This window comes from Triticum aestivum, chromosome 2D, assembly GCF_018294505.1.
Source record: "Triticum aestivum cultivar Chinese Spring chromosome 2D, IWGSC CS RefSeq v2.1, whole genome shotgun sequence".
In the NCBI taxonomy this organism is placed as follows: Eukaryota; Viridiplantae; Streptophyta; class Magnoliopsida; order Poales; family Poaceae; genus Triticum; species Triticum aestivum.
In genome coordinates this window covers 280,571,270-280,643,358 of record NC_057799.1, presented here as the reverse complement: position 1 = coordinate 280,643,358, position 72,089 = coordinate 280,571,270, and the positions used below count along the sequence as shown (strand labels likewise).

Here is a 72,089-nt window from a genome sequence, read left to right as displayed (position 1 = left end):
TTCACATGATTACTTATAACAAGACTTCTCCCATGTCCCCAGGAACAAATGTAACTACTCACAAAGCATATTCATGTTCATAATCAGAGGGGTATTGAATAGCATTAAGGATCTGAACATATGATCTTCCACCGAATAAACCAACTAGCATCAACTATAAGGAGTAATCAACACTACCAGCAACCCACAGGTACCAATCTGAGATTTTGAGACAAAGATCGAATACAAGAGATGAACTAGGGTTTGAGAGGAGATGGTGCTGGTGAAGATGTTGATGGAGATTGACCCCCGCTTGATGAGAGGATCGTTGGTGATGACGATGGCTTCGATTTCCCCCTCCGGGAGGGAAGTTTCCGCAGCAGAACAGCTCCACCGGAGCCCTAGATTGGTTCTGCCCAAGTTTCGCCTCTAGACGGTGGCGATTCATCCCGAAAGCTTCATCTTTATTTTTCAGGTAAAAACCCTTCATATAGCAGAAGATGGGCACCGGGGGCCTGCTAGGTGGGCGGCAAGGTAGGGGGCGCGCCCAGGCTGGTAGGGCGCACCCCCACCCTTGTGGTTGCCTGGTGGGTCCCGCCTGGTGCTTTCTTTGCCCAATATTTTTTATATATTCCAAAATAATTCTTCGTGAAGTTTCAGGACTTTTGGAGTTGTGGAGAATATGTCTCTCAGATTTGCTCCTTTTCCAGTCCAGAATTCCAGCTGACGGCATTCTCCCTCTGGGTAAACCTTGTGAAATAAGAGAGAAAAGGCATAAGTATTGTGCCATAATGTGTAATAACAGCCCATAATGCAATAAATATCAATATAAAATCATGATGCAAAATGGACGTATCAACTCCCCCAAGCTTAGACCTCGCTTGTCCTCAAGCGAAAGCCGATATCGAAAAATATCTCCACATGTTTAGAGATAGAGGTGTCGATAAAATAAAATACGGACATGAGGGCATCATGATCATCTTTAGAACAACAACATAAATTGTCATATAATTTCTTATGCCAAAGTAACAATTCGTTCACAAGGTAAAGTATGACTCAGAAACTTCATTGAAAACTAACAAACTATTATCTCAGTCATTGAAGCAAGAGGTTGTCATGCGCTTTTATAGTTGGATGCACAAAATCTTAATGCAAAAGAACGTCACTTTATATTGCCACTTGTGATAAAGAACTTTATTATGCAGTCTATCGCTTTTATTTCTTCCATATCACAAGTTCGTATAAAGCTTATTTTCTTCACACTAGTAGATCATACATATTTAGAGAGCAATTTTTATTGCTTGCATCGATGACAACTTACTTGAAGGATCTTACTCAAACCATAGGTAGGTATGGTGGACTCTCATGGCAAAACTGGTTTAAGGGATGTTTGGAAGCACGAGTAGTATCTCTACTTGGTGCAAAGGATTTGGCTAGCATAAGAGGGAAAAGCAAGTGCAATATGTTGGAGGATCCATAACAATATAACTTCTATTCGGATATAAGAAAACATAACCCATTATGTTGTCTTCCTTGTCCAACATCAACTTTTTAGCATGTCATATTTTAATGAGTGCTCACAATTCCGAAAGATGTCCAAGATAGTATATTTGTATGTGAAGCCTCTCTTTCTTTATTACTTCCTATTAATTGCAACAATGACCAAAACTATGTTTGTCAACTCTCAACAATTTTTATTCATCATACTCTTTATATGTGAAGTCATCACTCTCCATAAGATCATTATACGATCCTTTTATTTCTTTTTATTCTTTCTCTTATTTTATTCCCTCAACATCATAGCAAGAAAGCAAAGCCCTCAACTCAAAACTACTCTTTATTATTTATAACTCAAGGACTTGATTACATAGATAGATCTCAAAACAAAACTCAAAGCTAGATCATACTAAAAGCTTTATTCTACTAGATCAAGATATAACCAAAAGGATCGAACTAAGAAAAACGATAAAGGTAAAGGTGTGATGGTGATATGATATAGGGGCACCTCCCCCAAGCTTGGCAGTAGCTAAGGGGAGTTCCCATACCCATGTATTTATGTCTCTTTCTTCGGAGGTGGAGATGATGGAGTTGTTGATGATGTAGGCTTGTCATCCATCTTCCAGGGCATAGGCTCACCATCATAGAAGGATGAACGAGTCTCCGGGATCCTGAAATCTGCAGCCAAACTCATCCTCTTAAATCTGTATTCATACTAACAGTTTTGGTTTTGCAGGTCATAGATCTGGGCTTGGAGGTGCTCGATTTTCTTGTGAAGCTTGAAGATGGCCTCCCCAATGTTCTTGGCATCCAACTTGTGATTATTGGTAAATTCCGCGATCATCAAGTGATTGGCGTTGAGTCCACGTTCCACCATCGCTTGACACTTGAAAATTTGCTGCTCCATTGCTTCGAGTCCTGTCTCCACGCTCCCGGTCTTCTTTGGACCTTCGACATCGCGGATGTGCAGCACCACCTCACGCATATCAATGGTTTGAGGGTGTTGTGGCACCTCCGCAAGGTAGGGGTTGATGACCTTCTCGAAAAACTTGTCCTTGGGGGCGCTTGGAGACGTCATGGTGATATAGATCTCTCAGAAAAACAGCTCGAAACAAGAACAGAGGATTTTGTCGTGGTACGGTGATCAAAACCTTCGGGAGATTATATAATGAATTTTTACCGACCAAAAGAAGTATTGTGCAAGAAAATAGAGTCCAAAGGGCACACGAGGTGGCGGCAAGGTACAGGGGCGCGCCCAGGGGGTAGGGCGCACCCTCCTACCTTGCCGCTTCCTCATGCACTCTTTGGGCTGCTTTTAATTTTCCTAATTTTTTAAATATTCCAAAACAGAGAAAAATTGCCATTGGAAACGTTTTGGAGTCGGCTTACTTACCGTACCACATACCTATTCCTTTTCGGAGTCTGAAATGTTCTGGAAAGTATCCCTTATGTACTCCTCCAATGTTATGGTATTAATTATATTTGTATCAACATTTATGGGAGTACATGAGATATAATGTTTGATTCTTTGACCGTTTACCACCTTCGGATTTGTTCCTTCGGCGTTGTTGATTTTGATGGCGCCGGAACGATAGACCTCCTCGATAATGTAAGGACCTTCCCATTTAGAGAGAGGTTTTCCTGCAAAAAATCTTAAGCAGGAGTTGTATAGCAAAACATGATCACCTACATTAAACTCACGCTTTTGTATCCTCTTGTCATGCCATCTTTTAACATTTTATTTAAACAACTTGGCATTCTCATAGGCTTGGGTTCTCCATTCATCGAGCGAGCTAATGTCAAATAACCTCTTCTCACCGGCAAGTTTGAAATCATAGTTGAGCTCTTTAATAGCCCAATAAGCTTTATGTTCTAGTTCGAGAGGTAAGTGACATGCTTTTCCATAAACCATTTTATACGGAAGCATACCCATAGGGTTCTTATAAGCAGTTCTGTAAGCCCATAATGCATCATCAAGTTTCTTAGACCAATTCTTTCTAGATCTATTAATAGTCTTTTGCAGAATCAATTTAATCTCTCTATTGCTCAATTCCACTTGACCACTAGACTAAGGGTGATATGGAGATGCAATTCTATGGTTGACATCATATTTAGCAAGCATTTTACGGAAAGCACCATGAATAAAATGTGAACCACCATCAGTCATCAAATATCTAGGGACTCCAAACCTCGGAAAAATAACTTCTTTAAGCATCTTAATAGAAGTGTTATGATCAGTACTACTAGTCGGAATAGCTTCTACCCACTTAGTAACGTAATCAACAGCAACTAAAATATGTGTATACCCATTAGAGGAAGGAAAAGGTCCCATATAATCAAAGCCCCAAACATCAAATGGTTCGATAACAAGTGAATAATTCATAGGCATTTCCTGATGTCTACTACTATTGCCAATTCTCTGGCATTCATCACAAGACAAGACAAACGTACGAGCATCCTTGATGAGAGCAGGCCAATAAAAACCGGATTGTAATACCTTGTGTGCAGTTCTATCTCCAGCATGGTGTCCTCTGTAGGCCTCGGAGCGACACTTGCGTAGGATCTGTTCCTGTTCATGCTCAGGTACACAACGTCTAATAACACCATCTACTCCTTCTTTATAAAAGTGTGGGCCATCCCAAAAGTAATGTCTTAAATCATAGAAAAACTTTTTCTTTTGCTGGTATGTGAAACTAGGTGGTATAAATTTAGCAACAATGTAATTAGCATAATCAGCATACCAAGGGGTATTACGAGAAGCATTTATGATAGCTAATTGCTCATCAGGAAAGCTATCATTAATAGGCAGTGGGTCATCAAGAACATTTTCTAACCTAGACAAGTTGTCTGCAAAGGGGTTCTCAGCTCCTTTCTATCAATAATATGCAAATCAAATTCTTGTAACAAGAAAATCCATCTAATAAGTCTAGGCTTAGCATCTTTCTTTTCCATAAGATATTTAATAGCAGCATGATCAGTGTGAACAGTTACTTTGGAATCAACAATATAAGATCTGAACTTGTCACAAGCAAAAACAACTGCTAAAAATTCTTTTTCAGTAGTAGCATAATTTCTCTAGGCACTGTCTAGAGTTTTACTAGCATAATGAATAACATTCAATTTCTTATCAACTCTTTGCCCTAGAACAACACCAACAGCATAATCACTAGCATAGCACATAATTTCAAAAGGTAAATTCCAATCAGGTGGCTGAACAATAGGTGCAGAAATCAAGGCTTTCTTAAGTATTTCAAATGCTTCTACACAATCATCATCAAAAACAAAAGGAACATCTTTTTGCAAGAGATTAGTGAGAGGCCTAGAAATTTTAGAGAAGTCTTTAATAAACCTCCTATAGAAACCAACATGACCAAGGAACTTCTTATATCTTTGATATCTTTAGGACACAACATCTTTTCAATAGCATCTACTTTAGCTTTATCAACTTCAATACCTCTTTCAGAAATTTTATGCCCCAAGACAATACCTTTATTAACCATAAAGTGGCACTTCTCCCAATTCAAAACAAGAATAGTTTCTTCACATCTCTACAAAACTCGATCAAGGTTGCTTAAGAAATCAACAAAAGAAGTTGCGTAAACAGAGAAATCATCCATGAAAACCTCAATAATCTTTTCACAAAAGTCAGAGAATATAGCAGTCATACATCTTTGAAAGGTAGCAGGTGCATTGCATAAACCAAGGCATACTCTATAAGCAAAAGTACCGAAAGGGCAAGTAAAAGTGGTCTTTTCTTGATCCTCTTTTGACACAGGTATTTGAGAAAAACTAGAATAACCATCTAGAAAGCAAAAATGTGTATATTTGGACAGTCTTTCTAGCATTTGATCAATAAAAGGTAGAGGGTAATGATCTTTTCTAGTAGCTTTGTTTAATTTGCGAAAATCAATTACTATTCTATAACCTATAACAATTCTTTGTGGAATCAATTCATTCTTATCATTAGGAACAACAATAATACCTCCCTTCTTAGGGACACAATGAACGGGACTTACCCATCTACTATCAGCAATAGGATAAATTATACCTGGCTCCAGAAGCTTTAGTATTTCATTTCTTACCACTTCTTTTATCTTAGGATTTAACCGTCGTTGATGATCAACAACTGGTTTAGCATTAGGGTCCATATTAATTTTGTGCTGACATAGAGTAGGACTAATGCCCTTAAGATCATCAAGAGTATATCCAATAGCGGCATGGTGCTTCTTCAGAGTTTTCAATAATTTCTTTTCTTCATGCTATGAAAGGTTAGCATTAATAATAACAGGATATATCTTCTTTTCATCAAGATAAGCATATTTCAAAGTATTAGGTAATTGTTTAAGCTCAAACACGGGATCACCTTTGGGTGTAGGAGGATCTCCAAGGATTTCTACATGCAAATTGTCTTTCAAAACAGGCATTTGGTTAAATAATATTTCATCTAATTCCTTTCTTTCATTCATAAACATATCATTTTCACGGTCTCGCAAATATTGTTCTAAAGGATCAGCAGGAGGCACGGTAATAGAAGCAAGACCAATAATTTCATCCTTACTAGGCAATTCTTTATCATGGGGTTGTCTATGAAATTTAGAGAAATTAAAATCATGAGACACTTCCCCAAAACTGACAGTAACAATTTCCTTTTAGCAATCTATCCTAGCATTAACAATGTTCAAGAAAGGCTGCCAAATATAATTGGACAAAAATCATCTTGTGGGGAACCAAGAATAAGAAAATCAGTAGGGGATTTTATTTTCCTACACAAGACTTCAACATCTCTAACAATCCCAATTGGTGATATAGTATCTCTATTAGCAAGCTTAATAGTAACATCAATATCTTCTATCTCAGCAGGTGCAGTATCATTCATAATTTCTTGATATAAAGTAAAAGGAATTGCACTCACACTAGCACCCACATCACATAAGCCATGATAACAATGATCTCCTATTTTAACAGAAACAACAGGCATGCCAACGATAGGTCTATGTTTATCTTTAATATTGGGTTTAGCAATCCTAGCAGCTTCATCACAGAAATAAATAGCATGCCCATCAATATTATCAACCAAGAGATCTTTAACCATAGCAATACTGGGTTCAACTTTAATTTGTTCAGGGGGTGTAGGTGTCCTAGTATTACTCTTATGAACCACAGCTGAAGCTTTAGCATGATCCTTTATCCTAACAGGAAATGGTGGTTTCTCAATATAAGCAGTAGGAACAATAGGATCAACATTATAAGTAACAGTTTCTTCTTCAACTTTAATAGGTTCTACTACTTTCACTTCAATGGGAGGATGATATTTAAACCACTTCTCCTTAGGGAGATCAACATGAGTAGCAAATGATTCACAAAAAGAAGCTACTATCTTAGAGTCAAGTCCATATTTAGTGCTAAATTCACAAAAAGCATCGGTATCCATAAAAGATTTAACTCAATCAAACTTAAGGTTTATACCTGACTCATTACCTTCGTCGAGTTCCCAATCTTCAGAGTTGCATTTAAGTCTTTCCAATAAATCTCATTTGAATTCAATAGTCTTCTTCATAAAAGAACCAGTACAAGAAGTATCAAGCATGGATTGATCATTACAAGAAAGCCGAGCATAAAAATTCTGAATAATAATTTCTCTTGAGAGCTCATGATTGGGGCATGAATATAACATTGACTTAAGCCTCCCCCAAGCTTGAGCGATGCTTTGTCCTTCACGAGGCCAAAAATTATAAATATAATTCTGATCACGATGAACCAGATGCATAAGATAAAACTTCTGATGAAATTCCAATTTCAATCGGTTGTAGTTCCAAGATCCAATATCATCACATAGCCTATACCATGTCAGTGCCTTTACCTTCAAAAATAAAGGTAAGACCTTCTTCTTGACATCATCCTCGGGCAAACATGCAAGCTTAAATAATCCACAAACTTCATTCACATAGATTAGATGCATATCAGGATGTAATGTTCCATCTCCCGCATAAGGATTAGCTAGCAGTTTCTCTATCATACCCGAAGGAATTTCATAATAAATATTTTCAGTAGGTTCAGTAGGTTGAGGAGCAACTCTTTGCTCTACCGTTTGAGGTGAAGATACCCCGAACAAGACCCTCAAAGGATTATTTTCCACAGTGACAAGTGACAGTAAATTTCAGCATGCAATATAAATGTTTCCTTACCAAATTCCACTTACCAAAGGCGCTTCACTCCCCGGCAACGGTGCCAGAAAAGAGTATTGATGACCCACAAGTATAGGGGATCTATCATAGTCCTTTCAATAAGTAAGAGTGTCGAACCCAACGAGGAGCAGAAGGAAATGACAAGCGGTTTTCAGCAAGGTATTATCTGGAAGTACTGAAATTATCGGTAATAGATAGTTGTGTGATAAGATAATTCATAATGGGTAACAAGTAACAAAAGTAACTAAGGTGCCGCAAGGTGGCCCAATCCTTTTTTATAGAAAAGGACAAGCCTAGACGAACTCTTATATAAAGCAAAGCGCTCCCGAGGACACGTGGGAATTATTGTCAAGCTAGTTTTCATCATGCTCGTATGATTCGCGTTCGTTACTTTGATAATTTGATATGTGGGTGGACCGGTGCTTGGGTGCTGTCCTTGCTTGGACAAGCCTCCCACTTATGATTAACACCTCTCGCAAGCATCCGCAACTACGAAAGAAGAATTAAGATAAATCTAACCATAGCATGAAACATATGGATCCAAATCAGCCCCTTACGAAGCAACACATAAACTAGGGTTTAAGCTTCTGTCACTCTAGCAACCCATCATCTACTTATTACTTCCCAATGCCTCCCCCTAGGCCCAAACAATGGTGAAGTGTCATGTAGTCGACATTCACATAACACCACTAGAGGAGAGACAACATACATCTCATCAAAATATCGAACGAATACCAAGTTCACATGATTACTTATAACAAGACTTCTACCATGTCCCCGGGAACAAACGTAACTACACACAAAGCATATTCATGTTCATAATTAGAGGGATATTGAATAGCATTAAGAATCTGGACATATGATCTTCCGCCGAATATAGCAACTAGCATCAACTACAAGGAGTAATCAACACTACTAGCAACCCACAGGTACCAATCTGAGGTTTTGAGACAGAGATTGGATACAAGAGATGGACTAGGGTTTGAGAGGAGATGGTGCTGGTGAAGATGTTGATGGAGATTGACCCCCTCTCGATGAGAGGATCATTGGTGATGAGGATGGCTTTGATTTCCCCCTCCGGGAGGGAAGTTTCCCCGGCAGAACACCTCCGCCGGAGCCCTAGTTTGGTTCTGCCCAAGTTCCGCCTTGAGACGGCGGCGCTTCGTCCCAAAAACTTCCTCTTTATTTTTTTCAAGTAAAAACCCTTCATATAGGAAAAGATGGGCACCAGAGGCCTGCCAGGTGGGCGGCAAGGTAGGGGGCGCGCCCCCACCCTTGTGGTTGCCTGGTGGGTCCCCCCTAGTGCTTTCTTCGCCCAATATTTTTTATATATTCCAAAATAATTCTCCGTGAAGTTTCAAGACTTTTGGAGTTGTGCAGAATAGATCTCTCAGATTTGCTCCTTTTCCAGTCCAGAATTTCAGCTGCCGGCATTCTCCCTCTTTGTGTAAACCTTGTGAAATAAGAGAGAAAAGGCATAAGTATTGTGCCATAATGTGTAATAACAACCCATAATGCAATAAATACCAATATAAAAGCATGATGCAAAATGGACGTATCACCACGAAACCCCGTGAACCCCCTCGAACTCTCCCTTTGCTCCTCCCCCTCCTCTGCTCTCTTCCCACATCACTACCTAGTGCGGTCATTGCCGCCACTCACCGTAGCCATGGCCACCGTTTTCCCTCGCCCCTGGAACTGTCCAGGAGCTCCGCCACCTCGTCTTCGACCTCCTCACCGATCCAAGTAACCGGGTACGCCCCACAGCGACTTCCCCGACCTCGTCTCCAAGCTTCGGCTGCCGAGATCGCCGGCGACCTCCTACCATCACCAGCCCCTCCTGAGATCGTCGAGGCCTCTGTCGCAACCGTCGTGAGCTCCTCTCTCTTTCCCCCTAGTCGCGCCACTCGAGTCGCTCTCTAGCCCCGCTTGCCACCGCGGCCGAGAGCTCGGCTCCGCCAGCCATGTTGTCGTCATGGCCGCATCAACCGAAGCTCGAAACCGAGCGCGTCACCGTTCTCATTGCATCGCCAGGAGCCCATAGCACCCCTCCGCTCCCCCTGTCGTGCAGCATAACGACGACCCCGAGCTCACCCAAGCTCCGACCGCCGCCACGAGCTCGTTTCCGGCAAGCTCGGTCCACTCTAGCCGTCGACGCTTGCCGTGTTGGATGCGCGCGAGTCCCAGCACCGTGTAGAGCCCCTCCACCGCTCATTTGGTTGCCGGAGCACGTTTTTCGAGCGCCTCCGCCATCTCTAGCTTCGCCGGCGACGAGCCGCGGGTCAACTTCGGCGATTTTGACCCTAGTTGACCGCGTTTGACCCTCCTGTGTCCATGACATGTGGGGTCGGTCTCTGACTAAATCTAGTTTAGGGTTATGGTTAGTGCTAACTACCGTGATTAGTATAATGTGTCACTAACACGTAGGCCCCGCGCTTGCTAACTAGATAATTAGCGCTAATAACCTCTCTTAGTGGAGTGGGTCACCGACTAGTGGGACCCACTGGTCAGGTTTGACCTGGACGGACAGTTGACCCGCTGATGTCATCCTTGCGCAATGCTGATGCAATAAATGTTTTTCTAGAATTAAAATAAATCGGAAAATGATTTATGAATTCCAGAAATTGTCACAAACTTCAAAAATTCATATAAAATCAACTGTAGCTCATAATGAAATAATTTATATATGAAAAATTATCAGAAAAATATGAAGAATCTATTTACGGCATTTTCATGCATGTTTGAACAACTTATACCTGTTGATCAGGTCAAATTAATTAAATTGCATTTGAAATGTCTCATATGGAGTTTGATTTTGAACCTTGAGTTCAAACCAACTTCATTTAACTTGTTGCTAGTTGCATTAGCTCAATCAATAGCATGTTGCCATGTCATGATCATGCGTCATATTGTTGCATTGCATTGATTGTGTTTTCTCTCTATTGCCGGTAATTTTTCCCTCTCAGTAGACGTTGTTCCGACGTTGAGATCGATGTCACTGATGAGGACTCAATGCTATCTTCAGAAGTGCTAGGCAAGCATCCCCCTTTGATCACTCTGATACAATCCCACTCTCTCGCTCCTGCTCTCTTTTACTACATTAGGACAACAACGATTCAACTGTTACATGTTGCGGTAGTTGAACCCCATTCCTTTGCATGACCTGTCTTTGCCACAGTAAATAGTTGAAACCCACTAGCATGAGTAGGAGTTGTTTGAGCCATGATGTGCCTACTCATTCATGCTTGCTTTATTATGCCTGCTATGCTTAGAGTTGTGTCAGATCTGATCCATCTGGGATGGATTGGGATGGTGATGAACATGTCCTACTGTTGAGAGCCAAGTGTGTGAACACGATTTGGTAAAGATAGCGATGAGAGGCCATGTAGGAGTACATGGTGGGTTGTCTCATTGAAACCGTCCTCATGAACTGAGTTCCGTGTTTGTGATCTAAGACAGTTACTGCCACACATTGGGCTCCGGGCACTCCAAGCTCTCTCGACTTATTAATCGCCTTGATCTCTGTCCAGGAGTTGCAACTAATTTCTGGTGTTTGTAGGTTGTGTTAGTAGTCTACCAAGTGGCACCCGGCCGGTGGGCTTGGGACAGACTAGGCACAGTGGCACGATGTACCAAGTGGCACCCGGATGGTGGGCTTGGGAACCCTGCTCACATCGTTTGGGTCGTAGTGGAAACCCCAGCCGGATTTCCTTGTGGATGGAACTCAAATAGGCGATAAACCTGGACTAGAGTCTCATGTGGTTAGTCAGGTCATGGCCGACACCCTCGCTGGGCTTTCGCTTGAAGGTTGCCAAGTACATGTCGTGTAAACGTCGGTAAGTGGTGAGAGTGTGTGTGGAGAAGTACACCCCTGCAGGGTTATAAATGATCTATTCGAATAGTCTCGTCCGCGGATATGGACTACTTGGAATGCTTACATTGTTCATAGATAACTTGAAGTGGATACTCTAAAATGCGCAAGATAAGTGTGAGTGCTATGGATGGCCTTCTCGTAGGGAGACGGGAGCGGATCCATAGTGGTGTATTGATCTGGTGAATATGTGGACTCGTGTGTGCTTTCTCACCTCAATGAAAATACTGGTAGTCGTAGTACAGGATAGCCACTAAGTCAAAGCTGGCTTGCTGCAGTTAAACTCCACCACCCCTTGTTGATACTGATGCATATGTAGCTAGTTCCTCGATGAAAATACTGGTAGTCGTAGTACAGGATAGCCACTAAGTCAAAGCTGGCTTGCTGCAGTTAAACTCCACCACCCCTTGTTGATACTGATGCATATGTAGCTAGTTCTGATGTAAGTCTTGTTGGGTACACTTGTACTCACGTTTTCTCAATTTATGTTTTTGCAGAGAGAATCCAGTCTCACTAGTAGTTCTACGTGGGCTTCGACAATTAGCTTGGGAATCCCAGACAGAGGTCTGGCTCCTTTGGAGGGTCTTGTAGATAGACAGGCTTTCTAGTCTTCTTTCTTTTCAGATGTATGTACTCAGACATGTTTATGCTTCCGCATGTGCTTGTTGCTTGTATGACTTGAATGCTGGGTCATGAGACCCATGTTTGTAATATCTGGCTCCTCGGAGCCTATTGAATAAATACTTTGAGTCATAGAGTTTTGTTGTGATGCCATGTTTTATTTACACATATCAAGCATATTGTGTGTATGTTATTGAAATGCTTGGTATGTGTGGGATCCGACACCTAGTTGTTTATTCTTGGTAGCCTCTCTTATGGGGAAATGTCTCCTAGTGCTTCCACTGAGCCATGGTAGCTTGCTACTGCTCTGGAACACATGGGATGATCGGCATGTGTCCTTCTTTGCTCCTATGCCTGTCCCTTCGGGGAAATGTCACGCGGTGTTTTACTGGAGTCCTTGTAGCTTGCTACGACTAGGTTGCACATGTTGATGATGGACACGTGCATTGCTGGGTCATGTATGTCATTTTGGGTTTACGACTAGTCATGTCGGCCCGGGTTCTCTGTCATACGGATGCTAGCGACACAGTCATATACGTGAGCCAAAAGGCGCAAACGGTCCCGGCCAAGGTAAGGCTGCAGCCGTGGGAATACAGTGCATGAGGCTGCAATGTGATATGATGTGTTACATGATAGATCGGTGTGACTTAGGATCGGGGTCCTAACACTCGACCACCCACTATAACCGGGAACTCCCCGATATTTTCCTCGCCCTCGCTTCTACCACGATTTTTTCCATCATGGATGGCCCAAAGAATGTCATCCAGGTGTGTCTCCAGCCCGCCCAGGACGAAAAGCCCATTTTTTGTCATAGCACTAGGAGCCCACCACATCTATGATGATACGTGTTTTGTCACAATTATCATCATAGAAGTGTAATAAGCATGACAGGAAAAAAATTCGTTCAAGCCATAATGTCACAGATGTGTCTTTTTTGTAGTGGGTGCTACAGCAGCGAGGGCCCATGCACACGGGGTCTGGAGGCTGCGCGCACGGGGGGTGCACGTCTGTGACGCCCCCGATTTGACCGTACACTAATCATGCACGCAAATGTGTACGATCAAGATCAGGGACTCATGGGAAGATATCACAACACAACTCTACAACATAAATAAGTCATACAAGCATCATAATACAAGCCAGGGGCCTCGAGGGCTCGAATACAAGTGCTCGATCATAGACGAGTCAGCGGAAGCAACAATATCTGAGTACAGACATAAGTTAAACAAGATTGCCTTAAGAAGGCTAGCACAAAAGTAGCAACGATCGAAAAGGCAAGGCCTCCTGCCTGGGACCTCCTAACTACTCCTCGAAGCCGAACTCCAAGTAGAATCATCCTCGGGATCTCTAGCTCCTGGACTCCAGCATCTGGTTGCGACAACCAGGTATAGAAAGGGGAAAAGAGGGAGAAAAGCAACCGTGAGTACTCATCCAAAGTACTCGCAAGCAAGGAACTACACTACATATGCATGGGTATATGTGTAAAGGACCATATCGGTGGACTGAACTGCAGAATGCCAGAATAAGGGGGGATAGCTAGTCCTGTCGAAGACTACGCTTCTGGCCACCTCCATCTTGCAGCATGTAGAAGAGAGTAGATGGTAAGTTCACCAAGTAGCATCGCATAGCATAATCCTACCCGGCGATCCCCACCTCGTCGCCCTGTTAGAGAGCGATCACCGGGTTGTATCTGGCACTTGGAAGGGTGTGTTTTATTAAGTATCCAGTTCTAGTTGTCATAAGGTCAAGGTACAACTCCGGGTCGTCCTTTTACCGAGGGACACGGCTATTCGAATAGATAAACTTCCCTGCAGGGGTGCACCACATAACCCAACACGCTCGATCCCATTTGGCCGGACACACTTTTCTGGGTCATGCCCGGCCTCGGAAGATCAACACGTCGCAGCCCCACCTAGGCTCAACAGAGAGGTCAACACGCCGGTCTAAATCCTATGCGCGCAGGGGTCTGGGCCCATCGCCCATTGCACACCTGCATGTTGCGTGCGCGGCCGGAAGCAGACCTAGCCTAGTAGGCGTTCCAGTCCAATCCGGCGCGCGCCGCTCCGTCGCTGACGTCAAGAAGAGCTTCGGCTGATACCACGACGTCGGGATACCCATAACTACTCCCGCGTAGATGGTTAGTGCGTATAGACCAAATGGCCAGACTCAGATCAAATACCCAGAATTCGTTAAGCGTGTTATTTGAAGTAACCGCGAACGCCGACCAGGGCCAGGCCCACCTCTCTCCTAGGTGGTCTCAACCTGCCCTGTCGCTCTGCCACAAAGTAACAGTCGGGGGCCGTCAGGAACCCAGGCCCACCTCTACCGGGATGGAGCCACCTGTCCTTTCAGCCCCCTCATCAGAATCACTTGCGGGTACTCAACGAGCCGACCCGACTTTAGTCACCACATGTGTCATGTATATAAAGTATATAACATATACCCGTGATCACCTCCCGAAGTGATCACGGTCCAGTAGTATAGCATGGCAGACGGACAAGAGTGTAGGGCCACTAATGGAACACTAGCATCCTATACTAAGCAGTAGGATAGCAGGTAAGGGTAACAACTGTAGCAACAATGACAGGCTATGCATCAGAATAGGATTAACCGAAAGCAGTAACATGCTACACTACTCTAATGCAAGCAGTATAGAGAAGGAATAGGCGATATCTGGTGATCAAGGGGGGGCTTGCCTGGTTGCTCTGGTAAGTAGGAGGGGTCGTCAACTCCGTAGCCGAACTGGGGGTCGTCAGTAGTCTCGGGGTCTATCGGAAAGAAGTAATGGAGGGGGAACACAATAAATAATAGAGCAATCAAATGTAACACAAAGCAAGACGCAGCAATACGTTGTGCTAGGGGTGGCCTAACACATGGATAGGTGATACCGGCGAAGGGGGGGAACTTCCAGGAAAGTATCCCCGGTGTTTCGCGTTTTCGGACAGATGAACCGGAGGGGAAAAGTTGCGTGTTTGCTATGCTAGGTATGTGTGGCAGACGAACGGGCTGCGTATCCGGATTCGTCTCGTCGTTCTGAGCAACTTTCATGTAGAAAGTATTTTCATTTGAGCTACGGTTTATTTTATATGATTTTCTAAAGTTTTAAATCATTTTAGAATTTATCTAATTTATTTAATTCAACATTATCCAGAATAGTGCCTGCTGACGTCATCATGACGTCAGCGTGACGTCAGCAGTCAACAGGGCGTTGACTGGGTCAAACTGACGTGCGGGACCCACCTATCATTGACTGATTAATTAATTAACTAACAGTTTAATTAGTTTAGTTTTTAGATTAGTTTAATTAAACAAAAATCAATTAGGTTAATTAATTCTTTAATTAATTAATTAATTATTTTTAATATATTATTATTATTTATATTTTTTAAATTCCTTTTTTTATAAATCGTTCTGGGGGTGGGCCCCACTGTCATAGGCCCTATGGGCCTTAACAGGCACGGGCATTCGGGTGCGGGCGAAAGGAGCCCCGGGGGCGGCCGAACCCGGGCGTCGCCGCGGGGCAGCGGCTGGACGGCGGGGAGCGGCAGGGGCGAGCGCGCGCATGGCCGGCGAGGGCGGCGGCGGGGAGCGGCTAGGAGAGCGGCCACGGGGTGGGCGCGGCCTGGCGCCGGAACGGTCGGCGGAGGGGCGCAGGCGAGCGCGGCAGGGGTGAAGGCGGCTGGCGCAAGGCGAGGTGGCCGCGGTTGCGCGGCGGTCGACTGTGGGGGTTAGCGCGACGAGGGGGCCAGGCGGGGCTTGGCCCACGCGGGCGCGCGGCCAGGGCGCGCGCGGGCGATGGCCGCGACGGGGCGGTGCGCATGCGTGCGGTGGCCGAGCGCGGCCCGGACGCGACGAGTGCGGGGCATGGGATGGGGTGAGCACGGACCGGAGGCGTGGGTGCTGGCAGCGCCGCATACGCGGGCGGGGACGGTCGGAGGCCGAGGCCGCGGCGGAGTGCGAGCTCGGGCACGGGACGGTGATGTGTAGTAGAGAGGGGGAGAAGGGGAGGCGCTCACAGACGGTGTAGGGGGAATGGCAGCGGGCTTGGAGAGGAGCCGGGGAGGAAGACGGTGAGGCGGCGACAAGGTCCGGCGACGGCGTGGCAGCTCCGGGGCGTCGGCGGTAGTCCTCGAGCGCGGGCGTGCTCGCCGAGGCCGCGAGGAAGAGATGGGAACGGGGTGCGGCGATGGATGACGACGAGGTCGAGGGGCTTCGGGGGCGACGAGGTCACCGGGATCGAGGGAGGCGAGCGCCCCGATCCAGATTGGGTCCTCGGGTGGGGAAGAGAGCGAGGGGAGAGTGGGGAGAGCGATGGGGGGAGGGTTCGTGCGCCCTCTCCTGTGACGGTGCTGGAGGGAGAGGGTGGGGAACGTGGGGGAAGTGGGGTGGGGCTCTAGGGTTTCGGGAGCAGTGGGGGATATGGGCGCGGCTGGTGGGCCGGTTTGGGCCGGCCGTCCAGATGGGCCAGTGGGCCAATGCCCTTGGGGAGCCGGGGTGTTTTCTTTTCTTTTGTTTTTTTTTCTTTTTTTTTCTTTTTTTAATCTTTCAATTTCTTTTCTGTTTATTTCATCTTTCAACTTGTTTTAATTTTGTAAAACATATAGTAAGTTCCTAATCTAGTAATAGTAATTATACCACTGCCACAATTAACTTGGCACCTAAATATAATAGTTTGAACTTGTTTATCATTTTAAAAGCATTTAAATATTTGTTTTTGCTATTGTTTTATTCATCTCATATTATTTAAACATTTTATAAAGGTGTGGTTTCTCCACAATAATTACCTATGCATTATTTGGCAACACCCCAACATTTTAGTTTTAATATTTGAAAATGTTTACCGTTTGACTTTATTTTAAGTTCGAATTTCGAATCGATTTTGAACTAACACGAGATTAACAACAGTAACCGTGGTGACGTGGCATCATTAACGTGGGATTACTGTAGCCTAATTATCCGGGCGTCACAACGTCTCGGTTACAAAAGCCTCCTGGGAGGCCCGTGGACACGGTGTCTGGATGGCTCGTGCGCACGGGGTCGCGTGAGACCTGCTGTCTTCATCTTCTTGGACTCCTTCTCCTTCCTCGTGGCCTTTGGGTCCTTCTCCTAGTCCTTTGGGGTGGCCCTTAGCTGCTTGGTGGCGTTGGTCTTCGTACCTAATGACACATAACATGTTTTGGTGAGGTAGCATCCAAGTTCCATTTATATCCATATCTATCTCGAGTAGGAGTGAGTTCACCTCGGTTTCGATGGCGTGTGCTCGAGCTTTTGTCATAGGGCCACGTGGTGCTTGATGTGTTGGTGTAGAGTCCATGGGGATGATAGAAGGATGCTCCGCATCACACGGGAGCCGCACTGCAGCCTTAGTGTTTTTCCTAATTTCTTTTGGTATGTGAGGTCGATTTAATATTCACATATATGCTGAAATTTTGACAAGAACCAACACTATTTGAGGCGGTCCCTCAAACTGCCTGCAGTAGCTGACCAAGTACCATAAATTATTATGCATCTGTGAGGCCATAAGTACTCGTACCCCCAAATAATTACGAATCCTATTAATTGATTCATTACCTTTTTGTGTTTGCTTTATGTTTGATTGCAAAAAAGAGTTGCATATGGTATTCTAAATCTTCTCTGCAAGTTTGTACGGGTGCTACTCATATTGTGCAGCCACCTAGAATTGGGATTTTAGCCAGCAAGTTCATTTTTAATCTTTTGGATTTTTCACTTGTAAACATTCTATATTGTTTGGTAAAAGTAATACAAACTCATGGTGCTCCTGTTTGCTTTGATCTAGATTAGCTTCGTTCAGTATTGAGTTGATCTTGATATTAACCTTAACAATGGTTATTCTCTTTATGAGAATATACAAAAAATTAAGACCCTTATGGACTCGGCTAAGTGCGACTCATATAAAGACAAGATGACAAACAAATCATACCAAACTGCACGCCTCACTGAACCATACACGCTGCATGCCCATGACCGATGCGGCGGGCGACATTCCCGGGGATGTAGTGTGGAGGACGGCGATTGCGAGCACGTCACTGTATGGAGAGGTCCATTTCCCTGGTGTTCCAATGACAGATATTGCTGAACTACCTAACGCTTTAGATGTAAGACATGCCCTGAACTTTACTTCACAAGCACGTATTTAGAAAATTAAAGTGAAATTGTCTCAGTTCCTGATGCTTGTACCTCGGCGACCAGTCAAGCACTAATAGATCCACTAAGCACAATTTTCTAGCACTAGATCGGACCACATGGTTTCTTGTGTAGATACATACTCAGTTTGTTCTTGCTTCATATGGAATTGATGTCTGCAAGTTGTTCTAAGTATATAAGCTAACCTCAGTTGGTATGTCTGAGCTGAGCTCATGTTCATTAATCACGAGTGCATTTTTGTTTTACTACCACGGGGTCCTGTTCATCCAACCCTCACCGGGAACTGTTCATCCACAGCCAACAAACCGGCTCGACTCACCACGTATTGATTGGTTCTACATACTACGCGCACGGTAGCAACGGTCACTATTCATCGAGAGGCAACCCAACACCGGCTGGCCACGTCTCGCACGGGGGCTCCATTGGCTTCAGTAAGGAGATCGATCGCTCGAGTTCAAATAGCACCAGCATCATAGGAATCGCTCGGGTTCAGTCAGCAGCGGATGAATTGCTCGAGTTCAGTTAACAGCCAAGGGATCGATCGCTCGGACTCAGTAACGTAGCTAGTACGATCGCTTGGGTTCAGCCAGAGCCAACACCTCGCACACACGCGCGTATGAGAGAGAAACGCGCAAACCACAGTGCATCGCTCGGCCTCGACCACCCACCGTAACCGGGAACTCTCCGATATTTTCCTCGCCCTCGCTTCTACCATGATTTTTTTGTCATGGACGGCCAAAGAATGTAATGCAGGTGCGTCCACGGCCCGGCCATGACGAAAAGCTCATTTTTTGTCATAATTTTTTTCATAGAAGTAGGAGCTCACCACATCGATGATGATACGTGTTTTGTCACAATTATCGTCATAGAAGTGTCATACGCATGACAGAAGAAACTTTCGTTCGGGCCATAATGTCATGGATGTGTCTTTTTTTTGTAGTGGGTGCTACAGCGGCGAGGGGCCCATGCGCACGGGGTCTGGAGGCCGTGCGCACGAGGGTGCACATCTCAGTTATAGAAGCCTCCTGGAAGGCCCGTGGGCATAGTGTCTGGATGGCCCGTGCGCACGGGGTCGCCTGGGACCTGCTGTTTTCATCTTCTTGGACTCCTTCTCCTTCGTCCCGGCCTTGGGGTGCTTCTCCTACTCCTTTGGGGTGTCCCTTAGCTGCTTGGTGGCGTTGGTCTCCATACCTAATGAGACATGGCATGTTTTGGTGAGGTGGCATCCAAGTTCCATGTATATCCATATCGATGTCGAGTAGGAGTGAGTTCACCTCGGTTTCGATGGCGCGTGCTCGAGCTCTTGTCATAGGTCCATGTGGTGCTTGATGTGTTGGTATAGAGTCCATGGGGATGATGGAAGGATGCTCGGCATCACACGGGAGCCGCACTGCAGCCTTAGTGTTTTTCCTTCAAAAAAATTGGTATGTGAGGTCGATTTAATATTCACATATATGCTAAAATTTTGACAAGAACCAACACTATTTGAGACGGTCCCTCAAACTGCCCGCAGTAGCTGACCAAGTACCACAAATTATTATGCATCTACGAGGCCATAAGTACTCATACCCCTAAATAATTGTGAATCCTATTAATTGATTCATTCCCTTTTGTGTTTGCTTTATGTTTGATTGCAAAAAAGAGTTGCATCTGATATTCTAAATCTCTCTGCAGGTTTGTACGGGTGCTACTCATACTGTGCGGCCACCTAGAATTGGGATTTTAGCCAGCAAGTTCATTTTCAATCTTTTGGATTTTTCACTTGTAAACATTCTATATTGTTTGGTAAAAGTAATACAAACTCATGGTGCTCCCGTTTGCTTTGATCTAGATTAGCTTCGTTCAGTATTGAGTTGATCTTGATATTAACCTCAACAATGGTTATTCTCTCTATGAGATTATACAAAAAATTAAGCAATTGTAGTATTTGGCAAGAATACCCTTATGGACTAGGCTAAGCGCGACTCATATAAAGGCAAAATGACAAACAAATCATATCAAACCGCACGCCTCACTGAGCCATACACACTGCATGCCCACGACCGATGCAACAACGACATTCCCGGGGATGTAGTGTGGAAGACGGCGACGTCGATCACGTCACTGAATGGAGAGGTCCATCTCCCAGGTGTTCCAATGACAGATATTGCTGAGCCATCCAAAACTTTAGATGTAAGACATGCCCTGAACTTTACTTCACAAGCACGTATTTAGAAAATTAAAGTGAAATTGTCCCAGTTCCTGATGCTTGTACCTCGGCGACCAGTCAAGCACTAATAGATCCACTAAGCACAATTTTTTAGCACTAGATCGGGCCACATGGTTTTCTTGTGTAGATACATACTCAGTTTGTTCTTGCTTCATATGGAATTGATGTCTGCACGTTGTTCTAAGTATATAAACTGACCTCAATTGGTATGCCTGAGTTGAGCTCGTGTTCATGAATCATGAGTGCATTTTTTGTTTCATTGCAATCTAGGTGTTTCTTGTAGTTCTTATACTCATATGTACAAAGTGGGAAATGGATGGAGTTTAGATATTGTTGTGATCCTTTGAAAAAGTGGGGTCTGAATAGATCATATAGTGAGTTTCAGAATGCATACATTAATTTAGCATCCAGTTATGTTAATCCATTGTTATGCTGTAATACAAAGTTAAGTAGCTGTGCCACTTCATTGTTAGATTATGTTGCGGCAAGGTTCATATATATGTGTTGGTTGGCCAATTGATGCCTAACAAAAATCTTTCCTTCAGGAGTTTTTTTAGGTTTAGAAGACTCATATTTCAACATTAACCACATAATTGTCCATACAAATGATCGACTGAACTTGGCCAGCAACCCTCCCATCTAACATAGGCACACATAGCCATCTCACGATCTACTTGGTTGCACTTTTGATGCATCAGGGGTGTGCAACACTACTGGAAACGATTCATCTGCTCGCTAATATTAGTGTGCACATACGCATCAAACAGTGTTGATCTGCAGGTCCCAACAAACTGCAGCGCCTAAAAAACAATCGAGCAGTCGGTTTCCAAGATTAAGTGTACCATTCACGTGGACGAGTGAGAACACAAGAAACAGCCTCACGAGCTTCCGCTTCCACGGTGTCGCGGCATTGTGGAGTTCAGTTCATGATTAAAAACAAATAATTTTAATGATGGGATAGGAGAAAAAATGATATTTTTCTATTGCAGAAGTTTGCCTATGATTCTGTGATAAACCTTTCTTTGGGTTCTCAAATTTGAAAGACGTCCTTCATATGAAGAGGAACTACATGCAGTCTGACTTAGGGCTAGGGCGGCCTTATTTTCTCTTCATCACGTGCATGGTCTACGCTACGAAGAACGCCCGCAACAATGACAAGGTCAAAAAAGTTCACTTGATTTTTATTAATTGCATTATAATAGAACTTCTTTTCTCTCGTGCTTCTACGCCCTAGAGTTTTTAGTCTTGTTTTTTATATTGTGTATTCATAACTTGAACTTAAGAATTCACAGGGATTAAGCCAACAAGTAGAATTGGCATTAACTGCACTATTCCTAGAGTATTAAGAACTTGAATTTGAACATATAATTGAATTGGCGGTACTCCCGCTTGAGAAATATCTCCATAACTATTGGAGTCCATTACTTTTTTATTTTACATCTTCAACATTGAGGAAAAAATAATTGTTGATTGAATAGCAATATAGAGGGTTCCCGTGAATATTGTGGATTAACAATTGCTGATGTTTCTTGCATTTGTAAGCACCTACATGTTGTAATGAATAGTGCATAGTTTGGAAAGGGAAAGAGAGATTGCGAGCTTGGACCGAGGAGATGCATAGGCGGAGACAATGGGTAGAAGAAAGGAACAGGAAGAGTGGTTTAACGGTAAAAAGGATGTCGACAACACCATCTGATGTGTATGAGAATCTTAAAGGTATGTATTAGACACAATTAATGTTGAAAGACCAAAGTAGATATGCCTCGGTTGCAACGCACGGGTAATTCAATTATCGTAAGAATCGAGTAATTATTTTAGGGGACTAACTACATGCCAACGGTAGCTCCAATGTGCTCCCACAGAAAATTGACCGGCCAAGGAATGAGAGTAGTGACACAAACTCCAGACTTCAATGATGTATTTATATTTGAATTAAGAAAGCGTAAAACAATGAGAATTGTCTGATGTCTTGATAATTTTTTAGAGAAATACATATAAGAATGTACTGACACATGGATGGATACCACAACCCTCCTAACCATTCAACTACTAGTTGATTTTAATAACATGTTTTTAGCTGTCAAATGTCAATAATATATTATTTTATTTGTCAGTATGATGTGTGTTAACTGACTTAAAAAAAGATGGGTGCTAGCTGAGATTTGCATTGTTCTCGATTATTATTTTAGCTCAGTGAGTAGCATATCTTTTTAGAGTCCGTGGCAAGTGGCAACGCACATGGATTTTACTAGTAAAAAATAAAATCTACGTTCCCATATAGCATTTCCTTTTTCTTTCCGCCCCTCCGCTCCGGTCGATCCGCTCCGCTGTCTCTCCCCGAGAAACCCTAAACCCCGTAACCCTCGCCGCCGGTGATCGCTGGTCCCCTGCGTCGGCCGCCATGTTCGGGACCCCCAACTCTCCTTCCCTCTTCGGGACGCCCTCTTCTACGCCCTCTTTCGGAACTCACTCCACTACCCCTGCCTTCGGCACCCCTTCCTCCACGCCGGCATTTGGCGCGCCGTCGTCCACCCCGGCCTTCGGAGTCCCTTCATCCACCCCTGCCTTCGGCGCACCCTCCTCTACGCCGTCGTTTTGGACGCCCACTTCGAGCCCGACGTTTGGCACGCCATCGTCGACCCCGGCGTTCGGAGCGCCGCCGTCGTCATCGCCGTCACCCTTTGGGTTCCAGCAGCAGGTGACTCCGTCCCCTTCGCCTTTTGGTTTCGGCGGCGGGGCTGGCGGGCAGATTACCACCCAGATGGCCCCAGTTGCGCCGCTGCCGCTCTCGCCCTCCGACCGCGACATTCAGGTCCGCAACCCTAGTAGAAATGTTGGCCCCTTTTTAATGGTTTGAGGAAGGAACGGTTCGAAAACTTGGTATTTTTAAGTTCTTATAGGCTATGGTGGATGCGTACAAGGAGGACCCAGGCAACCCTCGCTATGCTTTTAGGGTGAGATTCTCCTAGCAACTTTGGTATTTGTGTTGCAAAGATCCTGGTTAATGTGACTTCTTTTATGCTTTTCTGTCTGTTTTGATGGCAGCATCTATTGTTTAGCGTGACAGATCCTTCACAAAGGGTGAAGCCTGTAGCAGCATCTGATGTGCGTAGTTGGATAAATTAGTTCAATCCATGTTTTTCCCTTTCGTGGTGCTGTTCCTGGATATCATAACATGATCATGTTAATTGTGGTCTTGTGGGTGTAGATCATGTGGGCAGAGGCGATGGGTAAGCTTGAGTGCATGGATAGTGCGGACAGGGAGAGGCTATGGCCTCAACTTGTGCAGGGGTTTAAAGATCTCTCCTGCCGGCTTAAGGTATACTAGCAACCATTATTGAAACTAGACACCTTTCATTGGATGTGACGAATTGTCAAGTGACAAAGTACTGATTTTTACAACCTCAATATGTAGGCATACTTCCGCATACATGTTGATAGCTGTAAAAAGTTGACAAAAATGCTTATATATGAACTTTCTAACTCACCTTCGTTCAATATGTACTTGGAAATGTAGATGATAAATAACATAGTGCTCAATACAGGAGAGGATATCCATATTATTACTCTTATTGTTGGTAACATTAGTTTTTTCCTAACATAACATTTTACCTTGAAGAGCGATTACATGCCACACTTGGATGACACATCAAAATGGTTTTATGGTGTTGATTTGGTTTTTATGAAACGTCAAATATTTAAAGCAACACAGGTTTGTGGTGGAATAACTCCACTTTGCCCCTACCGAGTGTACAACACAAGTCTTGAAGGAACTACTTCAAAGTGTTGTGGTAGATATCGCTCAAGATGCAAATATAGGCCAATGTGGTAGCAGAAGTTCAGTCCAGAACTCTTAGAACATAAGGTCTAGTCCAAGATCTGATACGAGGCAAGCCATAGGGCTGGCCGATCTTCATAATTGGAATTGGATTCATGGATGAACAATTGAACACAAAGAACAAGAGGAAACACACACAAGGCAAAAATGCACTACCAAGTACACACTCATAGCACAAAGTCAATACATGATGTGCAACTTAGATCCAACAAGCAAGCAATGGTAAAAGGCAAGACGAGGCTGTTCATCCCCAAATCTAAAAGAGATGGAGGTCTTGAGAGATAGTTCTTCCCCAACCTAAAGAGAGGAGGGCTGGCTTGTAATCATTGGGAATTCTTCTCCCAGATGGAGGTCTTGATCCCCTTAGGGGAAGGTAGATTGAGCAAACCTCTTTCAAGTTCTTAGTCTATACTTTGCTAACCTTTTAGCTTGTTTGTGACCAAAGGAGCTCTATGATCTTCTGGAATATTCATGACCTTAAAGAAAGTCTCCACTTTACATAGTCGATCAAGGCACACTTCAATATCAACACCGCATTAAAAGTAGGGATCTCAACTTTCACCTTATATCTTTCTCTTGCATATGTAGGGTTGGGTACTCTAGGATATGCATAGAGATCAGGTTCTTCAAGGCACTGGCCTTCTTGAAGTACGCTAAACTGCACGTTGTTGTGGTACTCTTGCTCCAAGATTACCCCCATCTTCGTCGTCGGAACATCTTCCTCTTGTAATAAATGGCATCTTAGAGTCCAGTTGTCTATCAAGCTTAATCTAGAAGTATCTAATGTGTGTGTGCGTGTGTGTGTGTGTCCTGGTAAAAGAATTTGTTTGCCGGAAGAGTCCAGTCATCTTGATGAGGGCATCCCAGTACCTCATGTTGTTCCCATGAAGGAGGAGAGCCCAACTTCAGGACTCCTCCAAGTTAGAGGTGTGCCAAAGGGGGTGACCGAACCATGTACTTGGTCGGTTCCAGTTTTACTATTTTATTTCCAGGTCATGATATGGGCCACTTAGGATTTTTATTTTGTGTGTTTTAGTGTGGGCCTGTCCAACCGACTAGTTTTCTAGATGCCTATATAAGGAGGCCAGTGGCTAGGTTTAGAGGGGGTCAAATTTTTAGATCGAGTTTTGAACATTGTGTCCACGTGGTGAATCATCCCTCCGGGGACGGCGTTGCTGTTTATCAAATAAAGTGATGATTGCGTGAAGGTTCTTGTGTGATCAAGGATTATCGTGCCAAGGTTAGAGGCGTGTTATTCATCTTCACGTTGCTTGCTGGATTCGTTTTCTCATCTTTAGGTTGCGTGGATTGATCACGTGATTGGAAGGTTTGCTATCTAATTGTCTTGCGGTGAAAGATCGGGCAAAAACTATAGGATCATCACGTTGATCCTTATCATGTGGTATCAGATTACTGGGTTTGTCACCGCGAGTTCGTCTTATTGAAATTGATCTGCTGGTGTTTGCTATAGCACTCGTAGATTCCTGAGGCTTTGAAGATCTGCTGTGGATAGTTGTTGGTGCCGCCGAGGAGTTTGCACGTAGATTGAAGATTGGGTCTAATTGATTTCCGTTTCACTTGTGACAAGATCGATTTCCTCTGTTCTCGGAATACATACAGGCGCCAGAACTTATTTTTCCGATCGATCAGATTGGATCTGTTTCTCTTGTGCGTGCAGTCCAGGATCAAGCGAGGAAAAGATTCAAACGGAGCAGCTGGGTTTGCGCACGGATCTGATCAGTTTTTTTGGTGAGATCGGTTTGTTTGTTTTAGTGTTGGATAGGAATTGGTGGTTAGCGTATGTACGTGGGAAAGTCTGGTCCATAACAGAAAAGAAAGGAGTTTGCTTCAGATCAATCTATCCGCTTTTGGTGGAGCTTTTCGTGTGAGAAATAAAAAAAGGAACAAGATCAAGAGAGAGGTACAGATCGGATTGTTACTGGCTTTACGTCACTATTTTTTTGGCCCAGTTATTGTTGCAATTTTGTGTGAGGAAAGAACGATCGGCAAGTAGAGAAGCAGCCGTTTGGCGTTTGGATTAATCTGGTTAGTTGGACACACGTACGTATTAGTAGATCGGAAATTCTCTACCAACTCACGTTGGTTCCCTTGTACGTGAGTCTAATTAACAGAAAAAAATAGTGATTTTATTCTCTTTGCAAATTGGAAGATGCCTTCCACATGGTTTTCTCGGTTGGATGAGAAGTCTAAGAGCAACTCCAATGGGGTGACCCATTTCGTCCGCCCATGTCTGTTTGGGTCTGCGCAGACAAAAACGACTGCCCAACGCGCGGACCCATTTCCATTTTGCGTCTGCTTTGTGTCCGCACGGACCCATTTCGGTCTCAAATTTGGGTTGCATTTGGGTCCGTGGCGGACACAAAGCGGACGCTTTCTGCGTGCTCCTCGTCCGCTCCGTCCGCTGCATGCGAGATATGGCCTACTTGTCATAGGCTCACTTTTCTGTCCTCCTTTTCTCTGTACTGGCCCACCACCCACGCACCAGATCTCGTTCCGCGCTATGCTCCTTGCCGGCGCCCGGAGCTACTCCTCGCCGGCCCCCGGAGCTACTCCCCGCCCGTCCCCCGTCCCCTGCCGGAGCTACTCTGCCCGGGCCTTCGTGCATGCGAGCTAGCTAGCTGGCGTAGCAGCTACTCTGCCCGGGCCGTGCATGCAAGCGAGCTAGCTAGCTAGCCGGCCGCGTGCTAGCTAGCTGGCTAGCAGCAGCCTGCCGCGCCCGCCGTGCCGCGCCGCGCGCCACCGCCCTCGCCCTGCACCGCCGCGGCACGCGCCCCGCGCCACCGCGCTTGCCCTGCACCGCCGCGCTTGCCCTGCACCGCCGCGGCACGCGCCACCGCGCTCGCCCTACATCGCCGCCGCACGCGCACCGCGCCCCGCTGCGCTCGCCCCGCGCCACCGCGCTCGCCCTGCATCGCCGCCGCACGCGCCCCGCGCCCCGCTGCGCTCGCCCCGCGCCACCGCGCTCGCCCCGCTGCGCTCACCCTGCACCGCCGCCGCACGTGCCCCGCGCCACCGCGCTTGCCCTGCACCGTCGCGGCATGCGCCCCTCTGCGTTTGCCCCGGTAGCCCCGCTCGCCATGCACCGCCACGCTCGCGCCGCGTGGTGGCCGTGGTGCAGCTTCGGGACCCCCTCGCGCACGTCCAAACCGCGGGTACGGCGAGCTCGCGGGCACGGCGGCGGGCGCGGCAGGATGCCGAAGCGGGCGAGGCCGGATGCGGGCGTGCTGGCGGTTGGACGCGGGCGCGGCGTGGTAGCAGGTGAGCGCGGGGTGCGCAGGCGGCGGACGCGGCCAAGGCAGGATGCGGGCGCGGCGGCGAGCACGGCAGGAGCACAAGCGCGACTGCGGGCGCGTATGGAGCATGGCGAGCGCGGCGGCCCATCAGGTGTTTGTTGAAATGTCGGGACGTACATGTCCAAATGGGTCTGCACCCCGTTGGGCACATCAGCTGACCCAAATACAAAAGCGGACACGGATGTCCGTTTGGCCCACCCAAACGGACAAAAAGCGGACAAAATCCGTGTCCGTTTGGGTCTGCCCGTTGGAGTTGCCCTAAGGAGCTGGCTCGAACTGATATCGCTGATATACAACAGATCATTAAAGAGATGCAAGCGGAATTAAGAAAGCTCATTACAATTTTTCCCGCACATACTGTGCAGCCTTCGCACTTCTGCGAAGGTAATTTGCAAGGACACGTCTGTGGTTCAGATAGATGATGTCAACGAGGCAGCGACAACGCATACTGGTTCTAAGGAGGACAAGGCTGATGTTGACACGATTTTGATGGATGACGTTATACCATTGATTGGGCTGAATGTGCAACTCAAGCGGGTACATGGTGATGCTTGCATGACAGTTGATAGAGGCCAGCGTTGGAATTTATTTCAGACACAGTGCATGATCAAGGGCAAGTTGATGATTAACGGTGGTAGCTGTACCAATGGCATAAGCAAGGCAATGGTGGCATCTTTGGGGTTGTCCACTTGGTGTATTCCTGAACCTAAGCATCTAGAGTGGTTGAATAGCTGCGGTATGCTGAAGGTTACACATAAGGCGCGTGTGCCATTTACAGTTGGTGAGTATCCTAATGAGGTGGAATGCGATGTATTGCCATTGGAGGTGTGTGGATTGTTACTTGGGCGTCCATGGCAGTATGATCACAATGCTATCCATGCTGGGAGAGCAAATACATATACATTTTTTGCATGATGGCAAACAACGGACGTTGAAGCCTATGATAGATGATCATATCAAGTCGGATGTGGTGTTGGTGGTGCGCAAGGAGAAAGTGCACAAGGCCAAGCCAAAACAAAGGATAGTTGAGCTTCCGAAGGAGGAGCATGATGGGTGGAGTGTCAGTACTGATATTGTTTCAGCTGTGCCTGTCGATGACAAGCCAGTTGTGCCTGTTGGTGACAAGTCGGTTGATGCCAAGCCTCTTAGTGGTGAGATGACAAAGATTGCAGCTAGTCCTACACTTCCAATTTGTGTCGGCCAAGGTGTTCAGACAGATGATAGTTGTGCTGCTCGTGTCTCGGTGCTTATGGAGGAGCGGGTAGTAGACCGCATGTTTGTTGGACCAGTTGGGGGGAGATTTGTTGGAGCAGCTACGCGTATGCACACAGGCAAAGATGGATGTGTTCGTCAATTGTGTGGCCCGGGCATTGCTCCTATTTTGCAGGGTTGTACAAAGAAGTTCCACGTTCAGCGACAACGAGCTCCATCGACAGTGGAGAAGAAGCTGTTGGCGCCTAAGTCCAAGCTTATGTGTCGACGGAAGGTGGTGCCACCGGCGGTGACAAGTATAGGTAGCCGAGAGGGAGGAGGTGGTGTGGCAGGTCAGCGAGACTTGCAGATGGCGGCGAAGCGTGCCATTGTTGCTGATTTGATGCCACTCATTAGAGAAGACCCTCCAGCGTTGAGGACAACGCCTTCTCAACGGGGGGAGGATGATGAGGGCATCCCAGTACCTCATGTTGTTCCCATGAAGGAGGAGGTGAAGCCCAACTTCAGGACTCCTTCAAGTTAGAGGTGTGCCAAAGGGGGTGACTGAACCATGTACTTGGTCGGTTCTAGTTTTATCTATTTTATTTTCGGGTCATGATATGGGCCACTTAGGATTTTTATTTTGTGTGTTTCGGTGTGGGCCTGTCCAACCGACTAGTTTTCTAGATGCCTATATAAGGAGGCCAGTGGCTAGGTTTAGAGGGGGTCAAATTTTTAGATCGAGTTTTGAACATTGTGTCCACGTGGTGAATCATCCCTCCGGGGACGGCGCTGCTGTTTATCAAATAAAGTGATGATTGCATGAAGGTCCTTGTGTGATCAATGATTATCGTGCCAAGGTTAGAGGCGTGTTATTCATCTTCATGTTGCTTGCTGGATTTGTTTCCTCATCTTCAGGTTGCATGGATTGATCACGTGATTAGAGGTTTGCTATCTAATTGTCTTGCGGTGAAAGATCGGGCAAAAACTATAGGATCATCACGTTGATCCTTATCACATCTCCTAGATGAAAGCTGTCTCTTAGATGGACCCATCTAGAAGTAGGTGTGTTGAAGTACTTAAAGGGTCCATATAAGCATGTATCCCCATTGTAAGGAGGGAAGCAATGAATATCTAGTTTCTACCTATGCTTCTCTTCTACCTTAGTAATTCTCCAATCTTTCCCCACTACCCCTATACTGTACGACGGCGCCTACATGGCGACGAACCTCTTGTCCTCCGAGTATACCACCCTACAACATCTGGGGTCAGCGCCAGAGCCCATGGTTGACGATGTGCCTGAAAGAAAGATCAATTCTAATGATGAAGTCTTGGCAGCGCATAGCTGAGCGACAAATTCACCAAGGAGTTTGCATCGCTGGATCTGCGAGTCAAGGCACTTGAGGAGAGGTCAGGTGTGCCGGGAGGAGGCGATGGCATCTTGTAGCGCCCTCCATCCTTACCCTTCCTGAACGGCAACAAATCAGCAGATTTGGCCGCCAACCTAGTGACGACACAAACGCGGACGGGAACTTGGTGCTCTCGGGTTCCCGTGCACCCTATATGCGCAAAAAATTTAGTAATTCAAAAAAAGTTCAAAAAAAATCCAAATCTTTTTTGGAATCAAATCAAACATGATTAGGTATTGTACTCATATAAAAAGTTTGGACAAGAAATGATTCCTATTGACTTCCGGGCAAAAAAGACAAGTTTATGACGACAATATAGCGTGAATAGTACTTGTATATAGCGTTTTTTGCTGAATCTTCGACCCAGGATACAACGAAAGTCTTTATTTGACAAATCTTTTTATACGACTACAGTATTTGATCATGTTGGATACCAAAAAAGTTTTGAGATTTTTTGAACTTCTTTTGAATTACTATTTTTTTTCGCATATAGGGTGCGCCTGGTACCCAGGTTCTCCTATGTATTTTCCACAATCTTGGCACAACACCAAGTGCCATGCTCCCAGACATCATCACATCATCGCACGAGATGCAAGGCTTACGGATAGTGCCTCCCAATTCACAGACATGATTTTTGTTTCCACTGCAACAAATGCCACCTAGGCCCCTCAAGTCTGGTGTCCCACATGTTCCTCCATCGGTGGTTCATGTTGCTAACACAGAGAATACGACAAATTGGATTTTCTATAATTTAGTGGTGAGGATGACCCGCTGGTTTGGTTGAACCGGTGAGCAACTTTTAGGGGCAAAGCATCGAAGGAGCGGTGCCAACTACAATTTCGTCCTCCTATTCGGACCAATCCACTAGGAGAACTTGCGCGCTTCAAACAGATGGGATCTGTTGCAAAATACATAGAGGTTTCAAGCACTACTTTGTCGTGTTGACCCCCTCTCAATGCCGCAGCAGGTTCAACTTTTCACGTCCAGGTTGATTGATCTACTACGAGTCAATGTGGAACTTCATAACCCTTCTGGCCTACAAGTGGCCATGAGCCTAGCATGTGTGTATGAATAACGAGCAACCATCATAGCTACGGCCTCCAATGACAAGTCATCCATGCCTATCGAACAATAACAAGATATGGAATGCTAAAGCTCCTTTGGGGAAGAACACACGTCCACCGATTGCCAAGTGCAGAGATGGCAGAAAGAAGGGAAAACAGATTGTATTTCAAATTGCGATGAAAGGTTCTCAAGAGGCCGTCGTCGCCCACGCCTTTTTTGCCTTGAAGTAAATGATGGCGACGACGAGGAAGATCCGCCATGAACTACAGCTGGATGACGAGTTGTATCTGCAAGGGGGGAGTAATGTTGTGTCATCTTAGAGTCCAGTTGTCTTCAAGCTAGTCTAGAAGAATCCAGGGTGTGTGCGTCCTGGTAGAAGAATCTGTTTGTGGGAAGACCTCTAGTTATCTCCGTGATGAACCCAACCTAGTCTAGAAGTATCCAGGGTGTATGTGTCCTAGTAGAAGACTCTATTTGTGGGCAGTCTAGTTGTCTCTTAGATGGATCCAGCCTAGTCTAGAAGTATCCAGGGTTTGTTGAAGTACCTAAAGGGTGTATATAAGGATGTATCCCCCTTGTACGGAGGCAAGCAATGAAATACCTAGTTCCTATCTATTGTTCTCTTCTACCCCTCTAATTCTCCAATCTTTCCCCACTACCCTCCTACTTTACCACGACGCCTACACGGCGGCAACCCTTGTGTTCTCTGAGTATCCCACCTTGCAACCTCCGTAGCCGACGTTAGCTACAACATTTTCATTGGCAACATGTGGAACATCCTTTCTTATCATCTCAACTAGCTAATCAAATCTCCGCTAGGATCCTCATGTAGTGTTTTAGTGTGTTGTTGTTACGCTGCATCCATCCTCTTCTCCCGTTGCTCCATCACTTGCTACAACTCACTTTCAAAGAGGACACCGAGAACTACTATTGATCAACAAGGCTCTGGTATCACCTCAAGTAGCACAAGGTTGTGGAGGAACAACTCCACCTTGCTGCTGCAGAGTGTACAACACTATTGGTGAAGGAACTACTTCAACGTGCCGAGCTGAATATTGCTCGATGCAAATATTGGTGATATGGCAGCATATGGGTTCAGTTCAAAACTAAGAACACAAGATCTAGTCCATTATTTTATATAAAAACACCAAGCTGAAGTAGGTAGCGGGTGTTACGAACTAAGCTTCTTGTATTGAATGAGGCCAACAACTAGTACATATACCCAAGAGGGAAATAAGCAAAGAAGCCTCTACGCAATATGGCAACTACACACAAAACACAACCCTGTTCTAACACCCCCTCCCCCCTCATACTCAAGGGGGATCTTGGACACCGAGTTTGGACATGAAGAAGCTGTGTTGTGACCATGTCTGACCTTCTGTCAAAAAAGCAGCAAGCTGAAGCTTCGAGGGCACATACTTTTGGGCCACCTACCACTCTTGCTCTTGCACCTGAGGACGCATGTAGGAGGCATCAACACAGACGTGCTTGGTGAGCTCATGCTTCACATGATCACGGGTAATGCTGAGCGCCCCAGTGTTATCAAAGAGCAAAGGGGTCGGTGCAGTTGTGGAAACACCAAAGTCCTGAAGAAGACAACGTAGCCAAGTGATCTCTGCATTCACGGACGCCATAACTCGCAGCTCAGCCTCAACATTGGAGCGAGATACACCAGTCTGCTTCTTGATAGAGAGAGGAGCCAAGAAAAACACAATAGTTTTGAGAGAGAGAGAGAGCGGCGATCATTGTGGCCCAGATCGCGTCACAGCAGGTCTGAAGCTAAAGAGAGCTGGAGCAAGGGAAGGATAAGTAGTGTCACATTCCAACGAAGATAACAAAGAACAAGAAGATGGCTGTAGTGAAGTTGAGTGGGAGCATAGACAAACAGACTCATAATGTGCACAACTCAAGAAATGTGAGGGTGAATGATGCCTAGATAGACAAGGCTCCCGACAAGATGATGGTAGTGAGCGGGATCCGCAAGGGGTTCACCCTCAATAGGACGAAGATGAAGACCAAACTCCATAGGAGTGTCAACCGTGCACTGATCAGTGAGGCGGAAGATCTTGGAATAAGTGCCTTCAGGGAAGAAATGATCTCAAGTCCTAGAAAGTAGTGAAGAGAACCCAAATCAGGCATCAAGAATTGCTCATTTAGGCGGCTCTTGACAAAATCAATGAATTGCTCATTTAGGCGGCTCTTGACAAAATCAATGAATTGGTGGTCATCCCTTGTGATAATCATGTCATCAACACAAAGTAGCAAAAGAGTGCGAGCATGAGAAGTGTGAATAAACAAAGTAGGATCATGAGCACTAGCAGAGAGTCCAGTCCCTGTGATGGCGTCGGAGGAACGTCGAAACATGCACAAGGAGCTTGTTTCAGCCCGTAAAGAGAGCACCAAAGGCAACAAACAGTGCCATTGGAGAGAGTATATCCAGGAGGCGGCTGCATATGGACCACTTCTCACAGCTCACCTTTTAGGAATGCATTCTTGACATCCAATTGAGAGATGGACCACTACCGAACAACTGCAACAACCAAAAGAGCGTGAAGAGTGGTCATCTGAGCAACATGAGCAAAGGTCTCATCATAGTCATGACCATACTCCTGCTGGAAGCCACACATAACAAGACGAGCTTTGTAGTGCTCGAGAGAATCATCTGAACTTGTCTTAACCTTGTAGACCCTTTGCAAGTGATGGGTCTAATGCCTGTAGGCAGTGGTACAAGGCCCCAAGTGCCTCTCCGCAGCCGCCTCGTGATACGACTCAACAATAGTGGTAGCAACAACAACATAGGAGGTTGGAGAGTGGCAATCACTCGGATTATACTGAGCAAGGGGGAGTAGGTGACCCTGAAGGAACGGGACCCAACGAGGAAGGAGTGGAAGGGAAGGTGGTGCATCAGAGGGAGAAGGGTGTTGAGCACGATGGGAGTAGACAAATGGAAAAGGAGAGAGAGTGAATGACTCAACCCGGGTAGGAGAGTCAGGAACAGAAACCTCATCCTGTGTAAGCTGAAGCTCATGAGCAGACGAAGGAATAGTCTCTTTGGTGGCAGTAGAAGAATGACAAGGGTAGAGGTGGCGAGACTTGTCAGAAGTGACATCTTTGGAGATCCCCAGTCTTTGAGCAATAGGGTTTGACAACGGTAACCCTTGTGCTCTAAATTGTAGCCAAGGAAAACACATTCAACATATTGAGGGCACCCCCCAAAAGGCATATAGCACTATAATTAGCTGGACCATCACCTAGATGATCAACCGGTATCCCCCTGAGAGCAGAAAACTGAATATTAATGATATAAACAACATTAGAGACAGCTTCAGCCCAAAAGTGTGTGTGTGTGTGGGGGGGGGGGGGCAACAGAAGATAGTCTCAAGGATGTGGCGATGTTTGCGTTCAGCCACCCCATTTCGAGCATGGGCGCCTGGATAGGAATACTGAGGAAGGGTGCCCTGTTCTGCAAGAAAACCACGAAGCTCACAAGATAGGTACTTGCCAGCCGAATTCGTGCGAAAAACTCGAACGGAGGATTCATACTGAATGCGAACCATGGTAGCGGAAAACTTGTAACTTTGAAGCACTTGACTACGAGATGACATCAAGTAGATCCAAGTGGTGAGAAAATCATCGATGAAGATTATATAATAGTTGTGAATCCCTTTCGAAACAAAGGGGGCAGGACCCCGTACATCAGAGTGAACAAGTTGAAAAGGTCACTGAGAAACAAAATTACTAGAGGGATAGGGGAGTTGTATCTGCTTGCCAAGCTTAAACCCATACAATTTAGTGAACTATCATTGGAGACAGACCCAGAACCCCACTCCTAACCAAAGAAGACAAGCGAGAGCCACAAATGTACCTTGTCGATGATGTCACTGAGCGAAGGATGTGGTGGTAGTGGCAGCTGAAGCAAAAGGGGTGGTTATGTCCGACTGGCTAGAGGACGCAGTAGAAGGAAGGCACAACCAGTCGAGCTCCCAAAGGTGTGGAGAGTCGTACCACCGGGGATCGATCCCAACCAGAGTCCCCGTACGATGATCTTGAACACATCAAGAGTCAGAATCCTGAATAACACGACAACCCAAGTTAGTAAAGTTGACCAACAGACAGAGGTTTTGCATAGTCATTTAGGAACATAAGAAACAACAAGGAATGAAAGAAGATGCAAAAAGAATCTCTCATGTTGCAAGAGGAAGAGAAGTGCCATCCTCTATCTTAAGGGGAAGTGGAGAGGGCACAAAGTTGACCACACAAAGGTCATGTATGTGTGGTGTCATGTTGAAGGAGGCCCCAGAATCAAGAATCCAGGGCAAAGATGTACCTGACGAAGGGTGTGGCGGTGGACTAGATGTTTGACCAGCAGAACCTGAGGGTGGTGCAGAAGCCGCAAGGTGGCGCAGCAAGGTGAGCATCTCCTGGTGAACCTTCTCAAGGGAGCCCTCACGAGAATCAGAGGAGCGTCCCGAGTCCTTGTGAGGACGGCCACGACCCTGTCTCTTCCTCTTAATGCACTCCATGATCATGTGACCATCCTGCTTCCAGTAGGTGCTGAAGGCTCTATTGGAGGCTGCTGCCACCGGTGTAGGAGAAACAAAATTGAGAAGGTCACTGAGAAACAACAGAAGATAGTCTCAAGGATGTGGTGATGTTTGCGTTCAGCCACCCCATTTCGAGCATGGGCGCCTCGATAGGAATACCGAGGAAGGGTGCCCTGTTCAGCAAGAAAACCACGAAGCTCACGAGATAGGTACTCGCCAGCCGAATCCGTGCGAAAAACTCGAACGGAGGATTCATACTGAATGCGAACCATGGTAGCGGAAGACTTGTAACTTTGAAGCACTTGACTACGAGATGACATCAAGTAGATCCAAGTGTGGTGAGAAAATCATCGATGAAGATCATATAATATTTGTGAATCCCTTTCGAAACAAAGGGGGCAGGACCCCATACATCAGGGTGAACAAGTTGAAAAGGTCACTGAGAAACAAAATTACTAGAGGGATAGGGGAGTTGTATCTGCTTGCCAAGCTTAAACCCATACAATTTAGTGAACTATCATTGGAGACATACCCAGAACCCCACTCCTAACCAAAGAAGACAAGCGAGAGCCACAAATGTGACCTTGTCGATGATGCCACTGAGCGAAGGATGTGGTGGTGGTGGCAGCTGAAGCAAAAGGGGTGGTTATGTCCGACTGGCTAGAGGACGCAGCAGAAGGAAGGTGCAACCAGTCGAGCTCCCAAAGATGTGGAGAGTCGTACCACCGGGGATCGATCCCAACCAGAGTCCCCGTACGATGATCTTGAACACATCAAGAGTCAGAATCCTTAATAACACGACAACCCAAATATTCGCACACGAACACGTTACCGTGTACCTCCAACGCCGAGGGTGATGCACCGCAGCTCACGTCGAAGGAGACCCGTCCGGAAGCGCGGTACGCAAGCAATCCGGCGGGCGCTTTTGAGCACCCGAAACCCCACGCGCTCGGGAAGGACCCCGTCTGGACGTGCGGCGGCTATGGGCTGCCCTAGGTCGGTTCGCCCGCCCCTAGAGCCTCGAGGATCGCTGCCCTTCAAAACGAAGAACGAACGAAGAACGAGAGAGAAAGAACAAGGGGGAGATATAAAACTAGGGTAAAAAGTAGATGTGTTTTGCGATTGTGTGTTGTTGTTCAATCGGCCGTCACCCCTCGTCTATATAAGAGGCGGATGGACTTCCCGTACAAGAAAAGGACTTGCCTTGTCGTCCAAATCATCAAAATCTAGCCAAATTCGGACTTTTCACGACTTCCGGCCCGGATGTCCGGCTCTAGGCCCGGATGATCCGGCCTAGCCCAGTTTTCTGACAGCAGCTTACTGTTTTGGCTCTAGAATGCACATACGACCTTGGATTTGGACGTTTTTTATATCAAAATCAACCGTCTCGACGAGACGCACAACTTTCATGTTGAACACTTTTCGATCCGAGGCCATCTTGAAGGTGTTTCGGGCCGTTTTCTGTCTGCAGCAGAAAAACTTGTCCGGACGTTCGGACGATTGCCCAGATTGTCCGGCCTTTACCCGGATCATCCGGGACTTGACCCAGATCATCCGGCTTCAACTTTTAGCTTCTGTTGTTTGGGTCAATTTTTCGTCCCCCGGCCGGATGATCTGGACCCGGCCAGATGATCCGGCCATACAGTGCTGCAGCACACAGTTTTGACTGTAACTTTTGCTTACAACCTCGGATTAAGACGATCTTTATACCAAAATCGTCCGTTTCGATGAGACGAAGAACTTTCATGAAGAAATTTTTTCCATCCGAGGCCGTCTTAATAATGTTCCATACCATTTTCTAATCTGATGTCAACATGGGTAACTCCAAAATTGCCATATCTTTTGCACTTGAGCTCCGTTTTGGTCCATCTTCATATTTATTTCGATCATCTTGAAGAGGGCCATCAATTGATGACATGAACTCATAATTTTAACCTCATATCATTATAGCCTCAAGTCACTCTTTGCGATCATGCCATTTTCGAGCGTCAACACATGCCCCCCTGTTTTTCGGCAAAGCTAGCGTGCCGAAAAATATCTTGAACACGTTGGTCTAAGGACGATGTCAACACTCCATCGGCCATTTATATGCGCTTAGGGCGATAATTTCTATACCGGCCATGTTTATGCTTAGGGCGATAATTCTATATCGGCCCTTGATTTTAACTTCTTGTTTACATCATACCTTGGAACCGATTACCACCAATCGGCTTTAAAGAGATGGGAATGAACCCGTTCCTCGTAGCACTAAGGAAATCAAACTCCGAGAGGTCACGCCCTGTTAAGCAAGTAACATCAGGATGATTCCAATTCACCGATGCATCGGTCAAAGCAACACAAGCCGAATTATCCGCGTGAATGACTTCTACCTCGTCATCGACCCATTGTATTAAAAATTGATGCATGGTAGATGGCACACATTGGTTAGCATGAACCCAATCGCGGCCTAATATAACATAATAGCACCTCGGCGATGAAGAATGTGGTGGCCAAAGTTTTGCTTCCCATGGTGAGTTCCATGCACATCACACCTTTGGCCTCTGTCTTTTCTTTATCCTCAAACCCATTAAGTACCATATTGGTCTTCATCAATGCATCATCATCTAACCCCAACTTCTTGAAGACCGACTAGGGCATAAGATTTACCACAGCACCACCATCAACGAGCATCCTAGCAACTGGCGATCCGTTAATATGACCTTTGAGGTACAATGGCTTCAAGTGTTTCACCGGTTCTTTTGGCTTCTCGAAGATAGCGTTCTTAGGACCAAAATCCAGTTGGGCTACCTCCCCTTCTTCACCTATAGCACGAAACTCGGCAAGTAAGTAATACACCATATTAATATCCATACCTTCCCGAACCGGCGTAGATTTGTAATCCACCATTTCATCTTCATCTCCCAATGTGTATATTGGGCTTAAAATTTCCTCAATTGAAGGGGATGTTTCAGGTGGTGTGGACGATGTAATAGGGGTTGCATCATCCTCTTTTGGTGGTGAATGTGTTGCTGTAGCTAATGTAGTATCTGCGTTTTCTTTTTGTTTAGGCCTCCACACTTGTTTTGTGAGTGCCATGGGCCGAATTTCACTTAACAATTCGTCCCTTTGCCTCTCCTCTCTGTGCTCTACCTTCTCGTGGTTCCTCATGCGTTGTAATATCCTTTTCATGGTCTTGGTTAAACCGGGAGGACACCACTCAGGTTGAGTATATTTGGGATCCCTTGGTTTGGCCTTGCTTGTGCTCGCCTCATGATCACTAACCATGGAACCCTGCTGAACAATAACAATATCACCATTAGAAGTAGCCAGATTACCAACAGCTGGCTTTTCGATCTCCTTTTGCTTGTCGCATTCTGAAATTTCCGCATTAGATGACTTAACACGCCACACTTTTTTATTGGCCTTACTTGGAGAAATTTTTGTTGGCCGATTAGCACCATAGCTCAAACGGCCTTGTGTGGGACAATAAAGCCTCTCGCGAGCAGGCCTTCTAGGTGCTGCCCACCCCATAGGGAAAGCATAAGGAGCCATTGGGGGCTGCCCCCATCCTCCACTGAAGCCTCTCATGTAATATGGCGCATAGGAGGGTTGTGACATCAATGGTGTCGGTGCCCATGACCCATATGGCCTTGCATATTGTCGAAACTCTTGCTCTGGAGGCAATCTTGAACGCTTTGAATGTGATGGCCGATTAGAGCTAGAACCGGCCGCTTGACTTGCATATTTGGATAGCAACATATCAAAAGTTGGCCTGATTCGCTTGCGCTTAGCTTTGCTCTTTTCCCACTTGCAAACTTAAGAATTCTTGGGCTTGATAAATTTAACATGAGTATCTTCTTGTACTTGTGGTTGCCCCCCGAGTGAAGGATTTTTTATGGTGATCTTCAATATTTCTTTGCCATCGGGTTGCTTATCAAGCACAACCTCTCGTCCCAATACTTTGTCGCCCTCCTTGCCTTTCCTGGGTTCACCAATAACAACATTATCTTTGTTAGCAGATTCGGCTATGCTAGGCCGAATCAACATTTTCTTTCCCTCCAAGTCCATGGTGTTTATCGGCAAGGGTTGTTTATCAACTTGCATCTCAGCAAAATTCAATCGTCCGTCATTAATGGCCGATTGTATCTGTCGTCGGAAAACATTGCAATCGTTAGTAGCATGAGAAAATGAATTATGGTACTTGCAATAAGCACGCCGTTTCAGCTCCTCAAACGGCGGTATGGTGTGTGATATTCTAATCATCTTATCTTGCAAGAGAGCATCAAATATTTTATCACACTTTGATATATCAAAAGTAAACCTCATCTGCTCATCACGATTCTTGCGAATCGGCTTAAGAGCATTGCACATATAGGGTTTGGCCTTTGAGGACCAAACAAATTCAGTAGTATAGACATCAACCTCATCGTCTGAATTATCATCATCGTGTTCAACCATATGCATTCTAGGACGATCGGTTGTAGACCTATGGACCTCTTTACTTTGACTCTCTTGGGCCAAAGCTTTTTGTAAGACTTGATTAATGCTCGAAAACTCATAACTTTCTAGCCTCTCTTTAATGTGAGTTTTCAAACCATTAAGAACAAGATCTGCCAAGTCTCTCTCAGTTATCACTAAGCTATAACATCGGTTTTTTATATCTCTAAACCTCTTGACATAATCGGTGACCGATTCATCATGTTTCTGCCTAACCGATGTAAGATGTGACAACTTTAGCTCATTATCGCCGCTATAAAAGTGATCATGAAACTTTTGCTCTAACTGCGACCATAAGAGAATCGAGCCATGTGGTAAAGCAGCAAACCATGAAAATGCGGTACCAGTTAAAGATAATGGAAATAAACGCACTTTCAATTCTTCTATGGAACCTGCTTCACCCAACTGTGCTAGATACTGACTCACATGCTCCCAAGTTGTTTTCGTACCCTCACCACTAAATTTAACAAAATCAGGAACCTTATAACCTTGAGGGTAAGAAATTGCATCGAAGTGTTCAGGATAAGGCTTTTGGTACACACGACTCTCTACTTTCGGCTCGTCTCCGAAAGTTTCTAGAAACATCTTATGCAAATCCTCCCTTAATTTAGCTAAAATTGGATCCTGAGTACTAGCTATGACATAGGAGATGAAGATGTTTGTGGCAATGACATAGGAGCAACCTGAGTACTAGCTATTGGTGCAACTTGTGGGATGGGCGCCGAACCATAATTCGGCGGAAGACCAAACATGCTTGCGCCTATGGGTGGTGTGACAAAGTGATTCGGCGTTGACGCCGAATTGGGCACACTCATAATAGGATTAGGGTATGTAGGTGCAGCCACAAGCTGGTTGGTTTGACTAGGGTAAAAATTCAACGGCATACTATATTGTTGTTGTATAGGAGGTGCCGATGAAATAGGTAAAGTTGGACTAGGGTTTTCAGATATACCAACAGTACCACTAGATGATGGAGGCATATTTTTCTGAGCATTAGCACTAGCCACAAAAGAATTGTATGCCATCACATTACCCTTACTAACAAGACTTTCAATCACAGCCACTTGCTCTGGAGAAAAAACTTTACTCACAGTGATTACATCTTGTTCGTCGATGAGGGGAGGAAAATTGATGTTTCCAACCGGAGTGATGTTGCCTTGACGGTCCTTCTTGAAACTTGAAAGAAACACTTCCAAATCCTCCTCCTCGCGCTTCTTCTTGAGCGCCTCAAAATCCTCTTCACGCTGCTTCTTGCGCGCTTCGTAGGCTTGGCGATGTTCATCCGATAGTTCATCAAGACCGGGCTTAATGATGTTATCGGCGTCAACTTCTGAGGGCTTGGGGAGATTAGACATGGTTGATGATGATTCTTGATCTTTCGTCCCCAGCGGAGTCGCCAAAAAGTGTATTCGCACACGAACACGTCACCGTGTACCTCCAACGCCGAGGGTGATGCACCGCAGCTCACGTCGAAGGAGACCCGTCCGGAAGCGCGGTACGCAAGCAATCCGGCGGGCGCTTTTGAGCACCCGAAACCCCACGCGCCCGGGAGGGACCCCGTCTGGACGCGCGGCGGCTATGGGCTGCCCTAGGTCGGTTCGCCCGCCCCTAGAGCCTCGAGGATCGCTGCCCTTCAAAACGAAGAACGAACGAAGAACGAGAGAGAAAGAACAAGGGAGAGATATAAAACTAGGGTAAAAAGTAGATGTGTTTTGCGATTGTGTGTTGTTGTTCAATCGGCCGTCACCCCTCGTCTATATAAGAGGCGGATGGACTTCCCGTACAAGAAAAGGACTTGCCTTGTCGTCCAAATCATCAAAATCTAGCCAAATTCGGACTTTTCACGACTTCCGGCCCGGATGATCCGGCCTAGCCCAGTTTTCTGACAGCAGCTTACTGTTTTGGCTCTAGAATGCACATACGACCATGGATTTGGACGTTTTTTATATCAAAATCAACCGTCTCGACGAGACGCACAACTTTCATGTTGAACACTTATCGATCCGAGGCCATCTTGAAGGTGTTTCGGGCCGTTTTCTAAAGTCTGCAGCAGAAAAACTTGTCCGGACGTCCGGACGATTGCCCGGATTGTCCGGCCTTTACCCGGATCATCCGGGACTTGACCCAGATCATCCGGCTTCAACTTTTAGCTTCTGTTGTTTGGGTCAATTTTTCGTCCCCCGGCCGGATGATCTGGACCCCGGTCCGGATGATCCGGCCATACAGTGCTGCAGCACACAGTTTTGATTGTAACTTTTGCATACGACCTCGGATTAAGACGATCTTTATACCAAAATCGTCCATTTCGACGAGACGAAGAACTTTCATGAATTTTTTTTTCCATCCGAGGCCGTCTTAATAACGTTCCATACCATTTTCTAATCTGATGTCAACACGGGTAACTCCAAAATCGCCATATCTTTTGCACTTGAGCTCCGTTTTGGTCCATCTTCATATTTATTTCGATCATCTTGAAGAGGGCCATCAATTGGTGACATGAACTCATAATTTTAACCTCATATCATTATAGCCTCAAGTCACTCTTTGCGATCATGCCATTTTCGAGTGTCAACACCAAGTTAGTAAAGTTGACCAACAGACAGAGGTTTTGCATAGTCATTTAGGAACATAAGAAACAACAAGGAATGAAAGAAGATACAAAAAGAATCTCTCATGTTGCAAGAGGAAGAGAAGTGCCATCCTCTATCTGAAGGGGAAGTGGAGAGGGCACAAAGTTGACCACACAAAGGTTATGTATGTGTGGTGTCATGTTGAAGGAGGCCCCAGAATCAAGAATCCAGGGCAAAGATGTACCTGACGAAGAGTGTGGCGGTGGACCAGACGTTTGACCAGCACAACCTGAGGATGGTGCAGAAGCAGCAAGGTGAGCATCTCGTGGTGAACCTTCTCAAGGGAGCCCTCACGAGAAACAGAGGAGCGTCCCGAGTCCTTGTGAGGACGGCCACGACCCTGTCTCTTCCTCTTAATGCACTCCATGATCATGTGACCATCCTGCTTCCAGTAGGTGCCGATGGAGGCTGCTGCCACCGGTGTAGGAGAAACAAAATTGAAAAGGTCACTGAGAAACAACAGAAGATAGTCTCAAGGATGTGGTGATGTTTGCGTTCAGCCACCCCATTTCGAGCATGGGCGCCTCGATAGGAATACCGAGGAAGGGTGCCCTGTTCAGCAAGAAAACCATGAAGCTCACGAGATAGGTACTCGCTAGCCGAATCCGTGCGAAAAACTCGAACGGAGGATTCATACTGAATGCGAACCATGGTAGCGGAAGACTTGTAACTTTGAAGCACTTGACTACGAGATGACATCAAGTAGATCCAAGTGTGGTGAGAAAATCATCGATGAAGATCATATAATATTTGTGAATCCCTTTCGAAACAAAGGGGGCAGGACCCCATACATCAGGGTGAACAAGTTGAAAAGGTCACTGAGAAACAAAATTACTAGAGGGATAGGGGAGTTGTATCTGCTTGCCAAGCTTAAACCCATACAATTTAGTGAACTATCATTGGAGACATACCCAGAACCCCACTCCTAACCAAAGAAGACAAGCGAGAGCCACAAATGTGACCTTGTCGATGATGCCACTGAGCGAAGGATGTGGTGGTGGTGGCAGCTGAAGCAAAAGGGGTGGTTATGTCCGACTGGCTAGAGGACGCAGCAGAAGGAAGGCGCAACCAGTCGAGCTCCCAAAGATGTGGAGAGTCGTACCACCGGGGATCGATCCCAACCAAAGTCCCCGTACAATGATCTTGAACACATCAAGAGTCAGAATCCTGAATAACACGGCAACCCAAGTTAGTAAAGTTGACCAACAGACAGAGGTTTTGCATAGTCATTTAGGAACATAAGAAACAACAAGGAATGAAAGAAGATGCAAAAAGAATCTCTCATGTTGCAAGAGGAAGAGAAGTGCCATCCTCTATCTGAAGGGGAAGTGGAGAGGGCACAAAGTTGACCACACAAAGGTCATGTATGTGTGGTGTCATGTTGAAGGAGGCCCAAGAATCAAGAATCCAGGGCAAAGATGTACCTGACGAATAGTGTGGTGGTGGACCAGACGTTTGACCAGCAGAACCTGAGGATGGTGCAGAAGCAGCAAGGTGGCGCAGCAAGGTGAGCATCTCCTGGTGAACCTTCTCAAGGGAGCCCTCATGAGAAACAGAGGAGCCTCCTGAGTCCTTGTGAGGACGGCCACGACCCTGTCTCTTCCTCTTAATGCACTCCATGATCATGTGACCATCCTGCTTCCAGTAGGTGCTGAAGGCTCTATTGGAGGCTGCTGCCACCGGTGTAGGAGAAGGCCCACCTTGCAGCGGTGGTGTAGTGCGGGCAGCCAGGACTGCTGAAGAGGACGGCAACAAGCCCGTGCTGTGTAGATGCAGCTCCTCAGAGCGCACCTCAGCAAGGCCCTCCATAGTAGAGAGCCGAGGGTGGCATGCCAACAGCGGAGCACGACTCTGCTTGAACTCCAATCGGAGGCAAGTGTGGAAGTCGTAGAGGTGACAAACCTCCAGCTTTAGTAGTTACTCTTGACGAACAACAAAGAGATACATGGCATCCCTAGTAGATTTGTAGCGACGGCGATGGCGCTCCCACATCTGATACACAGTGATAAGGGCCACCACATCCATGGTGAGATCGACATCCATGCTGTTCACCAAGATGAGGCTCGAGCATCATCATTTGTCCATTGCATGTACAGGTGGAGTTGATTCTAGTACTCTTCAGTGGCCTCCTTAAAGGCATCGAGCACCTCACGTTGCTTGGTATTATCCGCATCAACATTGAAGACCACCTCAGCCGGAGGAGTGGGTAGCAGAGGATAGGGCAGAAAACCTGTGAGGCGCTCCTAGACCAGCTGGCCCCTCATGTGCAGCTTCGTGTGCTGCACCCAGTCCCCGTAGTTCTGTCCGTCGAAGATAGCAGGACATCAGGGGACTGGGACAGCTCCGGTGGTGGTGGAGGGGGTGCCATTCTAGCAGGTCTTGAAACAGCTGTGACCTGGACCGCCAAGGGCTTGATGACGACAAGTAGAGGTTAAGGCGGCTGGCGGCGCCTGACGGGAAGGACAGTGCCAGGGCCTAGAATGGCATCGACCTGGCCAGAGGCATCCTTGGCCTAGAAGGAAGAGGGGATGCTCGATGGAGAGAGGGATGGTGGTGGCGACCAGAGGCGGCGGTTGGGTACCTAACCCTAACAAGGCCAACAGCCGGTACATATAACACAAGAGGGAAATCAGTGAAGAAGTTCCTATACAATATGGTAACTACACACACAGCACAATTCTTTTCTAACAGTTGGTACATAGGTTGGATACAAACTAGAGGTGAGCACCTCTATTTATAGGTCTTTGGGAAGCCTTCACATCTCAACTTCTACTTATAGCTAGAAGACTATAGAACATTACTTAAGGTTCAACTTCTACTCATAGCTAGAAGACTCTCATTATCCTCATATGATAGGAAAACAAATACAACAACACCTCTCCAACCACATGAAGCTTGGTGGATGCGGTGTCCTCTAATCAGGATTGACATCATACACGTGCCCTCTAGAGGCTTCATTGTAATTTTCTTTTTCTTCAGGCATGTGACTTTGTGTGATTTTGTTGTAACTCTGTGGGCTTTTGACCACTCCCATATACAAAATATTAGGATGGACGTTTAGGAAACAACTACTACAACAACCTATGACTTAAGGATCAGCTTATCTAAAATGGATTAGAAGTGTGTAGAATAATTCAAAATTGATTTGACTTCTGATTTTCTTTATTGTTCTTCATCAGTATGGTTGCTTTTCGTACTTGTTCTTTTGATGAATTTTGCAATTTATTTGATGCAACATTAGTGTTCATCAACTATCAATACAGCAATACCCAAAGGTTTATCATTTAAGACCTTGAAAAATTACAGATGTGGACTTCACAGTAGGTTTACGATTTTGAATAATAAAATTCTGCAAAATTACAAAAGGATAGCAAATTGTTGTTTTTACCTTAAGTCTATAAAATTGTTGTTTTTTAAGTCTTGTATACCAAAATATGACCATTTGAGAATAACAACAACAACGACGAAGCCTTTAGTCCCAAACAAGTTGGGGTAGGCTAGAGGTGAAACCCATCAGATCTTGCGACCAACTCATGGTTCTAACTCATGGTTCTGGCACATGGATAGCAAGTTTCCACGCACCCCTGTCCATAGCTAGTTCTTTGGTGATACTCCAGTCCTTCAAATCTCTCTTTACGGACTCGTTCCATGTCAAATTCGGTCTACCCTGATCTCTCTTGACATTACCCGCACGCTTTAGTCGTCTGCTATGCACTGGAGCTTCTGGAAGCCTGCGCTGAATATGCCCAAACCATCTCAGACGATGTTGGACAAGCTTCCCTTCAATTGGTGCTACCCCAACTCTATCTCGTATATCATCATTCCGGACTCGATCCTTCCTCGTGTGGCCACACATCCACCTCAACATGCACATCTTCGCCACACCTAACTGTTGAACATGTCGCCTTTTAGTCGGCCAACACTCAGCGCCATACAACATTGCGGGTCGAACCATCGTCCTGTAGAACTTGCCTTTTAGCTTTTGTGGCACTCGTCACAGAGAATGCCAGAAGCCTGGCGCCACTTCATCCATCCGGCTTTGATGCGATGATTCACATCTTCATCAATATCTCCATCCTTCAACAACATTGACCCCAAATCTCGAAAGGTGTCCTTTTGAGGCACCACCTGTCCACCCAGGCTAACCTCCTCCTCGCGCCTAGTAGTACTGAAACCGCACCTCATGTACTCAGTTTTAGTTCTACTAAGCCTAAAACCTTTTGATTCCAAGGTTTGTCTCCATAACTCTAACTTCCTATTGACCCCAGTCCGACTATCGTCAACTAGCACCACATCATCTGCAAAGAGCATACACCATGGGATATCTCCTTGTATATCCCTTGTGACCTCATCCATCACCAAGGCAAAAAGATAAGGGCTCAAAGCTGACCCCATTTGAGAATAATAAATTCTGCAAAATTACAAAAGCTTACTTAAGTCTGTAAAATTGTTATTTTTTCCGTCTTGTATACCAAAATACGAGATGTAGAGTGAAGAGTATCTAAAATGGAACTCAAGAAAAGAAAGAATTCCATTTATTTTGATGTTATCCATCTCTGTGGTACCCTCCTTGCTCTATGAAGACCTTACAGCAGAGTGGAATACTCAGCATGGGATGCATCTTCCACATTTTGCATGCATACGTATTTTGAGAACCTTTCTGGGCATTCGTTTATCAAATTTGAATGTCATTTATGGTATTGTCAGAATTGAATAACGATGCCTTTATTGTGTACAAAGAAGTATAGTTGGTATGCATATTATTATAACATGTGCTTTTAAAAGATGGAACATAGCGCATTTGCTGCTCCGATGAATGACATGCTCACATACTGATCTTTGTAAGTGCATGACCTATGTCCTTGCAAAGTTTCAAAAGTAAACTTAATCCTGCTGAATTTCTGCTTACCTTAGTTGCTTACTGCCCCACGTCGTATGTTTCCTGTTCCTTCCTCATATAGGGTCCATTTGGTTTTCGGGATGAAGAGGGATGTGTTTCGATCATCCAAGTTTTCGACTCTCATACACCCGTTTGGTTATGAGTACTGGGTGGATGATGAACCTGCCAGGCTGAGGGAATATTACCTCCAACCAAAATGTCCTGTCTGAACAATTTGTAATATTATTTACCTAACAGCAGTAGTTGAACAATTTGTTGGTTGTCTTGATTGTTTGCTGTACTTAAGGCCAGTTCTGTTTTCTTAGCAGCCATAACGCAGCTATTACTTGTACGCCCTCCATTTTTATATACAAGGCCACTTCGTTTTCGTGTCAAACTTTGACTTATAATTTTGGTCAAGAAAATATGGGTTGTATGTCATAACAAATATATCATCGGAAAGTCTTTCAAATGTGCATCCAATGGCATATAACTCTCATTTTGTTGATAAATTAATGGTCAAAGTTAGACATAAAATATGAAGTGGCCTTGTATTAGTAGATGGAGGGAGTATGTTTTTTCTAGTACGTATCCAGGGCTCCAGGCATACAAGGAAATGTCGCCATGCAACTCAGACAGATGTAATGTGTGGGTTACAGTGTGGTCATTCATGTTTTGCTCGTGGGATTCTACCCCCCCTCCCCCCAAATTTATGTCCCTTTTTTCCGTGTGTTCCAACGAAAAAAGTTAGTACTCTTCACAGTAATATTGTTTGCCGGGTTGTTGACATTTGACAAGATCTGTTTACTATAGCCCTTTTTCCTTCTGTGCAGCTCCAAGATGAAGTTCTTGTTTCAGATACTGAAAGATTGAGCATGACCCACTCCAATGTTAAGAAGGTATAATCATATCGTGGCATTTTCATTTATTTGTCCAGGAATCAATATCTTGCATAAAAAAAGACTCAACTGTAGCTGCAAAGACATTTCCAAGCTGACACATATCCCTGGATCCAACGGTTGAAGCATCAAGAGCTTGTTATTGAGAGGCGCCTCCTAAGGGTGATATTTCTTCTCCTTTTTTCATAACTAAAAATGCGCATAGGAAATGCAAATTCATTATTCATGTCTTGTATCTGACCATTATATATTTTTTGAACTCCTGATAAAGATCATGAGAATAGTGGAGGCTTTGGAAAACCGGGGTTTCCGTGTTCCGTTAATGAAAGAGGAAGCCGATTTATATGAAAGATTGGTTGCTATAATAAAGCAGGTTAGCTCTTTTACCTGTCTATTAGTTCTGCATTTGGTTGATTATGGATTTTGATTATTTGAATCTTCTGTAAACAGATAAAAGGAACCGGCGGTGATCTATCGAAGAGAGCTTATAATCTTCTTTCAACCTCACGTGTTCTTGCAAGCGCCGGCTGCGCTAGTGGTCCCATCTATATTCCGAGTTCAACCAAAGTCGATAAGCAGAATGTTACCGAGCTTCTTGAGGTAAGGGCAGGTTTTAATCTTTGTCTGTCCATTTTTATGGCCTGGTATTCTGTCAAGTTGAGAATTTTTAACTGCACAAAATAGGCATTGCAACAGCAGACCGAAGCAGTTGCGAAGTTAGGCAACGTATTAAAAAGGGATACCAGGGACGTGGAAATTGTACTTTCGGAAGACACGGATATGGAAGAAGACAGTTCCGGGAGAAGGGCATTTAAGATGTAAAACTGAAGCATGGTCTCCATTTTAGGTACCTATAAGCAGAGGAAGATCCGTCTTATCATCAAGGGCCGGAGCCTCCAGCCGATGGGATTGTGTTGTCTGGAGTCTAGATGAACTTTGATCTTAACTGTTGCTGTCGTCAAGCCAAAATGTGAAATCAATTTGAGCATCTGTCTTAACCATGCTCCTCGGATAGTTGAGAGAATTCCTCACTTGGCGCTTTCTTGAATTTGCTTTCCTATTCTGCTGCCCAAAATAAGAATTTCTTCCCTATTTGACACTAAGTGCAAATTTTCTTCCTATGTGACACTTTTCGTCCATTTTGACAAGTGAAGGTCTCAGGTGACATGAAAAGACCATTTTTCCCATATATTGTTATATAACGCTAAAAGAATAGACCGCTGGTTTGACTGAACCGGTTTACCGTCTCTTTGAGCCTTGATTGGGTTGGACTCTTCGAGAAGGGCCACTACGTGGGGCTGCTGGCCTGCTGCTCTTGTTGTGCTGGCAGCCCGGCACAGAGGCGGCTGAGACTGCCCATAGTGGGAGTAACTTCAACAGTAACAAGGCTGAGAATGGTAATTTCAACAGTAACATAAGGTCGAATAAGGTCTAACTCAGTAAATTTATTTATGTGGTAATGATCTAATGAAGAGAGATGATTTGACTAACATAGTTAGTTACTCACTATGAGTAATATCACACATACTATCTCCTTTCCGATTTATAAGGATTTATAAGGCTTGCTCGTATCTTTAGGTTAATAAATAGACCACCCTAATACATGTTATACATCACAAAAAATATATCATTAGAAACTTCAAATTGTATACTTTCTGTTGAACATGTATATGATAAACAGTGTCAACTTATGCCTTACCATGCCATATTACATGAAAAAACTCATGATGATGTATCTGTTTCGGCAACACTTATGAGGGTTCTCACATAATGCACGGGCACACAAAAGTTGCAGTAGTTCCTATAGAGGGATTCAAATATAGTACTACCCTCAGAGGGCTTGATAATATGCAAGGTTCGGCTAATTAAACACAATCCAAACTACTTTGAAACACTAGCTGAGACAACTATTTCATGCCATCGACCTAATTGGGGATGGACACAAGACGGACCTTGCCATGAACATCCCCAAGGACGTCCGACAGCAGCTCAATCATGTCAACTTTCTTGAAGATAACCTTGTGGCCTTTCCACTCATAAACTTATTTGTAGAGGCATGCCACATCATCTTCGTGGATAAACTTGACAAGAGCATTATGCCTCACAAACGAAGGAGTAGCTTGGAACATTTTGTGCTCCAGTACAACCTCGATGGCAACAGTGTGGCTCAAATACATTTCTTCTTCGGTATAAGTGCAAATGGCTTCCAGGATCGAATAGCCTAAGAACTTTATTTTCCGAGTGCATATATTCAGGTGATCCACCACATAGTGAGTGATGTGTACAACAACACAATCCTTGTCTGCATTAGGGCTCTAACTGAAATCGAAACAAATTCTGAATTACTTTTCAATATAAAAAACACAGTTTATTTAAACCACTATGTAGAGTCAAAAGTATGCATGACAGGGAAGGTAGCATGGCATCGGAGCTAATAAATCTTGCATTATTTATCACCACATACTTAGATCAAACCCACAATCAAGATCACAAAAGAAGGAAATCACCTTGGGCGGCATTAGCGCGCGGGGGGGGGGGGGGGGGGGGGACAAATCCTCAAAGGGGGAAAACTGCTCCTGTAGGGCTACGTGGGCTGTAATCTCAAACGTAGCGTTGATCATCCCAGTAGTGATCGTGAGCATATCTGGGGTCGGCTAGCAGGTGGACTTCATGATGAGGACATCCTAGGTTCAACTCATTTATCATCTTCTCCTCGTGATAAATCTCAGCTATCCAATGAAGCTTCTACAAAGAAGACCTATTCAGGTCCCATGACAAGGAGTCGTGCCAAACAAATAGAAACTGAGGTGAACACGATCCTAGCTGATCATAATTCAACTATCCATGAGAACTTTATACTGCCTAAATCTTGTGTGCTGATTTTACTCAGGTACAATATTGAGGACAACCAACAACTTTCAGCACATGAAGAAACAAGTTCAGCTCATGAAGAAGCAAGTTCTAAAGCCCATACAACAAGTTTGAAGAGAACAAGTTTTAGCTCTGATGTAAACCATGCTTTGGTGACAAGGGCAACTAGTTACACCTCAAGGAAGAATAGCAAGACATCTCAACACATTATTGTTGCATGCACAGTTCTAGAATTTGTCCCAGAACTTGTTGCATCATGCAACACAAATATATGAGTATCCAGCATGTGATGGAGTACAAAATGGACAACATATGAAGTCTACTTTTAGGCAAATCAAATGGTGCATCATTTGGAGTCGTGAGACAAAGGATATGAGAGTTCCAATGCAAGCTGTCCAGAGTATTAATTGTTGCGCGAGGCTCCATGTGTTTGCTCCCTTGACCAGCTGGTTAGCACAAATTTGATCCCCTCTTTTAGACTAGTTTCACACCTTAGCTAGGAGGGTTGTTCCTAGTATAAATACCCCATCCCCCACTTCAACCACAACCCTTTGACAATTTGATTTCAGAATAGGTTAGCTAAGTGCAACTATATTCTTGTTTGAGAGTTCACTTCCTCCTTAGCTCTTGTAATCATGCCTTGTGAGGGGGTAAACTCATTTTGTGATTTTACAACAGTAGTCGTTGAGGCGGCGACTATTTCGTGTTTCCAACTTCGTGCGTGGTAGCGTGGATTGGAATCTTAAGAGTGTGGTTGGGCGAATACTTGTTGTTGGTTGTTGCATTTGCAACAATTGGCTTCGGTCTCATGAGGTTGCACTAGTCATTCTTTACCCGACAACGTTGTTGACTGGGATCAAGGTTTCCTTCGTACCCTTCAGGTGGCATTGATTCGTTCGTCAAGCAGATCCTCCATGAAGATCGGTAACCCCGTATCATCTTGGCATCAGAGCTTCAGTTGACACGGTAGGATCTTGTATCCGTAGTTTAGTTGTGTTCTTATTCATCCTAAAGTCCAGAAAATAGCCGCACAAAAAATACCTTTACCTAGCCCTTTGCAGCCTTTAATCTGTTATTTGGTGAGTTTTATCAAGTTCTTCTCCACTAGATCTTTGTTTTTAGTTGGGGATAATTAGATTTATGCCCGTAGTTGTGTCCCACTCTTCTGTTTTACCCCTAATTCTCAAAAGTCACCGGTTCTGTCCAAATCACTTTGGTCCTCTTATACTTTTGCCCTTTGACCGTTTGACCGTCAGTTTGAAAACTTCATAACTAATTCATACTAAATAAGAAAAATGCAAATAAGATACCAAAATGTTCAGAAAAGATCACCTATATGTCAGTGTCATTTGCATTCATGAAAAAAGTATTGGAAAGTGCCCATCCGAGTTTTAGCTCTTATGCTACCACCATGAATAGTAAAAACTAAAAAAGTTCAAAAAAATTCAAAAATAATTTGGTGGCAAAGAATGACAAATGTTTTAAGTGCTTGCCAAGTTTCATCAGGGAATAACATTCGTGGGTGCCGCGGCAAAAAAACAATCAACACTCCAAAATAGATTTTTTTGCCACGACTTCCACGAATGTCGTTCCCTAATGAAAATTGGCAAGCACTTAAAACACTTGTCATTCTTTGCCACCATATTTTTTTTTTGAATTTTTTTGATTTTTTTTAGAGTTTACTATTCATGGTGGTATCAAAAGCGCTAAAACTCGGATGTGCACTTTCCAACAGTTTTTTCATGAATGCAAATGACATTGACATATAGGTGATGTTTTTCTGAACATTTTGGTATCTTATTTGCATTTTTTTGATTTTGTATAAATTAGTTATGAAATTTTCAAACTGACGGTCAAACGGTCAAAGGGCAAAAGCATAAGAGGATCAAAGTGACTTGGACAGAACCGGTGACTTTTGGGAATTAGGGGTAAATAGACGAGTGGGACACAACTAGGGGCATAAATCTAATTATCCCTTTTAGTTGTTGAGTTTTCCCCCATCCATTCTTCTGTGTTTGTGTTCATTTTCGTGCACAGATTTCAGATTTGCATCCTCCAGCAAATTGTGTGTGTCTTTTTCATCTGGAGTCCATTTTGGGTGTTTTGTGCATTTCGGAAAGCCCACACCGTGTAATTTCCATCCATCCTTGTTAAATCTGAATCCCACCGTGTGTTCGACCCAGAAAATTTTGATCAGTTCATGTGTGTTTGCGGCCAAAGTTTCAGTTGCATGTTCTTGTTGTTTAAGCTCATCCATTGTGATTTTCGTGATTTCCCCAATGTGTGTGATCAGATCCAAGTCCCTTATTGAAAGTTTGTCAAAAAAGAGCAAAAAAAGGGGCGAAAAAAGATTTGCCCAAAGAAAGAAAGTGTGTGACAGAAGCAAAAGAGAGAAATTTCGGACTGTTCTTCACTTATATCTTGAGAAATCCATGTTTGTGTTGTGAGCTAAAACTTGTCAAGTGTGCAAAATCTTCAATACTTGATTTCTAGCAAATCCGATTCCTTGGTGTGAGTTGCATGTACCTCACCTATATCCCATTCAGCAACTAAATGCATTAGAATCTTGTGTGGATGATTACTTGGTTCAACAATATCTAGATTGCACATTAGTGCATCTTTTGCTACAGATATACCCCACCCTAGCTCCACCAAAGAGCCCCGCATGTGCAACCCTTGACTTGTATTCTCCTAATTATCACGCTTTGTATACCAACCACCGGCCACGGTTGAGCATGATTCTTCTCTCACTTGGAAGTTACATGAGCTTCGATTGGTAAGTAAATGTGAACTCGAGTTGCTACACACGCATATGCTTCTAGTACTATAGGGCTTTTGCAAAACTAACCATGACAGGTCGTGAGTACGTGGAACTTACTTTCTACAGAAGTGCTAATCTAGAGGAGTACCTTGAATGGGTACAATTCATGGAGTTGGAGTTGATAAAATTTCCTGAAACAAAATGAGTACTTCGAACTACCATGGAGTTTGAAGAGTATGCTTGCAAGTGGTGGAAGCACCACCACAAAAGGAGGTTTGTAAGAACATGGGTTGAGTTAAAGGAGATCACGAGGAAGGAGTTTGTTCCAGCAAAATATGAAGAATATTTTTTTGTCACATGAAGAGCATTAAACAAGGTTTCAGATCCGTCCAAGCCTATTATGATGAGCTGAAGGTTGCAATGTATCGTGCCAATGTTGTGGATACATCTACATCAAGGGCATATTTTAAAGGTGGTATGAATCATGATGTAGCTACTACAGTTTGTTGGAAATATGATGGTAGTATGCAGGACCTTGTGACTTTTGCCATAGATGAAGAGAGGAGAATTCACAAAGAACATGCACATCCATTCAACATGAGTATTCAGTCCCCTTAGGGAATCAGTCGTGTGAAGATGCTAAGCAATGGAGAAAATAAGATGGAGCAATGGTCATTTACTAAAAGTATCTAGATTTATGATGAGAAAAAGGTGTTTGCAACACGAGAAAAGAGTCTCACTATTGGTCAAAATTATGTAGCAACAAATGCACATCAAATCCCAAGTGAGAATGAGAGCCACATGGCCAAAATATGTGAGAGTGATATTATAAAAAGCAAGCTGTGTGACTCCACTAAAAGTGAGATTGAGAGTCCCACCACAAGAGAGAGTTCAAGAGATACGCCAAAGGAAATGGGAGTATTAGCTGATTCAAAATGTGAGGATTCTGAAACTAACATAACCCTTTCTATTCCTTGCAATGTACATGTTTGCTTTGAAGAAAGTGAGTCCGGTGCTGATAAACTTTCCCACCACATTGAGGAACATGAAGAGAAGCAAACCAGAGTTGATAATTCAATTCACCAAGTGCTCAGGAGGAGCAACGACTTGATGAAGAAAAGGAAGATGGCATTGAAGCAAGATTGCAGCAACAACAGGAGAATGATTGTAAGTATAACCCTACTACGACACCGCCTCCTATGATTGCTTCTTGTACTATGCCTGAACCATTGGATAACCTGATTTTCTTTCATTTTGATGATATGAAATTAGCAAGACATAAAGAGATGGCTGTTGGAATATGTCATGTTCATGCTTTATATTGTGGCGAACTTGCGAAATCTATTGAATTGAGTTATCCTATCATGAACTTTTCTGAAATCACGCATTTGTACTCTCTCTATAAAACCTACACCTAATGTTTTAAGATTAATTTGATTGGATATTATGGTGTTGGCAGGAAATTTGTTGTGGACAAAATATGCATTACTTGCATTCAACTTGCAGAACTGAAAGATAATCATTTGGACAACCATTCTTATGTGAAAAAGTTTGTGTCACGTGATAAGAAACTATATGGAACCCAGGAACCAAAGGTGAAGATGAGAAGGAACTCAGGAACTGAGCTATTGTTCACATGTCTATCTCCAGGCTTCGATCAGGAGGGTCAAGAGTCAAGGACGACTCCTTTTGAAGAGGGGAGGATGATGAGCACATCCCAGGTTCACCTCGTTTATCATCTTATCCTCATGATAAATCTCATTTATCGAATGAAGCTTCTACAAAGAAGACCTATTTAGGTCCCATGACAAGGAGTCATGGCAAACAAATAGAAAAAGAGGTGAACATGATCCTAGCTGATCGTAATTAACCTATCCATGAGAACTTTATACTACCTAAATCTTGTGTGCTGATTTTACTCAGGTACAATGTTGAGGACAACCAACAATTTTCAGCACATGAAGAAACAAGTTCAGCTCATGAAGAAGGAATTTCTAAAGCCCATACGACAAGTTTGAGGAGAACAAGTTTCAGATCCGATGTAAACCATGTTTTGGTGACTAGGGCAACTAGTTACACCTCAAGAAAGAATAGCAAGACATATCAACACATTATTGTTGCATGCACAGTTCCAGAATTCGTCCCAGAACTTGCTGCATCATGCAACACAAATATATGAGTATCCAAGACGTGAGGGGGTACAAAATGGACAACATATGAAGTCTACTTTCAGGAAAATCAAACATTGCATCATTTGGAGTCCTGAGTCAAACGGTATGAGAGTTCCAATGCAAGTTGTCCAGAGCATTAATTGATGTGCGAGGCTCCATGTGCTTTCTCCCTTGACCAGCTGGTTAGCCCAAATTTAAGCCCCTCTTTTGGACTAGTTTCACACCTAAGCTAGGAGGGTTGTTCCTAGTGTAAATACCCCATCCCCCCACTTTAACAACAACTCTTTGGCAATTTGATTTCAGAATAGGTTAGCGAAGTGCAACCAGAACTCTTGTAATCTTGCCTTGTGAGGGGGTAAACTCACTTTGTCATTTTACAACAGTAGTCGTTGAGGTGGCGACCAGTTCGTGCTTTCAACTTCGTGCGTGGTTACGTGGATTAGAATCTTAAGAGTGTGGTTGGGCGAATACCTGTTGCTGGTTGTTGCATTTGTGTCAGTTGGCTTTGGTCTCATCAGGTTGCATTAGTTATCCTTTATCCGACAGTGTTGTTGGCTAGGATCAAGGGTTTCCCTCATACCCTTTATGTGACGTTGATTCGTACGTCAAGCAGATCCTCCATGAAGACCGGGCAACCCCGTATCACTTCATCTTCTTGGAGATCTCAGTCACGTGGTGATTAGCCTCCTGCGTCTGCTCCAACACCAGCAGCTCTTTGCCCGGTTCTCCATGGTCCATCATGAAACTGACAAATAGAAGACAACCAAAAGGAAAACACAATCGCAATGACCATGAAACAAAAAGGGGAGTGAGGATCAGTTATTGCTTTCCAAATGCAATTTTGGAAAGAACATATCCGAACATCATGGATGCGCTCACCTTCCCTTCATTGGGAGAGAATAACAATGACAGAAGTGACTGGTGGTTTTCTTGAAGAAGATGAGGGACAAGCAGATACCGTGAAGAGTGAAATGATGGTTGTTTTGTCCGTCCAACTTACTACGGGGAGGTGGGGTTTTGTGATATGATGGCTCATCACTACCACGCTATGACTGGGGTGACTCTTAACCTCCATTCGACCTTCTAATTTCGGTGGATGCCATATGGGCCTGTGACGCCCCCGATTCAATCGTACACTAATCATGCACGCAAACGTGTACGATCAAGATCAGGGACTCACGGGAAGATATCACAACACAACTCAAAAACATAAATAAGTCATACAAGCATCATAATACAAGCCAGGGGCCTCGAGGGCTCGAATACAAATGTTCGATCATAGACGAGTCAGCGGAAGTAACAATATCTGAGTACAGACATAAGTTAAACAAGTTTGCCTTAAGAAGGCTAGCACAAACTGGGATACAGATCGAAAGAGGCGCATGCCTCCTGCCTGGGATCCTCCTAACTACTCTTGGTCGTCGTCAGCGGCCTGCACGTAGTAGTAGGCACCTCCAGTGTAGTAAGAGTCGTCGTCGACGGTGGCGTCTGGCTCCTGGGCTCCAGCATCTGGTTGCGACAACAAGGTAGAAAGGAATGGGGAAAAAAGGAAGGAAAGCAACCGTGAGTACTCATCCAAAGTACTCGCAAGCAAGGAGCTACACTACATATGCATGGGTATATGTGTAAAAGGCCATATCGGTGGACTGAACTGCAGAATGCCAGAATAAGGGGGGGATAGCTAGTCCTGTCGAAGACTACGCTTCTGGCAGCCTCCATCTTGCAGCATGTAGAAGAGAGTAGATTGAAGTCCTCCAAGTAGCATCGCATAGCATAATCCTACCCAGCGATCCCCTCCTCGTCGCCCTGTTAGAGAGTGATCACCGGGCTGTATCTGGCACTTGGAAGGGTGTGTTTTATTAAGTATCCGGTTCTAGTTGTCATAAGGTCAAGGTACAACTCCGGGTCGTCCTTTTACCGAGGGACACGACTATCCGAATAGATAAACTTCCCTACAGGGGTGCACCACATAACCCAACACGCTCGATCCCATTTGCCCGGACACACTTTTCTGGGTCATGCCCGGCGCGGAAGATCAACACGTCGCAGCCCCACCTAGGCACAACAGAGAGGTCAGCACGCCGGTCTAAATCCTATGCACGCAGGGGTCTGGGCCCATCGCCCATTGCACACCTGCACGTTGCGTACACGGCCGGAAGCAGACCTAGCCCCCTTAATACAAGTGCGAGCTTACGGTCCAATGCGGCGTGCGCCGCCCGGTCGCTAACGTCACGAAGGCTTTGGCTGATGCCATGACGTCGAGTGCCCATAACTGTTCCCGCGTAGTTGGTTAGTGCGTATAGACCAAATGGCCAGACTCAGATCAAATACCAAGAACTCGTTAAGCGTGTTATTTTGAAGTAACCGCGGACGCCGTCCAGGGCCAGGCCCACCTCTCGCCTAGGTGGTCTCAACCTGCCCTGTCGCTCCGCCACAAGATCCACTCGCGGGTACTCCTACGAGCCGACCCGACTTTAGTCACCACAGGTATCATGTATAGAGTATATAAGTATATACCCGTGATCACCGCCCAAGTGATCACAGCCCGATAGTATAACACAACAGACGGACAAGAATGTAGGACCACTGATGGAAAACTAGCATCCTATACTAAGCATGTAGGATTGCAGGTAAAGGTAACAACAGTAGTGGCAAAGACAGGCTATGCAGCAGAATAGGATTAACGGAAAACAGTAACATGCTACACTACTCTAATGCAAGAGTATAGAGAAGGATAGGCGATATCTGGTGATCAGGGGGGGGCTTGCCTGGAAGCTCGGCCGAGAAGGAGGGGTCGTCAACACCGTAGTCGTACTGGGTGGCAGCGGCGTCGGTCTCGGTGTCTAGTGAGAGAAGAGGGGGGAGAAACAATAAATACAATGCAAACAAATGCATGGCGATGCATGACATGACAAAGCGTGATGCTAGGTGTGCCCAACGCGGTACTAGGTGATACCGGCAAAGGGGGGAAACATCCGAGAAAGTATTCCCGGTGTTTCGCGTTTTCGGACAGTTGAACCGGAGGGGGAAAGTTGCGAGTTTGATATGTTAGGGATGTGTGGCGGACGAACGGGCTGCGTATCCGGATTCGTCTCGTCGTTTTGAGCAACTTTCATGTAGAAAGTATTTTCATCCGAGTTACGGATTATTTTATATGATTTTCTAAAGATTTAATCATTTTCTGATTTTAATTAATTATTTAAATCCAACATTATCCAGAACAGTATGGGATGACGTCAGCATGACGTATGTGTGATGTCAGCAGTCAACAGTGCGGTTGACTGGTCAAAACTGACACGAGGGACCCACCTGTCATAGACAGTGGGTTAAACAGAGTTCAAACTAATCTAAATTTAGTTAGTAAAACTACTGGGCCCACCTGTCAGTGTCTAATTAACTAAACTAATTAGTTTTAATTATTAAAATGTTTTAATTAGAGGATTAAGAGGTGGGACCCGCACGTCAGTCTCACTGGGCAGCCCAGTCAGCAGTTGACCCGGTCAACTGGGCCAACCGGGCTCCTGGGCCACCGGGCAGTGACCCTGCTGGACCCCAGTGGCAGGTCACGTCGGCGGCCGGCGCCGGAGTGACTCCGACGACCAAAACAACAGCGGCCCCTCGCCGGAGTTGGCCGGAATCGCGCTACGGGGCTTGGGGAGGAGCGGGGCTAGGTGCGTTCGAACGAGCTCACAGCGCCGCGTCCAGTGGTGGCCGTAGCATCGCCGGACTTGGCCAGAATCGGCGCCGGCGAGCGGCGGAGGCGGCGGCGTGCATGGGTGTTCGACGACAACGGAGCTGCAGCGCGCAAGCGAGCAAACAGAGAGGCTGGGGGGTTTCTACGCGGCGTGGGGAGTGCCACGGGGTTGAGCCCGTGGCCAAACGGTCACCGGAGCCTTGCCGGCGGCGAGCTCCGCGGTGATGCATTCGGGCGCTCATCGGGGACGGCGTTAGGAGGCACGGGAGGGAGCGTGCGCAGGCGCGTTGGGTTCCTGGAAGCTCCAGGAACACGGTGACGGGCTCAGGCGAGCAAGACGACGACTGTGGTGACGGCCACGAGCTCGTCGGCGGCGGACAGAAACGGGCGCGGTGGGAAACTAGCTACGGTGCGCTAGGAAGCTAACGGAGAGGGCGGGAGGCGGAGGAGCTCACCGAGCGGCACACACGAAAGGCCCTTGGGGGGTTTAGGAGCTGCAGAGTCGACGGCGCTCGTCGGAGACGCGCTGGGGATCCGAGGAAGAAGACGAGGCCGGGGCAGCGTTCGAGGGTGCCCGGCGTCCTGCGGCTTGACGGGGAGGCGTAGTCGAGGGAGGCGGAGCGAGCGGACACGTTGGAGAGGCGCGGAGGTCGCGGTGGCCGCGAGTTCTACGGCGGCGAGGCCATGGCGGCGCTCGGTTGCGGTGGGGATCGAGGGGGGAAGAGAGGTGGATCTGAGGGGGAGGCGCAGAGGCCGAGAGGGAGAGCGGGGGCGAGTGGGAGGAGGGATCGAGGAGGCGCGGGGCGTGGCGGCCTTATCCTCGACGCCGGCGAGGGGGTCCGGCGGGGACGCACCCCTGTTCCGACCCTGGTCGGGGGAACAGGGAAGGGGAGGGAGCGACCGAGGGAGGCGGCTGGGCCGGCCGGATGGGCCAGGTGGGCCGGCCTGGCTGCGAGCTGGGCCGTCTGGTCCAGGGGGTCCTTTTCTCTTTTTTTTTCTCTTTCGTCTTCTGCTTTTGTATTTTCTTTTCTGTATTTTTTTCTTTTCTGTTTTATTTCACTTTAAAATACTTAGGCACTTTCTAAAAAAAGTTTTCTCCACAATAATTACCAGTGCAATATTTGGCACCCACCGAACATTTTTGTTTTGACTTTTGAAAACTTTGGGTGTTTGTCACTAATTCATTTTTTCGAATTTGAAATGTTTTGAACTAACACTTGATTAGCAACAGTAACAGAGATGACACAGCATCATCAGGAGAGTTTACTGTAGCCTAATTATCCGGGCGTTACAAATCTCCTCCACTACAAGAAATCTTGTCCCGAGATTTAGGAGGTAGAAGGAAACAGTGCGGGGTATTCATTACGCAGGCGATCCTCGCGTTCCCAAGTGGCTTCATCTTCAGAATGGTGCGACCACTGGACTTTGAGGAACTTGATCGCCTTCTGACGTGTACGACGTTCAGCTTGGTCGAGAATGCGGACCGGATGCTCTTTATAGGAGAGGTCCTGCTGCAATTCGAGCACTTCATGATCCACTGCTCGGATTGGGTCCTTGAAGCAACGACGGAGCTGTGACACGTGGAACACATCGTGAACCTGAGAAAGGTTCGGCGGAAGTTCAAGTTGATATGCCACTTTTCCATGCCTTTCGAGAATAGTGAATGGGCCAATATAGCGAGGAGCTAGCTTGCCCTTGATCCCGAAGCGGTGAGCACCCTTCATTGGTGTAACTCGAAGATAAGCCTTTTCGCCGAGTTGATAGACCATGTCCTTATGTTTACAGTCATACTGACTCTTCTGACGTGACTGAGCAGTCTTGAGATTCTCACGAATAATGCGGACTTGTTCTTCGGCATGTCGGATAATATCCAGACCAAAGAGTGGACGTTCCCCAGTTTCTGACCAGTTCAGAGGGGTTCGACACTTTCGTCCATATAACACTTCGAAGGGGGCCATCTTCAGACTAGCTTGATAGCTATTATTATAAGAGAACTCAGCATACGGGAGAGATTCCTCCCATTTCTTGCCAAAGGAAATAACACAAGCTCGAAGCATGTCTTCGAGAACTTGGTTGACGCGTTCAACTTGCCCTTGCGACTGAGGATGAAACGCAGTACTGAATGACAGATGAGTTCCCATAGCTTCTTGGAAACTTGCCCAGAATCTTGAAGTGAATAAGCTGCCACGGTCTGAGCTGATAACCAATGGAATACCGTGGAGTGAAACAATCCTGGACATATAGAGCGTTGCCAGCTGACTAGCAGTGATCGTTTCTTTGGCCGCCAGAAAATGTGCAACTTTGGAAAGCCGGTCAATGACGACAAGAATAGCATCATTACCTTTCTGTGATTTGGGAAATCCAGTGACGGAGTCCATCTCAACATGGTCCCATTTCCATTCAGGAATAGAGATAGGTTGCAGAGTTCCAGCAGGCCTTTGATGTTCTGCTTTGATACGACGGCAAACGTCACACTCAGCAACATAACGAGCAATGTCTTGCTTCATATTAGACCACCAGAATCTCTGACGGATGTCTTGGTGCATCTTTGTACTACCAGGATGGATACATAGAGGCGTATCATGAGCTTCTTTCATAACTTCCTGAGTCATATCCAGGTTTTTCTCTGCACATGGCACCACTAGGCGGCCCTTGAAGTACAAAGTGCCATCATCAGCAATAGTGAAGAATGAGGGCTTTCCTTCTGCGAGGTTGTAACACCCCGCATGTGACTTGCCATATTTGTAACTCCGACTCTTGCCATTTTCGGCTATGTGTTATGATATTCCCTCCGTGGTCGGGTTTTGTCTTTCGTTTTGCATTTTGTTCATGTCATGCATTTCATCTCATGTCATCATGTGCATTGCATTTGCATACGTGTTCGTCTCATGCATCCGAGCATTTTCCCCGTTGTCCATTTTGCAATCCGACGCTCCTATCTCCTCCGGCGCATCCCTCTTGTTTCCTTTCGTGAGCGGGTGCCAAACTTTCTCGGAATGGACCGAGGCTTGTCAAGTGGCCTTAGTATACCACCCGGAGACCACCGGTCAAGTTTCGTTCCATTTGGAGGTCGTTTGGTACTCCAACGGTTAACCGGGCATCCGCAAAGTCCATTTGAGTGTCCAGCAAAAAACCCCTCTAAAACCAGCCCAAAACCCACCAAACTCTATTCCATGCTGTAGGTCATTTGATCACGATCATGTGGGCGAAAACCGCACCTCATTTGGAGCCTCCTAGCTCCCTCTAGATATAAAAGAGCATCCCCTCCCGAAACGAAACACAGATCAAACCCTAGCTACTTCCCTCGCGCAGCGCCGGACGTGTCCGTACGCCGGCCGGACAAAGCCGCCGCCGCCTCAGCCACTCGCGCGCCGCCACGTCACCCCGTACCCGCGCGCCGCCGAAGCCCGCGAGGGCCCAGCGCCAACCCTCCCGGCCCGCGCCGTCGCCTCCCGGCCCCGAGCGCCCCGCCGCCTCCTTCCTCCCGCCGCCTCCGCGCGACCCGCCGATGTCCCGCCGCCGCGCCGGCGACCGCTCTCCGGCGAGCTCGCCACTGCCGCCGCCGCGCCTCTCGGGGGCCCCGCCGCCCGTCGCTGCGCGCCCCGCCGCCGTGCGCCACCGCGTCCCGCGCCCCGGCCTCCCTCCTCCTCTCCTCCGGCCTGCCGCCTCGCCGTCCCTTCTCCGGTGGCCGCGCCGAGCCCGAGCTCGAGCATCTTCCCCGATCCAGATCTGCACTGTGAGCGTTGACTTCTCGAACCCCTAAAAATTCCGAAGTCCTCGATTTTTTACGATAAGTGCTCATGTTCCTCAGTGCATAACTTCTTGCATGTAGCTTCGATTCGCGCGTGTAATATGTCAAATTGTTCGTCTCGTGATGCTCTACATTTTATTTAATCGCACCATGTTCATTAGAGGTCATCTTGATGCCCAAATCTCTGTTGCAAGAGGGCTAGTTGCTGTTATCTCCTGGTTCTTAGCAGAACTTGGAGATTTGTCATTTTTGTATCTTTAAATCTGTGCATCTTATGGGCATGAGCTCTACATGTGTTTTGTTGTATGCCATGCCATCTTTCCAAGGGTGTATGCCATGTATTTTTGGGATCTCTTTGGTGACTAGCAAAAGCATGCAAACTAGGCTCCGTAATGTTTCTGATTTCAGGGACTTGGTGATTTCTCTAAGTCCTTGTCTGCTGTTATTTTGTTGCCATGTAAACTTGATGCTACAGAGAGATCCATGCTTATTTTGGTGATGTTCAGTAAGGATGTTTTTTATCTATAGTTGTAATTGATCCATTCCTGCCCTTGTTTGCAATTATGGAGTGCCATAGCATGACTTAATCTTGCTCTACTTTTGCTATAAAATATTTCTGGCAGATTCTTAACATGATATGCAATTTTGCCAAGCTTATTGCAGTTGATCCATACATGCTATACTTTTGCTCTTGCCATGGATAGCTTCATAAACATGCCATATTGCTGTAGGTATGCTTGTTTTGTCATGCATTGTTTTGTGGTGAGTGCATCAAGCTCACCAACATGCCTTCATATTATTGTTTCTGCCATGCTCTGTTTTCTGCTGTCTGAAACCTGTTAACGAAACTTGCTATGTTTACATGCTTGCCATCATATCTTCTGGTCCTTTTTGGCTTATGGTCAGTAAGGGACTTTTGTCATATGAATTTAGTAGAACACTGCCATGCCTTTTTTTGCCATGTTAAGTTCCTGTAGCATGTTGATTTCGTGCTCTGAACATTGCTACCTGATGCTGTTTTCTGCCATGTCCAGTTTTTCACTAGTCTGTGATCCCGTTATCTTTTGCACTTTTGCCATGTTTGTTTGAGCTTGTTATGTTGTGATCTAGCAGTAGCTCAGTGTTCATCTTTTGTCAAGCATATCCTTTAGATTACTGCCATATGCTTTGTTGCTATGTTGGAGTGTTGTAGCATTTTCTGCTTGTTGCATTTTAAGTGCTATCATGCTGTTAATCGCAGATTCGTGTCATTCTTGTTTTGCCCGCCATTTGCAAACCGTGCATCCGTTTCCGATGATCTTTATATCAATTTCGACCGAAATCATCTCATCTTTCCAGTGGCATGCTTGATTTGCCAAGTTACTGCCTTGTTCATCATTTTCCTTCCGGAGCACGCATATGCATCGCATATCATATCTTGCATATCATACATGTTTTGCATCATGTTGCTTGTGCATTTCTCGTGGTTGATTGTGGTTCCGTTTGTTCGTGTTCTTGTCTTGGGTAGAGCCGGGAGACGAGTTCGTGAACGAGGAACCTGTTGAGTACGCTTACGAGGATCAAGCTTTCGACAACTCTGAGAACCTTGCAGGCAAGATGACCACCCCTCGAAATCACTTCTATCTTTGCTTTGCTAGTTGTTCGCTCTATTGCCATGCTGCGCTACCTATCACTTGCTATATCATGCCTCCCATATTGCCATGTCAGCCTCTAACCATCCTTTCCTAGCAAACTGTTGTTTGGCTATGTTACCGCTTTTGCTCAGCCCCTCTTATAGCGTTGCTAGTTGCAGGTGCAGTTGAAGTTTGTTCCATGTCGGATCATGGATATGTTGGGATATCACAATATCTCTTATTTAATTAATGCATCTATATATTTTGGTAAAGGGTGGAAGGCTCGGCCTTATGCCTGGTGTTTTGTTCCACTCTTGCCGCCCTAGTTACTGATATACCGGTATTATGTTCCTTGAGTTTGCGTTCCTTACGCGGTCGGGTGATTTATGGGACCCCCTTGACAGTTCGCCTTGAATAAAACTCCTCCAGCAAGGCCCAACTTTGGTTTTACCATTTTCCACCTAAGCCTTTTTCCCCCGGGTTTTCGCGAGCCCGAGGGTCATCTTTATTTTAAACCCCCGGACCAGTGCTCCTTCGAGTGCTGGCCCAAACCGAGCGATGTCCGGCGCCCCCTGGGCAACCAGGGTCTATGCCAACCCGACGTCTGGCTCATCCGTTGTGCCCTGAGAATGAGATATGTGCAGCTCCTATCGGGATTTGTCGGCACATTCGGGGGCTTTGCTGGTCTTGTTTTACCATTGTCGAGATGTCTTGTAAATCGGGATACCGAGACTGATCGGGTCTTTCCGGGAGAAGGTTTATCCTTCATTGACCGTGAGAGCTTATGATGGGCTAAGTTGGGACACCCCTACAGGGTATTATCTTTCGAAAGCCGTGCCCGCGGTTATGAGGCAGATGGGAATTTGTTAATGTCCGGTTGTAGAGAACTTGTCACTTGACCCAGTTAAAATACATCAACTGCGTGTGTAGCCGTGATTGTCTCTTCTCGGCGGAGTCCGGGAAGTGAACACGGTCTGTGTTATGTATGACGTAAGTAGGAGTTCAGGATCACTTCTTGGTCATTGCTAGAAGGCGACCGTTCCGTTGCTTCTCTTCTCGCTCTCTTTTGCGCAAGTTAGCCACCATATATGCTTATTGCCGCTGCAGCTCCACCTGATTACACCATCCTTTCCTATAAGCTTAAATAGTCTTGATCTCGCGGGTGTGAGATTGCTGAGTCCTCGTGACTCACAGATTCTACCAAAACAGTTGCAGGTGCCGACGATGCCAGTGCAGATGATGGGGTCGATCTCAAGTGGGAGTTCGATGAGGAACGTGGCGTTACTATGTGTCTTTTCCTGATGATCAGTAGTGGAGCCCAGTTGGGACGATCGGGGATCTAGCATTTGGGGTTGTCTTATTTTCATCTGGATCTTGACCGTAGTCGGTCTATATGCTTGTATTTTGGATGATGTATGAATTATATTTATGTATTGTGTGAAGTGGCGATTGTAAGCCAACTCTTTATCCCATTCTTGTTCATTACATGGGATTGTGTGAAGATGACCCTTCTTGCGACAGAACCACTATGCGGTTATGCCTCTAAGTCGTTCCTCGACACGTGGGAGATATAGCCGCATCGTGGGCGTTACAGAGGTAGCGCTTAATCTTGTGGGCTTCAGAGTCATATCCCTGTATTCTCTTGATGGATTCCAAGAGATCTGGTTCAACAGCCAGGGTATTGAGGGAACCCTGGGAAACAACATGGAGGTTCATCTTGTGAAACTCCTTAGGAGGGGGAGCGAGTGCACCCGGAGGAACAATATGGAGGTTCAGCTTTCTGAATTCTTCAACAAGCGAGGGCTGAACTTTGTGAACCTGGAGGTGGTTGAAGTAAGACTTGCGGCTCAAGGCATCAACCATTACATTAGCCTTGCCTGGCGTATAGGAAATACCCAAGTCAAAGTCTGCAACAATCTCCATCCATCTCTGCTGACGGAGGTTCAGGTCTGGCTGAGTAAACAGATACTTCAGACTTTGGTGGTCAGTGAAGATCTCGCAACGATTACCGAGAAGGTAATGTCGCCACTGCTTCAGCGCATGAATGACAGCAGCAAGTTCGAGGTCATGAACTGGGTAGTTCTCTTCGTGAGGGCGCAATTGCCGAGAGGCATAAGCAATCACTTTGCGGTCTTGCATTAGGACACAGCCTAATCCTTGACGGGAAGCGTCGCAGTAAATGACGAAGTCCTTCTTAGTATCAGGTGGAGCAAGCACTGGAGCAGAAGTCGACTTGTCTTTGAGTGCCTGGAAACTTTCCTGACATTTGTCTGTCCATTGGAACTTGACGCCCTTATGCAACAGGTTAGTCAGAGGCCTGGCGATCTTGGAGAAGTTCTCGACGAATCGACGGCAATAGCTGGCGAGACCGAGAAAACTTCTGACTTGCTTAACGTTCTTGGGAGGAGTCCAATCAAGGATAGCCTGAACTCATTCAGGGTTGACGGCAATATCATCCTTAGAGATGACATGCCCAAGATAGGTTACTTCGGGTAGCCAGAATTCACATTTGGAGAACTTGGCATATAGTTGATGCTCTCATAGCTTTTCCAGCACAAGACGAAGATGTTCAGCATGTTCCTCTTCGTTCTTGGAAAATACCAGGATATCATCCAGATAAACCACGACGAACTTGTCGAGGTAATCCATGAATATATAGTTCATCAGACTAGAGAAGGTGGCTAGAGCATTGGTTAAACCGAAAGACATGACGGTGTACTCGTATGAACCATATCGAGTCACGAAGGCGGTCTTTGGGATATCCTCTTCGCGAACACGGATCTGGTGGTAACCCAACCTCAAGTCGAGTTTAGAGAACACTGACGAACCAGCCAGTTGATCATACAAATCATTGATCCGAGGAAGAGGATACTTATTCTGAATGGCAGCTTGGTTTATTGGACGGTAGTCTTGGACCAATCGGTTTGTCCCATCCTTCTTCTTGACAAAGGGAGAAGGTGCTCCCCAAGGAGAGCAACTTGGGCGAATGAATCCTTTGTGAAGAGATTTGTCGATTTCCTCCTTAAGCTCAAGGAGTTCATGCGGCGGCATCTTGTAGGGTCGCTTGGCTATAGGAGTGGTGCCTGGTTTCAAGTCGATGATGAATTCGACAGCTCTAGCAGGGGGAATCCCTGGAAGTTCTTCAGGAAAGACGTCGAGGAGTTCACGCACGACGGGAATGTTTTCAATGCCCTCGAGTGGTGCAGCGTTCAATGCATTCAATGCATAGAGCCTGGCCTCGACATTTTGCACCAGATGAGCTTGGTAAGTAACTATTTCATCTGAAGGGTGTAGTAGATGGACGGTCTTGGTGGCGCAAACGATAGAAGCAGTTTGCGCCTTTAACCAATTCATTCCTAGAATGAGATCAATGCTACAGGACTTCAGTATGATGGGAAAGACAAGAAATTCCAGTCCTTCAATTTCAACAGGAACGTCGTGACTAACCATAGAGGTTTGACATTGGCCCGCAGGGGTGTGTACCACTAGCGGAGTGTTCATCTCTTCGTATTTAATGCCATGCATGAATGCAAATTCTGCTGATATGAATGAATGGGATGCTCCTGTATCAAATAAAACGGATGCTGGTACTGAATTTACGAGAAGAGTACCCATCACGGTAGCAGGCTGGTCTTGAGCTTCGTTGAGATCAACGTGGTTGGCATGAACACGACCATAAGACTTGGCAGTGCTGTTGCGGGGCTGGTTGCTTCCATGGCCAGTCGCTGGAAGGGCCAGTTGATTCTGGTTCTGGTTGCATTCCCTAGCACGGTGTCCTAGTTGACCACACCTGAAGCACAAACCATTATTGGGAGTGGGAGCAGGAGCTCGGGGTGGTGGTGCTGGAAGCCTTGGCTGCCTAGTTGGAGGAGTAGGCAGACGAGGTGCAGCATAGGTCTGCCTTGGGGCAGGTGCAGTTGGCTGGTACATGCTGTTGGGAATCCATATCTTACGCTTCTGCGAGGGCGGGCCCGAAGATGAGCCCGTGTCACGGTTGCGCCTGTGAGAGCTCTGGTATTCCTGCAGACCAGTTTCGACATTGATGGCCTTCTTCACCAAGGTGGCGAAATCAGTAAAGTCATGCACTAGAAGTGCGAGCTTGATGTCAGCTTGAAGGCCGTCACGGAACTTCTCCTGTCTACGGGCATCAGTTGCAATGTCCTCTTCAGCATAGCGGGACAAGTCCAGAAACTCCCGCTGATAAGCTTCAACAGTTTTGTTGCCTTGGGTGAGGTTGCGGAACTCACGCTTCTTCCGGTCCATGACTCCCTGAGGAATGAAGCGGGCACGGAAAGCAGCTTGGAAGTCTGGCCAGGTGATGATTGTTCCAGCTGGCAGAGTACGCCTGTGGCTGTCCCACCATTGATCTGCGGGTCCCTTCAGGAAGAAGGAAGCAAAGGTGACATAGCTGGCAGGGGCTACATCGGCAGACTCCATCTCATAGGTGATGTCACGGAGCCAGTCATCAGCATCCAGAGGCTGAGTTGAGCTGCGGTACACAGTTGGGTTGAGGCGCAAGAAATCCTGCAGAGTTACTGGGGTTGGCTGCTGGTTCATATTGGGGCGAGGAAACTGAGCCATCATATTTTCCATTAATTGGCGGTTCAGTTCGAACTGTTGGATCATACCAACCATGTACTCAGGTGGTGGTGGGGCATTGCCATCACTACCACGACCACCTGGTCTAACCATCCTGCTAATATATAACATGGGTAGTTCAGCATTGAGAAATTTGCAAAGACAAGAATCATTCATGATGAAACATGCATAATGAAAGGAGCACGATGGCTACTACATAGTAGTCGGCATAACTTACAAAAGGGGTCATGCATAGAGTTCAGTACACAGAGTTCAGTACATAGACTAAAACACCATAGGCGGCACACAGGCTCGCGGCGAATGCATCTAACACTAACAAGCAAGCCTACATCAGTCCCAAGAGGTACTGTGGAGGTAGGTGTAGCCTGAAAGCTGGTAGTGTCGCATCGGAAACTCCACGTCAGCAACCTGGGGTCCGCGAATACTCTGGTGCAGAACCTGACGCTCAGGTGGCAGAAGAGGACCAAGTGCGGGAGAGTAGCCTCCCACATCTGGCCAGCCGACACCCTGGGGCATCACAGTCCTGGCTGGGTAGATCGCATAACGGGGCAGCTCTCTAGATCGGACAAAGGCGTGCAACAGCGTCAGAGCACGGTAAAGGTGCTGACGGGTGGTGTACAACTCGTGGCGAAGAGCTCGGTTAGCTCGATCCAGCCCATCAGCATGCAGAACCAGGTTCTGATGGTAGAAGGGATCTCGGGTGACAGTGGAGTAGGCAGTAGTATAGTATCCCTCCGCACCAACATCAGATGCGATAGCAATGTGCCTGAAGGGGAGGTGTCCAACTCCCGATACTCTCCACGAAGACGTGTCAGAGCAGCATAAGCAGCATCGTGGACAGCCATATCAATGGTCACTCCAACACCATGAGCGGTGTGCAACACAGTAGTGGAGTCATACTCCCGCGAGTAGAGGTGGACGATGGCACGGTACTGCTCCTGGTTAAAGTCCTGGTTAAAGTCATACTCACAAGCAAGGAGCTACACTACATATGCATGGGTATATGTGTAAAGGGCCATATCGGTGGTCTGAACTGCAGAATGCCAGAATAAGGGGGGATAGCTAGTCCTGTCAAAGACTACGCTTCTGGCAGCCTCCATCTTGCAGCATGTAGAAGAGAGTAGATTGAAGTCCTCCGAGTAGCATCGCATAATCCTACCCGGCGATCCCCTCCTCGTCGCCCTGTTAGAGAGCGATCACCGGGCTGTATCTGGCACTTGGAAGGGTGTGTTTTATTAAGTATCCGGTTCTAGTTGTCATAAGGTCAAGGTACAACTCCGGGTCGTCCTTTTACCGAGGGACACGACTATACGAATAGATAAACTTCCCTGCAGGGGTGCACCACATAACCCAACACGCTCGATCCCATTTGGCCGGACACACTTTTCTGGGTCATGCCCGGCGCGGAAGATCAACACGTCGCAGCCCCACCTAGGCACAACAGAGAGGTCAGCACGCCGGTCTAAATCCTATGCGCGCAGGGGTCTGGGCCCATCGCCCATTGCACACCTGCACGTTGCGTACACGGCCGGAAGCAGACCTAGCCCCCTTAATACAAGTGCGAGCTTACGGTCCAATGCGGCGTGCGCCGCCCGGTCGCTAACGTCACGAAGGCTTCGGCTGATGCCATGACGTCGAGTGCCCATAACTGTTCCCGCGTAGTTGGTTAGTGCGTATAGACCAAATGGCCAGACTCAGATCAAATACCAAGAACTCGTTAAGCGTGTTATTTTGAAGTAACCGCGGACGCCGTCCAGGGCCAGGCCCACCTCTCGCCTAGGTGGTCTCAACCTGCCCTGTCGCTCCGCCACAAGATCCACTCGCGGGTACTCCTACGAGCCGACCCGACTTTAGTCA

General features: G+C 46.0%; 1 protein-coding gene across 1 annotated transcript; it reads left to right on the top strand.

The window, feature by feature from the left end:
* The first annotated feature begins 22,809 nt into the window (after positions 1 to 22,809).
* Positions 22,810 to 49,893, top strand: LOC123052767 (nuclear pore complex protein NUP54). The gene is made up of 9 exons (XM_044476102.1): positions 22,810 to 23,339; positions 23,428 to 23,481; positions 23,573 to 23,632; positions 23,736 to 23,846; positions 48,707 to 48,772; positions 48,848 to 48,934; positions 49,044 to 49,145; positions 49,223 to 49,372; positions 49,457 to 49,893. Exons 1-9 carry the CDS (start codon positions 22,929 to 22,931, stop codon positions 49,592 to 49,594), a joined length of 1,179 nt encoding a protein of 392 aa, XP_044332037.1. The 5' UTR covers positions 22,810 to 22,928; the 3' UTR covers positions 49,595 to 49,893.
* Positions 49,894 to 72,089: the final 22,196 nt, after the last annotated feature.

Bases quoted from the DNA above. Each gene is read 5' to 3' on its own strand.
- LOC123052767 (XM_044476102.1), top strand. From the start codon at position 22,929: ATGTTCGGGACCCCCAACTCTCCTTCCCTCTTCGGGACGCCCTCTTCT. The intron at 48,773-48,847 runs GTATAATCATAT...ACTCAACTGTAG, and splicing joins CCCACTCCAATGTTAAGAAG to CTGCAAAGACATTTCCAAGC. The intron at 49,146-49,222 runs GTTAGCTCTTTT...TTCTGTAAACAG, and splicing joins TGGTTGCTATAATAAAGCAG to ATAAAAGGAACCGGCGGTGA.